General features: G+C 33.5%; 7 protein-coding genes, 1 long non-coding RNA gene and 3 pseudogenes across 15 annotated transcripts in view; 5 read left to right on the forward strand and 6 right to left on the reverse strand.

The window, feature by feature from the left end:
* Nucleotides 1-4,284, reverse strand: part of GCN2 (protein kinase family protein) — a 13,764-nt gene extending 9,480 nt beyond the window's left edge. For 3 of the 5 annotated variants that reach the window (XM_048124509.2, XM_048124510.2, XM_048124508.2), the window contains exons 1-10: nt 3,893-4,284; nt 3,315-3,383; nt 3,171-3,230; nt 2,990-3,095; nt 2,414-2,518; nt 1,504-1,902; nt 1,190-1,318; nt 1,032-1,118; nt 867-953; nt 659-770 (exon numbers count right to left, since the gene is read on the reverse strand). In XM_048124509.2, the coding sequence (XP_047980466.1) occupies nt 659-770; nt 867-953; nt 1,032-1,118; nt 1,190-1,318; nt 1,504-1,902; nt 2,414-2,518; nt 2,990-3,095; nt 3,171-3,230; nt 3,315-3,383; nt 3,893-4,014 (1,276 nt within the window). In that variant the 5' untranslated portion in view covers nt 4,015-4,284. Of the gene's footprint in view, nt 1-658; nt 771-866; nt 954-1,031; nt 1,119-1,189; nt 1,319-1,503; nt 1,903-2,413; nt 2,519-2,911; nt 3,096-3,170; nt 3,231-3,314; nt 3,384-3,892 lie in introns of those variants that run through there. The other 2 variants (XM_048124504.2, XM_048124505.2) reach the window with 2 other exon arrangements.
* Nucleotides 4,285-12,455: 8,171 nt separating this feature from the next.
* On the reverse strand, nt 12,456-14,778 carry LOC125223700 (large ribosomal subunit protein eL33y). The gene is made up of 5 exons (XM_048126963.2): nt 14,625-14,778; nt 14,480-14,515; nt 13,701-13,929; nt 13,566-13,608; nt 12,456-12,681 (listed from the first exon to the last, which is right to left on the reverse strand). Exons 1-4 carry the CDS (start codon nt 14,654-14,656, stop codon nt 13,567-13,569), a joined length of 339 nt encoding a protein of 112 aa, XP_047982920.1. The 5' UTR covers nt 14,657-14,778; the 3' UTR covers nt 12,456-12,681; nt 13,566.
* A 3,081-nt stretch (nt 14,779-17,859) lies between these two features.
* On the reverse strand, nt 17,860-20,412 carry LOC125218062 (uncharacterized). The gene is made up of 2 exons (XR_016135642.1): nt 19,245-20,412; nt 17,860-19,171 (listed from the first exon to the last, which is right to left on the reverse strand). It is a non-coding gene; the product is annotated as an uncharacterized LOC125218062 (long non-coding RNA).
* A 439-nt stretch (nt 20,413-20,851) lies between these two features.
* On the reverse strand, nt 20,852-21,172 carry LOC148933333 (F-box protein SKIP19 pseudogene; annotated as a pseudogene).
* A 1,326-nt stretch (nt 21,173-22,498) lies between these two features.
* Nucleotides 22,499-24,108, reverse strand: LOC125221148 (putative F-box/LRR-repeat protein 23). The gene is made up of 2 exons (XM_048123273.2): nt 23,900-24,108; nt 22,499-22,721 (listed from the first exon to the last, which is right to left on the reverse strand). The coding sequence occupies exons 1-2, from the start codon at nt 24,106-24,108 to the stop codon at nt 22,499-22,501; spliced, it is 432 nt and encodes a 143-aa protein (XP_047979230.2).
* Nucleotides 24,109-26,386: 2,278 nt separating this feature from the next.
* Nucleotides 26,387-28,774, forward strand: LOC125221147 (uncharacterized). Its single transcript, XM_048123272.2, has 5 exons — nt 26,387-26,516; nt 26,615-26,780; nt 27,624-27,958; nt 28,268-28,334; nt 28,496-28,774. The coding sequence occupies exons 1-5, from the start codon at nt 26,425-26,427 to the stop codon at nt 28,502-28,504; spliced, it is 669 nt and encodes a 222-aa protein (XP_047979229.1). The 5' UTR covers nt 26,387-26,424; the 3' UTR covers nt 28,505-28,774.
* A 553-nt stretch (nt 28,775-29,327) lies between these two features.
* On the forward strand, nt 29,328-35,652 carry LOC125221146 (replication protein A 70 kDa DNA-binding subunit B-like; annotated as a pseudogene). The gene is made up of 10 exons (XR_016131860.1): nt 29,328-29,664; nt 33,353-33,580; nt 33,662-33,746; nt 33,832-33,956; nt 34,036-34,120; nt 34,223-34,340; nt 34,427-34,614; nt 34,713-34,833; nt 34,902-35,141; nt 35,220-35,652. The product of XR_016131860.1 is annotated as a replication protein A 70 kDa DNA-binding subunit B-like (transcript).
* Nucleotides 35,653-37,780: 2,128 nt separating this feature from the next.
* Nucleotides 37,781-42,963, forward strand: LOC125222724 (2-isopropylmalate synthase A-like). The gene is made up of 12 exons (XM_048125489.1): nt 37,781-38,465; nt 38,869-39,082; nt 39,167-39,247; nt 39,453-39,545; nt 39,651-39,737; nt 40,240-40,340; nt 41,095-41,128; nt 41,224-41,298; nt 41,552-41,635; nt 41,740-41,874; nt 42,340-42,485; nt 42,595-42,963. Exons 1-12 carry the CDS (start codon nt 37,843-37,845, stop codon nt 42,731-42,733), a joined length of 1,812 nt encoding a protein of 603 aa, XP_047981446.1. The 5' UTR covers nt 37,781-37,842; the 3' UTR covers nt 42,734-42,963.
* A 3,375-nt stretch (nt 42,964-46,338) lies between these two features.
* LOC125218453 (uncharacterized) lies at nt 46,339-49,537 on the forward strand. 2 transcript variants are annotated; one of them, XM_048120124.2, is made up of 4 exons: nt 46,339-47,227; nt 48,002-48,239; nt 48,509-48,533; nt 48,807-49,537. In XM_048120124.2, the coding sequence occupies exons 1-4, from the start codon at nt 46,495-46,497 to the stop codon at nt 49,296-49,298; spliced, it is 1,488 nt and encodes a 495-aa protein (XP_047976081.1). In that variant the 5' UTR covers nt 46,339-46,494; the 3' UTR covers nt 49,299-49,537. The 2 variants fall into 2 exon arrangements, with proteins under 2 accessions (XP_047976081.1, XP_047976080.1); XM_048120123.2 differs by having other exon boundaries at nt 46,343-47,227; nt 48,509-48,677.
* Nucleotides 49,538-52,529: 2,992 nt separating this feature from the next.
* On the forward strand, nt 52,530-54,130 carry LOC125221712 (major allergen Pru ar 1-like; annotated as a pseudogene).
* A 9-nt stretch (nt 54,131-54,139) lies between these two features.
* Nucleotides 54,140-56,790, reverse strand: LOC125221711 (chitinase-like protein 1). Of its 2 annotated transcripts, XM_048123920.2 has the most exons (4): nt 56,632-56,790; nt 56,155-56,560; nt 54,948-55,107; nt 54,140-54,773 (listed from the first exon to the last, which is right to left on the reverse strand). In XM_048123920.2, exons 2-4 carry the CDS (start codon nt 56,543-56,545, stop codon nt 54,362-54,364), a joined length of 963 nt encoding a protein of 320 aa, XP_047979877.1. In that variant the 5' UTR covers nt 56,546-56,560; nt 56,632-56,790; the 3' UTR covers nt 54,140-54,361. The 2 variants fall into 2 exon arrangements, with proteins under 2 accessions (XP_047979877.1, XP_088918769.1); XM_089062643.1 differs by having other exon boundaries at nt 56,155-56,734.
* Nucleotides 56,791-60,948: the final 4,158 nt, after the last annotated feature.

Consider the following 60,948-nt stretch of genomic DNA (forward strand, 5'->3'; position numbering starts at 1 on the left):
AAGGATTTCTTTTTTGTTCAGCGGGTGAGGTCAGAGGTGGAAAAGAAATCCATCTTAATAAAACTATTATCCACCTAATATGGGAAGCTGACTATGATCTGTTTCCGAATTATGTCAAGTGAGAAAGAAATCAAACTTTTTCAAAAGTTTGGGGGGGGGGGTTAGTGGAAATGTTACATGCTGACACTTTCCGGAAAACATTAAGTTGGGGTCACAAAACATGATTAACATTTTTTCCTTAGTGAAATGATGTCGCTAAGTGGGTGGGGTAGAAAATATTAACACCTCAATTAAACTAAATTACACCTAATAATTCGACAATTTAACTTATCATCCTGTCACATGATAAGGATTTTTGAAGTGAAAATGTTACTTGTGGACATTTTCCGTTAAATGCTAAAGGTTGGGGACACAAAACAAGATTAACACTTAAAAAGACAGAGATGCTTTAAGTCTTGTAATATTCCCCATGTTCTTCCCCAAAGAGATATTACAGAGTTTGATTATTTGCACTTAATTTTAAGCACAGGGCATTATCCTAGAAACTTTATACATATAAAAAAACAAACAGGATCATAATTCCAAATCCACAAGATACAAGCAAATGAAAATGTAAGCCTATATGCAAATCGTACACGCTGAAAATGTACTTGTTTACCAAGAGGTTGGAGCTCCTCAAAGTCATTTAAATAACGGGAATTTTGAACTGAAGAACTTTGGCCTCCTAAATCAGAAGCAGTTTTCCAAAAGCCGGATATTTTTGATGAACTCTGTCACATGGAATTCAAGATAAGGAATAAGATCACTGACTAAATGGATAGCAAACTAGCATGGTTCTGGTTCGAAATAAATGCTCAGTTACTAACAATATGCTTCCCAAACACACGATCAAAATTTTTGCCATAAGATGATGATGGTTTGATAGCCATATCTCGCACGTTTTCTGAAACAATCTGGAAAAGAACAAACGTATATGAAGTGAGTGCAAACAAACATTTTATTACATATGTAAGCCACAAGAAAATACACACCCCCAGATTGAGGAGCTCTGATGTAATTTCCGGTAAAGCATCAGCAAGTGCTCCTTTAGGAGCACAAGCAAGACGAAGTAAGTGGGCCTACGGGAAGAAAAAACATGGTAAATGGAGGTTTTCGAAAAGGATTGACTTGTCAAAGCAACAAAACTTACCAAGAGCAAGTCCCTCTGCATAGTCTGGAAAGATTGAAGTTGATTGGCGAACTCAGACTCAGACAACTCTGAATCACTATTTGAACTATCATTGTCAGTTTCTGATAGATTTCCTACTACAAACATATCCTGTAAAACAAATTGTTATTTCTTGAGAAAAGACAAGGGAGTGAGAAAAATAGAAAGGAGTTGATTGTAGATTATAAGCAAACTTATGCTAAAAAAGAAAGTCAAATGAAGAACTTTAAACGATACGATCACAGGTTTAGTTGTGATTTTTAGTAAAAGGAGGAAAGGAGAAAAAAGAACTAAACCTTTACGTGGTTAATGGTACCATTTCCAACTGATTCATCAGAACTCAAATCAGTACTTTTTGTCTCATCTTCACTCTCTTCTTCAAGAGTACCTAATCTTAATGACTGATTATTTACATACTCAGGCTTATAACTGTCAACCAACGGTAACTTCATAGACTTGTCTGATTGCTTGTCCAAAGTACCATTTCCCGCTTTTGGACTGCCAATTGTATGAGAAGACACTACCTCGTTGCTCTCTTCCATTTCTAGGTTCCATTGCCACAACTCTCCAGAACCACTGAAAAGATCTAAATGACTAAAGACAAAAGGTCCTCTAGATGAACAGGTCATGCCACTTCTGACAGTACCCTCCTTGGTCGGGAGCTGGCAACTCTTATCAGTACCATCGCAGACAACCTAAAGAAGAACCAATCAAGATAATGAGGATCCCTTGACTCTAGTCAGATAAAGTACTTCTTGATCAATCAAAGCATGATTTACAAAAATTTTAAAAATCTCAAATCATATACTAGAGCTATTTAATACTACAAAATTTCAAAATAGTTCGGTCATAATGTTGCAGGTATAATTAAACCTATCAGTAGTTCAAAAGTAATAATTAAATAGAAAGATATCCTTACGTAGAACTAATATCAATTTAATGAGGTTGGTTATTTTTACACAAATCATAGAATCTTATCCTGATTCCCGAGTCCCTCTTAGTTATTCTAAGCATTCTTCCATCAAGTCAGTGGAAAAGTTATCTACCCCATACATCTTGCCTTGACACAATGCATGAGTTTCAAGGTTCCTATCTCCCCAGTCTTATATTACTAATTATTTATCACTGGCGTGATTGGATAACAATATTGCAACTTGACCAGGAAATGAGCTTGCAACTGAAATCTCAGAAAGATATTGTTCATACAGATTCACGAGTCTGCTCTTGAGGAAGAACTTCAGACAAGAATTCTTGTGCAGCTTCCACTAAATTGTAAATCATCACGCGCCCTTCTCGAGCATTAGAATTAGCCTGCAGTATGTAGCCACAAGATGGTCATGATTAAAAAAAAAAAGAGAAAGGGGACATCAAGATTTTACAGGAAATGTGTAAAAATAAGTGCAAGGAGGGGAATCAGGTCAATAGATTAATAATATATATGCGATGCACATATCTGAACTTTATCAATCAGTCAACTTCGAAGCATAAGTTTACAAGCTGAATCTAACATTCAGATTCAGAGATACTTCAAAGATGCTTCAAGCTAAAAGAATACAACAATCTAATTTGAAATTTTAGATGAGCGCCTCCTGCACTCAACAACAGCCGACAAGATAGAGGATTTAGGCATGGAGTACAAAGAGAAAGATAAGCTTGTTGTGGCTACCATTTGTATCATTTCACAGGTTAAAATAAAGAACTCACAGAAGTTACCGATAGACAGTTAGAGCACTTGCAAGAAGTTGAGTCTTCTTGAATATATGGCTGTCACTAAGGCCCTACCTGATCATAAAGTAGAGATAAAAGATTATCAGCATCAGTTTTTGATAAGCCTTTCTCGGGTATTATCTGCAGCTTTGGGCATTTGTATGGATAACCTGGTAAACATCTGCACCAAGAACATACACTTTAGTAAAAAGTTAGAAACAAGCACCTTTAGAGGAAAATGAATATTGGTCCAAACCTCACAGAGAGCTGGACACAAACATCAGAATCCTCATATCCTGTATCCTTTGAGTATGGCCTACAGTGTCATTCAATAAAAACTCAACAAAAGAGAGAATGAAACCTGGGATTTAGAGTCAATAAATTATCACAAATCTGGTACCTGAGCTTGATGTTAATACGAGGAGGTGATTCAGAAGCAACTATGCAATCTTCCTGAAATATGGCACACCTGCAAGGGGAGGCATGAACTTACTCGTAAAGTAGAATATCATAGATCGAAGTCAGAAAGAGTCTTAAGTTTTGAACAAATAAAACTCCTGGAACAATAACCATGAATTCAAACAGGATAGAGCAACAGGAAACAAAGTCGTTATCTATATCTTGTGGTTCAATCATATCATTCTAGAAATAAAATTCAAAGACACACCAATATTAGGAGTAAATTTCACCAAACAAATCCAGTTTTCAACTCAAATTGAAGTCTACTTTTGAGAAATTTTCTATCATGGATGGTGAGTTATTAAGTATAAGATTGGTAGTATGATTAGATTAATGACATTGTTCTTTTCTCGAAAATCAAAGATAAGCAGCAAATGAAGCTATTTTTAGATAGCTTGAACAATTCAAACCAAAATAATCTCAACACGAGGCTGATTAATACAATCCTCAAACTATTGAACAAACATTCTAGATCATATCATAAAAAACATAAATAGAATAAGAAGAGGAAAAACTCACAAGGCAGTTACTTCCTCGGTTAAAATTTCAGAATTATCGGCTACAGTGGAATGATGGTCCTTTGACTGGGCGCGGCGGACCCCGCCTCCACTCCGCTTCTTCTTCTTCTTCGAGCCGCCCATCTGCGAATAATGTTTTGCCTCAAATCGAATTTGAGGTGTTCCAGAGCAATTAATTGAAAATCTGGCTGCGTAGAGAAGTCCGTTTCAAATTTGAAATGATGCTCGGAATTCGGAGAGAAGAGTTGAAGAGAATAGTTGAAGGGGGGAAAGAGAAGCCGGCGGCGTCAGAGTAAGATGATCATCACATCTGTTCTGTCATCTGTGTATATATACATTTGATTCAGTGAAGGTGGACAGTAGCGATGGCGGCTTTCTTCATTCTCTAAATCATTTTTAAATTTCTTTTTTTTTTCTTGTTAAACGATACATATATTATTCCCAAGTCAAACTCAAATCTCTATCTTGTATTTTGACGTCGCAAAACCCAAGCTTTTCTGGAACTGGGCTTCAGATAATGTTAACACTTGGGTTGGGCTTAGATTAACAAGTAGTGAGTTGGGCTTTATTTTTTATATTTTTCCCATGAGTTTTTTTTTTTTTTTTAATAGCAGTGTCATTTAGTTAAATCTAAGGCAAAAAGTTCTCACCTTCTATTTTTCTACCAATCAAAAAAAAGAGAAACAAAAAATATTAATAGCCTAGCAATATTCTAGAAATATAAGTCCTAGAGCTCAATCTGAATCTGAGGTTGGGCTTAATAAAAACTTCAAACCCATGTATAGGTTCGGCGCCTTATATTCATACTCTATCTGTTCCAAAAGAATGTCCATTTTAGGTTTATCACGGGTTTTTATATAAAATTAATAAAGTAAGAGAGAGATGGTGAGAAAAAGTAATTAAAGTATTGTTAGTGAATAATAGGTCACACCTTATTAGAAAGAAAATATTTTTTAAAATTAGAAAATGCATATTTTTATGAGACAGACTGAAAAGAAACGAACGTATATTCTTGTAGGACAAAGGAATATTCAATTATCGATATATATATAAAAGACAATTTTTTTACCTTAATTTGAATATTTATAAATTTTGGGTATGAATTTAAATATTTATAAGTTTTAAGCAGGATGTTAAATATTTATAAATTTTGAATGCAATTATTTATTTAATTTGTGTGTCAACTTTAATGCAATAACTGGAAGAAGAAGAAAAACCATAGTCATTTGTCATAATTTATTGTATGTAAAAGTTAATTGACTGTGCTAATGTAACGGTTGTTATTTGTTAGTACACCTAATAATTAGGTCATGTATTTGAATTAGGTCATGTATTGAAAAGAAAATGGAATAAATGGAATGTAACTCATGTTGTCCGATTTCTGTTTCAGTTACAAAAATAAAAGTCCATATAAACTTAGAATTAAAACAATAAAATTACTTCATGTTGTCGCGTTTCTTAATCTAATCATATGATATGATTATACTATTAATTTCTCTAAGACTCACAATTTATTATGTTGTCCATGTCGCGGTGTATGTTTTTAAATTGCCAAATTAATTACTCCATACAATAATGACTTAATATTTTTTGTCTATAAATACGTATAGTATGCTAGCTGCTTATATTTCACTTCCACAATACTTTCCTCTGTTGCATCACGAAATTTCTACAAAAGAAGACATTATTTTCAGTACGGTTCTTACTCTTTTCAGTATATTTATATTCATCTATTTTAAGCACTCTTTTTGTGCAATTATTATGTTCATTCTTCAAGAATCTAAAGCCTAGCAATACTTCATCAGTAATCAAAGTCCGGTATGTGCATGTTTTTGAAATGGCTAAACGTGGAGCCAAATAATGTAATTTCCTTGGAATGTGTTTTCCATGGCTATACGGTATAGGTATTGTTTCGTATCTTAATACATTTTTTAGTTATTTATCTAAACTACTAATTATTTAAAAAAAATCGTATAGGACAATAGGATTCAAGGTACATTCCCTGCATTTTACAAAATAAGTTTAGTGACAAATTAGGAACGATCACTCGTTTCTATTTGCTTTTTTTTTAGAAGAAATAGAGTCCAGGCTCCTATTACAAACCATTGTTAATATGCTTTTTTTTATTATTATTATTATTATTATTATTATTATTATTATTATTATTATTTACTATTAACATTTTGATAATCATCTAAAAATGCAAAAATTTAACCTATTTTCTTATATTATTGTAAGAATGTATGAAAGTATGTACTAAAATTTTTGTGTTATATTTTTGCATTTTATTGAAAATTGTTAAAAGACTTTGTTAATAATTGAATTTTATAATTTTTTTTTAATACATAATAATTTGATATTATACTTGTAAAATGAAATACAATGTATCATGCATCGCACGGGGTTGATACTAGTTCACATAAACGCTAAATTAGCCTGGGTCTAATAACAAAAAAAATAAATAGTACTAATAAATCACTCTTTTGAGAATGACTCATCTCTAACCAAATAGGATTTGTTAGAGTTTGTATACTAGAAATCACGTTTCAAGTGATTGAATACTGTAAAACTCTTATTTTATTTTCCAAGGAATAAAACAGATTATTTTTGTCATAATGTTGTTGTGTTTTACATTTAATGGATGTTAATTGCATGTTTAAATGTATCAGTTAACTTGACAAAGTCTAAGTCTTTGTTTTAGTAGACCGGTTGTGGGCGGCGTCCACTTTAATGTAACACGGTCAGTCCTAAACAAAGAAAAAGAAGAATTTCACAACCTAGATGAAATTAGACTATCCATCGTGAAAGGTTGCAATGTCAGTCCGCATATTTCTAAGCCTTACTGAAATAAGATGACATTGGTGTGGTATAGCACTGAACAGATCTAACAACAAGACTTGTCCTTGTGATATCTACTGAAAGGCGAGGTCTTGATAAATATTTGTTTCTTAATCAATATAGGTTAGCATTGAGCATACGGTATTGATTATGCATTACTTTGACTTATCAAATGGTGTGAGTTTTTCGTAACCCAATAAACCTGATATATTGGGTAGTGGTGATTAATATCTAGTGGTGCTAGGATTGCTATTATATGGAATCGTGCGCGAGGTGAGTCTCGTTTGATAATGTCCTCAAGAGGAGCGCGGAACAAGGTTTTATTATTCGGAACCTAGCTAGTTGGAGTTTGATTACTCTATTAATAATAAATAAGCGTTTCATGCTAAGTCCACTCTTGGAATTAATAAGATATTAACTAATTAAATCCATAGCAGACATTAATTAATTAATGGACATTTTAATCTTAAGCGCGGGAAATGAAAGATAAAACAGAAACCCGGATGACTTATAATTTCGGATTTGGATGGCGAGAGTTCAATATTACTTCTGTAGTGGTTGCTCGTAATATTCCAATTAAGCTTATATTAAATTGTGGGTTCAATTTAATTAGTAAAAAGTAAATTGGATGAGCTCATATCCAAAACCTTCTATAGATTCCTATCTGAGCCCAAAAGGAACTTAATATAAATAGGAGAATAAATGAGACAGAATCATCACAATTTTTATTCTTAAAATTTTCAGAAATTTCGCCCCTCTCATATTGAGCTGATCGAATTTCCTTCTCCTCCGTGGAGTAGTTTTTCTGTCTCTTTTATTTAAGTCCTAGTATTCTGGTGAGATCAGCCCACACTGATATTGGAGTACAGTTCGGGAAACAGAGAGAAGAACCGTGGTCTAGTATTCAAAGCATCACGTGGCGAAGTCGCTAGCCATCATCAATTCTTTGGAGAATTAATAAGGTATTATTTCTGCTCCGTAGAAAAGCATGCTTAGGTTTCAATTACACTTAGAGCATGATTAATTCAAGTTATGAGCATGATACAAGTGAGAATTACGCGAATAGAATTTGTCTAAATAATCTGCTAAATAGATCTGATTATTATATAATTTAATATTCATGCACACTTCCGCTGCCAGTTCCTTCAATATTGTACATTGTAAAAAAAAAATCATTCACAACTAATCTATATTATATTACTGTACATTGGAAAAAAAATCATTCACAACTTATCAATATTATATTACTGTACATTGGGAAAAAAATCACTCGCTAACTTATCTCTATTATATATCACTTTCCATTGTTCGCTAACCATAATTAATTTGCAGAGAAGACGAATGAGATAAGAGAAATTTCAAAAATCCTCCCATGCCACACATTTATTTTCTTATAATTCGATACGATAATGTTAACAAATGTTTTAATATCTATCCATTTTTGTATTTTATGATGTCACTGATTGAGTTATTTGTTTCAATTTTACTAGTTTTAATAGGTTGACTCGAACATGTTTATATATTGTGAAATTGATTCGGACTTCATGAGCTTAATTAGTTTACACACAAATGCACATACATAATTTGAGATATCTCAAACATAATAGAGAAAACATTTAACCAACTAATTAAATTGTGATACGTGATCAATTATTTTCGACTTATGAAAACACAAAACGATAAGAGAGTTGCGTGACATAATTGGAAAAGTCATACGGATTTGTACGATATTTGCCACACTTTATATCAACTAAAAAAATCCAGTGTGATTTTTCTTTATAAATTAAGAAGCAAAACTAACAGGCATATTACATAAAAGAAAACACACAACTTTGAGAGAGAAAATAAAATGGGTTCCAAGATAATGAATGCTTTTGTTGTGATTCTCCTAGCTATGCTTCTTCTGTCATCTCTGCAAGCCGTTACTGTGGAAACATGTATGGACTTCTTTTTATTTATTTATTTATTTTTGCCTTGTTTTGTTACACAATTGATAAATCATTTAGAATCGGATCTTCTTTGAGTTGCCTAATCGATCTTCTTTGAGTTGGCAACTGCAATTGCTATACTCCATCAGTCCCTTAAAAGTATGAATTTTATCTTTTTTAGTCCGTCCCTGAAAAGTGTGGGAATCATTCTCCATTAATAATACTTTAAAAAAAATTCTATCTTTATTACCTTTTCATTTATGTACTCCATTAAAATTCATGTCGAATCAAATATTTATACTCTTTGTGAAAAGAGTTTGTGAAAAGAGAGTATTAAAATTGAAAATGTCAATATGAGAACTTCAGTCTTAAGCACTAATACTATATAGCTAGATCAATTAATACACATGAATTTATATTTTTGGTGTTCATATGTGTCCTGCAAAACTTTTTGTTTACTTTTTTTATTTCACTATTTTCTTTGGTTTTAATTCAATAATAATAATTGTGATTTTAAGTTGGCAATTTTAGTTTTAACTATTTGACGATTAACTTTGTTTTTGTTGTTTGAACTCAGCAGCTACGAAGAGAAGTGGGGTGGATCCGAGATCAAAAAAGCCTCCAAGAATTGAGAAACCTTGTTTGCCACCTACCTGCCATCTCTGCGTGCCATGCCCACCCTACAGTCGTCGACACTGTTGCTAGGAAGAATGATATCTTGTTGTGGTGGATGATATCCACACCCTCTCTATAATACTACCTCTGTCCCTGAAAATTTGATACATATTACCATTTCGGTCCGTCCCTGAAAATTTGATACACTTCACTTTTTCCATTTTTGGTAATGGACCCCATATTCCACTAACTCATTCCTACTCACATTTTATTATAAAACTAATACTTTAAAAGTAGGACCCACATCCCACCAACTTTTTCAACTCACTTTCCATTACATTTCTTAAAACCCGTATCGGGTCAAAGTGTAGCAAATTTTGGGGGACGGAGGTAGTAATACTTACTCCGTCTCATTCAAAATATTCAACTTTATTTTTTAGTTTGTCTCACTCAAAATGTCTATTTTCTATATTTGGAAATAAATCTCTTTTTCTTCTCTCCTCGTTAAATTATTTAACTATTTTTTCTCTTACTCAAGAACGTGGACATCTTGAGCTAAATCGGAGGATACTATTAAGCTAAATTGAACTAAGAATAATCCAATTATTTTTAATCGGACTAAAATTTTTAATTAACCCTAAAGTTTTAGTTTTTAAATAATCCTAAATTTTTAATTTTTAATATTAAAAAAATAATCAAATCACAATCAAAATTAAATTTATCTACAAGTTATTTTAGTTAATAAATTTATAATTTTAGCTTTTATAATTAATAAATTTAAGAAATTTGCAGTAGTATTTTTATTTTAATTTTTTAACTTTATAAAAATTTTAGAGAGAGAGAGATGATCTGACATAAAGTGATTTAAAAAGTGAGTTAAAAAATGGAGTATCATTTTAAGTGCTCAAACTATAAGAAAATATCATATTCAATACTAAAGGGAGAGATAGAAAAAAATATCATATCCAGTACCTAGATATGAAAGTCCAAAATGCTCTTCATGCCATAGGGACATTTTTGGTGCAAAATTATGATGAATGGTTAAAAAGTATTATGGTTGTGATTACATCTTAGTCTAAAAACTACCCATGATATTCTTAAAGTTTAGGGACCATTTGCGTGCGAAACGCATAGTTTACAGACTATTTGTGTAGTTCGCTCGTTATTATTACTAATACTCTCTCCGTCCCACAAAGATGTCACACTTGTAGAATGACATGGAATTTTAGGAGGTTTTATTTTGTTTGTTAAGTTATGAGAGAAAATATAAATTTTATATTTATGTGAGAGAACTGTTTTTTCAAAAATGAAAATGTGACATTTTCAATATTACAATCTACAGAAGAAAGTGAGAACATCTTTTATGGGACGAAGGGAGTACTATATAAAAGTAGGAACAACACTCTACTAATTTTTTCAGCACTTTCCTTTGTACCGTATTTCTTAAAACTCGTGTCAAAGTGTGACGTTTAAGGGACGGAGGAAGTAGCTATGATCTTTTTGATCCATCTCGTGCATGATTTTAGCTATGATGCAATGACATTTAATAGTATATGGAGGGTGTAGCTATGATCTTTTTGATCCATCTCGTGCATGATTTAAGCTACGATGTAATGACATTTAATAGTAGATGGAGGGAGTAGCTATCACCTTTTTGATCCATCTCGTGCAGAATTTTAGCTACGATGCAGCTTATATATCTAGTGTCATTGTAAAAAGATTATTGAATATTTTAATTACATTATCTTTTCTTAAATAGAAAAGAGTATTAAGCATTTTAATTGCTAGGTGGAATAAAAAAATTAAGTCAATAGTATAATATAAAAGTAATACTCTCTACGTCAGTTATAACAAAGATAATACTTTTGGATACAAAATTCAAGAAAATATGTTAAGTAGAAATAGATTAAATTAGAATAAACAAGAGAGAAAAATTTCTGGAGGGGATCTCCTACACCACTTTTCCTACTCCATTTCTAATCCACCTTTCACAACTTAATAAAATAATCATATAACATGTTAGTGATGTTAAGTGATAGTGAGATTATTTTATTAAGTTGTGAGTGTAAATTAAAAATGAAGTAGAAAAATTGGTGTAGGAGATCCCCTGCAGAAAAATAGAGAATAAGTTAGAAGGATACGTGTTGTTTCTTGCAAAAGATAATAAAAAGATACTCACTAAAGTATGCAGATAAAAAAAAGAATAAAGGTCAAATGTAGTCCCTAACATATGACCGTTTTATCAATTTAGTCATTAACATTATCATTTTGATTATTTGGTCCCTCACAAATAAACTCGGAACCGACTCTGTCCTCACTTAACAGAACCGTAAAAAAATAGACGGTGATTGCAATTTGACTATATTAAATTACTAATGGTAATGAATTATACCTAATTATAATTCTTAATTCCTATTAAATTACAAATTATTCATTTCATTTTGCAACTGATACTATCTTTTTTTCAATTTTGCTAATAGGAAAAGAATTATAATTAAGTATAATTAATTACCATTAGTAATTTAATATAGTCAAATTGCGGTCATCGTCTATTTTATGACGGTTCTGTTAAGTGAGGATCGATTCGGGTGCGAGTTTATTTGTGAGGGACCAAATAATCAAAAAGATAGTGTTAAGGACCAAATTGATAAAACGACCATATGTTAGGGACCACATTTGGCCTTTACTCTAAAAAAAATATCAATCCCTCCATTTCACTTAAACATGTTTTTCTTTTTAGTTTGTTCCAAATAAGATAACACATTTCCCTTTTATAAAATATCTATCCAATTAATATCCCAATCAACTTTTTCTAACTCCTATTAAAATATGCATCTTTCTTTCTCTTTCTAGTTTAATACTTACATCCACATTTTCTCTCTTCAATTAAACATATTACCAATAATTCCTAAAATCTCATGCCGATCAAGAAATATTTTATTTTAGCCCGGACGAGAGAGTTATGCAACTTAACTATTATGAAACAAAGGAAGCACTCCATTAAGTACAAAAGAAAAATTAGTGCTCATTTTAAAATAAATCAAAATTACTATAGTTTAATAAACATTTAACAAGAAATCAAATTAATTAACTGAATAATGAACTGGGGAATAGTTAAGAATATGACCACAGTAAATTACTATCATTATGAATATCAAAAGGTTCATAACTTGACAGCAAAACTAAGCAACCATCAAAAGTAGTTTCATTGAAACTTGCATAATGACAAGGTTGGAAACATCAATAGAAAGGTCAATTTTAAAGATGTGCATTTGCAATGTCAAACTCATTGCACTATCGGAAAGAAAACTTGACTAATGATGGCACAAAACTTTTCTACTACCAAAAAATCCACAACCTAGGCTTCACTTTTGAGTTCGAGTCCTTCAAAATCTATAAGGATCCATCGCTGCAAAATAAGCAACAAACAAATTTGAGTAAATATAAATGAAAATAGTACTCCTATATCCACTAACAATAGTCTTAGTCCTATCCACTACAAATAGCCGTGTTAGTGAACATCACAAGTTTTAATGTAAAATTGATTAAGTAGAAAAGAGACAAAAAATAATTGGAGTATTCTTAGTTCGATTTAGGTCAATATAAATGAAAATAATATCCTCTAGTCTAAGCCTACATACAGCCAATAGTGCTGGTAGTAAATGGCACTATGTTATACAAGGTAAATTGGATAAATATGAGAGAAGAAAAAAAAGTCTTAAGTATCCTTAGTTAAGGGTGGAAACTGGACAAATAAGAGGGGGAAGTGGGAAAGAGAGGCCTAAGAGAAATGGAAAGGGACTAATTTTTTTTAGATGGAATAAAGAGACTATTGGTTACAGGTGGGGCAGAATAGAAGAATAGTTCACATGTATTGAATATTTTGTAATTCTTTTTTCTAATGTGTATGTTTCCGTTTGTGACAGAGGATTGAATCTAAGGCAATCTGTGGTTGAAAACCTAGGTTAAAGATTAATTTGATTTATAAGTCTCTAACCATTTACTGTAAATGATTGGTGACAGTTTGCACAATATCAAACCAATATACAACGTAATCATCAAAATTGGTAGAAGATAAGGGTTGACAGGTGAAGGTAACAGTGGTGCAGTAGCAAATTCTCATTGAGTTTCTTCACAAAAGACCAAATTATTGTGATACATTCAGTTGCTACACTAATTTAACCAAAAGGTGCTCTAACAACTGCAGTACTATAGTTTTATTTCATCAAAGCAAAATCCATAAATCCAGATTCTTAGCATCAAACTAAAAAACCTAAAAATAAAGTTTTGCACCTTAGATATTGCTGGGATACATCATCACCCTCACTCTTGCACCCTGTTTCACAAACAAAATTATGAATCATCACAATTCAGAAATCCAGTCATCAACATAAACAGCAAAAATACTCGATTGACAGGTAAACGCACCATTGATTTAGGGGGAAGATTGGACTTGAACTTGGCACGGACAACACCACTGTTACCATGCGGCCGGGTAACCTTTCCCCAAATGCATCGGTAGTGGGACCCATTTTTCTTAACCTTGGCCTTATAAATGTACGCCATGCGCTTCCCGCGGTACCACGCCACTTCCTCTTGAGTGTTGACGCCCTCGATCTGAATCAAGGACGTGTTTGGGTACTGATTCGACTTCGACCTACAATTCACACAATACACACACTGAATCAATTATATCTCTCTACTAACACATCAAACAAACACAAAATACACTCGCGGAATCAATTATTTCTCTCTTTTAACACATCAAACAAACACAAATGTAGCTTGTTTGGGTACTGATTCAACTTCGACCTATGATTCACACAATACACACACGGAATCAATTATTTATCTCTATTAACACATCAAACAAACAAAAAATACACACAGGAATCAATTATTTCTCTCTATTAACAGATAAAACAAACACAAATGTAGCATGTTTGGGTACTGATTCAACTTCAACCTAAAATTCACGCAATACACACATTGAATCAATTATTTATCTCTATTAACACATCAAACAAACACAAAATACACACACGGAATCGTTTATTTCTCTCTATTAACACATCAAACAAACACATATGTAGCTTGTTTGGGTACAGATTCGACTCCGACCTATAATTCACGCAATACACACACACTATCAATTATTTATCTCGATTAATACATCAAACAAACACAATTTTAGCTTTTTTTTTTACCTCTTGTATCCCAAAATAGTTCCGCGAACGTAGAGCCTGCATAGAAACGAAGAAAAGTTTAAGAACAAAAAGTAAAATTGAGTGATAAATCGGAGTTGGATTCACACGAAATCTGGCAAAAAAACGAGTAGGATTAAGGGAAAACCTGACGCGCTCCCCCTGACGACCTTTCACCATTGTGTCTTTGTGAAAGCAAGCTTCGGCCGACGGCTGCGGAGAGAGGAGAGTCGAAAATGCTGAGAGAGAGCGGTAGGAAACCTAGATTGCGGGTTTATATGTAGTTTTGTGAGGAATGCTTGCTGCTTCATTTTGCTCAACGGCTTATTTTGGGCTGATCGGGCAATGCAACGGCCCATTATTATTATTATTATTGTGATAGGCCCATTACTACTATTTACTATTTTGGAGTACTAATATTAAAGAGCGATAACTTTCTATAATACTATTGTGATAGCTCTGTATGGAATTGGAATTAAAATAAGTAATACGTATAATTTAAATTATTTATTTAATAAAATTAAAGTAGTAGTAATTGATATGAAATTAAATACGAAGGAATGCTTATAAATCGCACACACTACACACAGGCGTCAACACATATATAAACTACATGCACTCGTACACACAATATACATATACGCAATATACATATACACAGAACACATTACATGCACTTATACACGCAATGCGCTTGCTGCACAGACACAATACACACATTACACATCCAACACATATTTCACGCGCAAATAACAATACTAGGCTACACATATTGTATAGACACCAATATTTTTTTGTTTTCTCTCTTTTTTATGTGTTTTTACTATAGTTTCTACTTTTTGTTTTTTTTTGTTTTTTTTTTGTCTTTCTATTTTTATTAGTTTCTTTGTACTCTATCTATATATTCCAAGTTAGTTGAGTCATTTCATTTTCTATACTCGTTGATAATAAATAATTAAAGTAGAGAGAAAGTAAAATAAAAGACAGAATAATATACATAAAACTCTTCTCTATATTAAGTATCATTTATTTTACTTTACTCTCTCTATATAAATTTATTACTATTATCATTTTTCTAAAATAGCGCAGAAAATTAATTGACTCAACTGCCATAAAACAGAGAGGATATTTTTTTGTTTTTCATATGTTATGCTTTATGTCTTTCTACTATTATTATTTATTTGTTTTACATCTCACTAATGTTACGTCTTTCCTATTTATTATAAAAAATCATTTACATTTTATTCATTTCTTTATTATTTAACAATTTTCATAATGGAATTTTATGAAATGTTATGGGTAGGTGGAAAAAGAAACTCTGTATATTTAATAATCTATTCAGTTAATATATTAATACGTTACGAAAAACAATAACTATACTTTCATTATTAGTCATTCCAAATTTCCATCAGTAACCTATGTTACTAAGGATTACCAACGGAAAACTCTGTCGCTAATTACACGTAGGTAATTTGCTTTTAGCTATGGACTAAGGAAATTCCATCCGTAATTCATCGAATCCGACTAACAAAGTTTTACCTCGATGATGCCCTTCTCCAATTGTCGTATATACGTTCACTTCTTGATTGTGAACACCAAAATAACATAATAAATCATGTTTGAGGATACACGAGAACTTCAATTTAATATCCTAGATATAGTATGACACAATTTTCAGCCACAATTACAGTACATTACATTACATTTTCAGGCTACACTTGAAAATTGCATAAGTCCCCAGTCCGGTCATAGTTTCAGTCATAGTTCCATACTACATAATCTGGACTCTTATGATCTAGATAAGAAGCCAGACCACGACTCATAAACACAAAATGACATACTTCAAGTTCCAGTTTTGTGATCGGACTCACGATGATTATACATTCTTAAATGATATGAAAATATAAATAAAATAGTAGAGTATGATAAAGTAGGGTCACGTTCTAATGCTTATAGAACCTTAATCCAAAATCAAGACCAAATCTCCACCCTTAGATTTTAAAATGAGTGGATGAGATTAAATCTTACGAATCTCAATAAATAGTAGACAAAATATCAACAAAAGGGTAATATCGTCATTATGTTATCATATGATAATTTTCGTGAATGTTTTTTTATATCAACATAGTGTATCATAAATATCAACAATATGACATAAGAATATCAACAGTAGTACAAGAAAATATCAACACATATTTATTGAGATTTTTACATGGTTTTATTGATATTTTTTTATATATTTGTTGATAAAAATCTGGTTATCAACATTTACGAAAACTAAAATAAAAAATATCAAATTTCATCATCCGAACGTCGTCGGAACATATGCAATTGAGATTTCGTTGGAATCCTTATAAAATTATCTTTAATTTGATATATTTTTTGCAAAAAAATAATTTAAATCGAGAGAGTTACGTAAATTTAAAGTTTTAAGATGATTTTAATGAGAGAGAAATGGCATTAATACCCTCTAATTTTATTTATTAATTTTCTTAATTAAAAATATAATCCATATGACATTATTTCAACCATTAGATCTTCTAATTTAATGGCTAAAATTTAGTCTTAATTTGGGATTGCTAATTAGTTAGCAATTGATCACTCCCCTGATAAAGTATACTGAAAAAATGATTGAATAATTTAACGAGAAGGGAAAATGAGAAATTTAGAGTAGTTGGTTGGTGATATCGAACATAATTGTGAAGCCACGAAAATAGAGATTTCGGCATTTCACACACAATTGAAGAGTGTAAAGACAAAATCGCACACAGTCGGTGAGCCATCATCTCATTCGAGTGAGAATAATGATCTATAATGATTACATATTATGGTCGTCGTTGAGATTAATAATTTTGATGGATAATTATATTGTAAATATACGACGATTTTGAAGTTGATTTATAAAATCTAAGGGCTCGTTTGATTGCCCTGATAGGGCAATGTGTGATATGGGTGTTGTACACGATTTTGTGAGATATTGTGGATATAGGGTTATCTCATCTTGGTGTTTGGTTGCCCTGATAAGCTTCGCTTTATAGCTTATATGGTTTTTTATTGGACTTACAGAAACTAATGATAAGAACGCAGAATGACACTTGTATCCCTCAATATTTTTGCTACTGACCAATGTATCCCTGGAAATCTACCTTATACACGCCCAAAATCAAAATGGCGTCCAACCAAAATTCTCGCGCCTATAATCGTCTATATTCGCTGATGCTGCATTTGGAGAGCAAGTAACGCGGATATCAGCCATTCCCAAGCTGTAAACATTGTTTTTGGCCTTGAATTATAAATAAAAAAAAATCTTGTTTAACAAGTGCTATGGAAATATGAACATTGTTGGACACTAATAATTTGAATTCAAGAGATAAACTCAAATATAAAAAAGCTGCTCATGGAATTCAAAGAAAATAGTATCATCTCAAATTTATCCAAAACAAAATAGGCAAAACTCATGGTTTTGTAACATTTGGCAAAAGATTCAAAATTATCTAAAACTCAATCAGTTTTGAGAAGACATGAGCAGATTCAGAAGCATAAACGCAGAAGATGTCGATTATGCAGCAGCTGATGGTTTTGTTGCAGTAGAAAGTTTAGAACTCTTCTTGGCCAAACTCTCACTGCTCCTATCCCTCTGTTCCTTCATGCGAGTTGCAAGAAGCTTCTGGTACTCAGCAGCTTATGACTTGGCCTTGACAATCCTCTTCTTCTTGTCAGCGATTCTAGCTCTCTTTCTCTGAGTCGCAAGACTTAAAATCTATACAAACTTCAGCATTTGAATCAACAAGCTACATAATCAAGCCCATATCATCAATGGATTACTAGCACCAGCAACTATTAGAGCAATGGTGTAGAATGTGTATAAAAAAAACATATGAATAAAAAAAAACTACAATATGAGTTCAAATTCATTGTATAGCATATTTTTGGGTCATTAATTTTAGAAAAGAGAGATAAGACGCAAAAGCCCCAAAGCTTCAATCTAGCTAAACAAAGCATAAAAGCAACCAAACTGTAAAATCTATTTCAAAAACCTATCTGTAACACACACAGGTTGATCCAATTGACGTACATGGGCAGGTATTGAATCTAAAACTTCGGACTATCCTAGTCGGTCCCAACGTTTACGTTTCCGTGTTTGCGGGCAAAGAAGTGTGATCATAAAGGAGATGAGCAACAAGTTTATTTGATAGTTTCGTATAATCTCTTCTAACAAAATCAAAATGGTTGTCATTTCATTCTGTCGACCAGATCCCTGATAAATCCAAACATAAATTTGAGGCTCAGAAAGACAACAAACATTTGCTTTTAAGGCTAACATACAATGATCGAATATCAGTCATGAAGGCCAGGAAACACAAGGATTGCATACTGGATTCGAACTTAATTTCCTCAATAACGCAAATAAAAGCGACGCAGATACCTGGTTCACAAAGCTCCGGAAAAAATATGTAACTGGTGCTGAAAAAATGCTTTGAGAAAATTGAATCAGTGAAACAATACATTCACCAAAACACAACAGACAATAATTTGGGAGAAAATTGACAAAATTTTATAGGAGGTACTTAATTTTAACTGTAATTAGGCCATGGATTGCGTACCTTACGAATTTCATCTGGGTTAGCCATGTAGATCGGGCTCCGATTCAATAATCCCCAACAAGAATGGAGCTACTCGGGATTGGCGACACTGCTGATATTGGGTCTGAATTCATCAACCCACAGAAACCCAATAATGAAAAAAGGGAATTCACATATCGACAAACCTTCAGCCGACCTTCAGCCGACGGTGGTCGGTGCTTAAACAGAAAAAATTCGCGCCGAAAGAAAATTGTTGCTAAGCAAAACGACAAGCTAGGCTCGTAAAAAACTATGCGTGTCCCAGATTGAGGACAATGGCGAGGGGTGTTTTAGACAAAGGAGTGCGGTAGCAGCAATCTGGTTCTCCGAGGTAGCGCATATCGGAGGCTTCAGCCTGGGTAGAGTTATACGCATTTGGGAGGGATGTATCTTAATTGAAACCGGGTCAGAGCTTGTATACCGGGTTATCGTATAAGTATATCAGGGCAACCAAAAACTAGATAACACCTATATCCGACGCCTTATCTAGGCATATCAGGGCAATCAAATGCCCCCTAAGATATTAGTGCAGGCATGTTCAGCTATGTGACTAAAAAGTTTTACCAATTTAAAGGTTAAGAAACTTTTAACCCAACAAAGAAACAAACCTGAGTTAATGTCAACAAAACTACAAAAGGACTAAAAAAATAGATAGAGTAGCTCAAATATGAAGCCAAGTCCAACAACCATTTCAATAAAACAAAACAAAGTTATCGTTCACCAACCAAGCATTTTCAAGACTAGAAATAGTAATATCCATCCTAATAATAATCAGGATCATATTCAACATCACTGTAACAGAATTCAGCATTGTCGAAAACATACAAGTCCTCATCATCCCAATCATCAAGCTGAAAACTTGGTTCTGTTAAATCGAGCCACAGATCTTTTATTTGATTAGAACATCTTTCGCCAAGAACCCCTTTAAGATCAAGACCGTCACATCCTTGAAGATCAAGTGACACGAGGTGGGGGCAGCCATCGAGGATTGCTTTTAGTCCCTTATGTTCCATAAGATGTACGGAAAGTCTGAGATGGTGAAGATTAGGCATGGTTTTTCCAATTGCTATAGCATACTCTGTAAATTCTTGAGGCTCCCAAGAGTAGTTGTAGTAGGTAAATGATTTCAACATGGGGCAAGAGATGCCGATGCTTTCGAAATCTTTGAGAGTGGGCACTGGCATGACAATAAGGTGCAACTCTTCCAATTGTGGGGCATTTTTCATTGTGCGAGCCAAAGCAATTCCTGTGATACCATGTTCCGAAAGTGTTAGGCATCGAAGCTGAGTTGATCTGTCAAAGAGTTGAACATAGACCATATCAGTTATTCTGGAAACCCCACAAAAATTGAGGTTCTATTAGCAAGAATCACCACACCATAAATATATTTCGGTTGTACAAACACCAGTGACAACAACACTTAAGTTTCACTAAGTTTTAGAACACAAACCTTACAAGTTTGAAATCAACATATAAAGTTCTAAGTTGCCAAAAACTAGTTCAATTTCTTAGAACAATTGCTCAAATCTTTTTTTTTTAAAGACAAAACACAAGCTAATTATTAGCCATATTTAATATTAGTAATAATCATCCTTCAACAATCAACACAATTGGCTTAGTAAAACTAAAATGTGCATTAGGCAAGTGGATGAAAATGGAGGCCAAAAATGATAAAAATGAAATGGGATAATTGATTCGAGAAATTCTAAAGTGAAAGTAACAATAAAGGTTTGGTTAGAGCACAAAGGTAAATTTAAACAGCAGCATTGTAAACAGAGAGAGAATCATACCTCTCGACGACGTAGTTTAGCAACTTATCCCCTTCAAAACAGGCAAGCTTTAGCTCGACCAATTGTCCATGGCTACGATCCACTGCACAACGGAAAATGCTCTCAAATTCGTCAAGTGCGCAACGTCGATAGTGCAAATCAATGGCGCGCCACATGGTCGGATTCTTGCAGACTCTCCACCATGTTGTGCACACTCTCTGTGCACTCTTCAGTATCTCTTCAGTGTGCAGCCTTTGAAGGATATTTGCCGTCAAATCCTCGGGCAGTTCGGTCCATGACACCATCGTTCAAATTGGAAATTGGAATATGTTCGGGTGTGGGTTTGAATTGTGATGATATGAATTTATTGAAAATTGAAATAAGAGGCTCCTCGATTCAAATGCCCACCACCCTTCTTATTCATGTCATGTTTTTAATGCTTGGTACTACTACTATAATTTAAATTATCAAATTGAATAAATGAGTTTTAAATTAATTAAGTAATACTCAACTAGTAGAGAATGAATGATTTCACATCTTCTATTGTGGCCTGGCTCTTTTTTTTATGTGAAATGCTCTTTTGGTGTAGTAGATAAGATGAGTTTCAAGTTAAATAATAATGGCCTAGAATGAATTAGGGCTCGACATTGTTTTGAGACGTTAGTCGTGATTCATGGAGAGGGGTATCAATTAAATATTCCAAAGCAAATATTTCATTCCACCTATTAACCTTTTATACTTTTTAATCATACCTATATATTTTATCTAAATTACACAGTAACTCCATTTCGTCCAAATTACACAGTAATCCTATGACACTTTGTCAATATCTTAAATTAAAATAAATAAGTATAATATTTACTAATTAATATAACTAAATATAAAATCTATTAATTATTAAATACTCCTAATAAATTATAAAATTTAGAAAACTTAAATACAGTAAAAATATATAAAACATATTACAATGTGCACATAAAATAACTAATAAAATAATTGATTCCATAAATTTTATGCACTGTAAGTTACTCTAATAAAAATGATTCTATATTGACATTATAAAGTAATGGCTCTTAGTAAAATAATAGATTATTTTTTTCAATTATATTGAATAATATAATATTGGGTCAGCCCACTATTTAATAACTAATCAAATATTAATAAGATTAGATTAGGTTACTATTTCAACACCTCTTCTTCCTCACTAATCAAATATTAATAAGATTAGATTAGGTTACTATTTCAACACTTCTTCTTCCTCACGCCGCTACAATCACACTGTAAGATTTTCAATCTCTATATTTTAATTTCTCTTCTTTCTTTTCTTCTATTCTGATAAATATGAATTGATTTGGACTTAAAAGCAATAACTCAAACTATGAAAAATGTTTTTGGTATACTTTTAGTGCAAACCTAAAGATAGATATTTTTTCTTCAAAAACCTATAATGGGATTGGTTTTGCAGTACTGTTGAAGGTAATATTCTATTGCATTTTAGGTTTTATAGTACTGTTGGAGATGATCTTATTGTTCACCAACCTAGCATTTTCAAGACTAAGAAATAATAATAACCATAAAAATCTTCGTACAATGCTAATAATAATCACTCTAATAAATGTGATAGCTAGTCATCAGAGCCATCGTTGAAATGGTTCCCTACGCCAATTCGAAAAATCAAGCGTTAGATTTTTTATTTGAGCATAACGGCTTTTGGCCAGAGCCCCTTGTGGATCAAGACCGGAGTCTCCATTAAGATCAAGTAATTCGAGGCGGGGGCAGCCATCGAGAATCGCTTCCAGTCCCTTATCTTCCATCTCATGAGAAAAAAGTCGGACATGGCGCAGACTACGCAACCTTTGCAGGATATTCAATGTCAAATCACAGAGCAGTTCAGTCCATGGCGGCGATATTGGAGGCGGGGAAGTTTGGATCGTTCCTATGCTTAACGTTTTGGATTTGTTAGGGTTCGGTGCATATATAATGCTTGGGCGTGGGTTTGATTAATGTGATGAATTGATATGAATGTATTGTAAATTGAATCCTCGGTTCAACTGCACTTCTTATTCAAATCGAATAAATGAGTTTCAAATTAATTATATATGGCTCTAAATTGGAGAGTAGATGAATGGTGTTACTTGTTATATTGTGATAAGGCTCTTCTTTTTGTGAAATATTAGGACTATTTTGCTATTGTGATTAGGCTTTTTTTTCTTCTATGTGAACAGCTTCGGGCTCAACATTGTTTTTGGGTTGAGACATGTGGTACGTATAAACACACATAAATAGAGCTTTGGAATCTCAATTGATGCTTAACTTTTATCAATGTTGAACCTTCAAATTATATCGCCGAAATTATTCAAGGAGAAAAAGAAAAGAAAGAGAATAGTAAAAGGTCCAACTGAACAATTTCATAAAAGCTCTGGCAACCATCAAAATCTTCACAACAAAACTACTAATCACCGGTTAAACATTAATATTCTCATTATTTTCTAACACAGTCATACCATACTCTTTCTTCGGGAATGGATCACCTGATGTGCTTATGAAAACGCAGCTCATTTCTCTCTTTTCTCTTGATCCATTCGCTCTTTCTCCTCTATCAAATGCTAATATTTTTATAGGACGGATGGAGTAAATAAAAGTAAAACTCACATTTAACTAATCTTTATCACATCAAAGTGTGACATTTAATGTTGGACGGAGTGAGTATATTTTTATTTATAAATAAAAATAGTTATTATTAACACAAATGGTAATTCCAATATTCAACTTAATTCAATATTTTTTCTTAACAAAACTCACCATCAAAAAACTCGATAACAATAAAACACCATTTCCATACAATTGATGTACCGAAGTCATGCATATAATTAAAACTTCATAGAAAACATCTCTAGCATACACAATGTCAAAATAGATGTCAAAGCTAGTAGAATCAATATAATGTTAACAAAAATGATAAAATTCCCAGTCAAAGACATTACAAGTGGTATCAGAACAATTTGTCTCCCAACGTTCACTATCATGGTTACGCTGCCATTCCTTTCCTGAAACTGAAAGAGTCAGATTGGAGCCACAGATCCTTTATTTGATCGGAAAACCTTTCGCCCTGCAGATAATCAAAAGCAGAGCATCGCCGAAGATCAAGTGATTTGAGTTTGGGGCAGCCATCCAGAATCGGTTCCAGTAGCTTGTCTCCGGTCAAATCTTGACCAAGTCGGAGATGGCGCAGATTATGCATGGTTTATCCTATGGCTGTAGAGTATTGCTTGTAGAAACAGTTGTGATGTGTAAATGATTTCAAGTTTGGGCAAGCAATGCCAATGGTTTCAAAAATCTTTGGGACCAACCCATGGCTTTATGAAAAGGTGCAACTCTTCCAATTGTGGAAGTTTTACTACTAGTACAGTCAAAGGAGTACTTCGTGGATCAAAATTTGGTGAATCATGAGACATCGCAGCTGACTTGATCTGTCAAAAGAGTAGAATATTGGAAAAGAAACAGTGAGAACAAAAAACAGATTTTAACTTTAAGTAGCGAATGAAAGAATTATACCGCTGGGGGTGGACTACATAGCTTAGAAATTGATCCACGTTTAGACCAGCAAGCTTTAGCTCGACCAATTGTCCCTGGCTACGGTCCACTGCAAAGCGGCACATGTTGCTCAACTTGTCGAGTATGCAATCGCAAATGACAATGGCAATACATGTAGCAACTTCGCACAATCTTCATGGCAGTGGAAAAATGAATTGGGAGGCTCCTCTGTTCTTCTCAGTTGTCACTTTTCACTTGGTGTGGATTGAAAACAATTTGAAGATTTTGTTAGTGTTGGAGTAATATAGAAAATTAAGAAAACAAGTGATGCGAGAATGTGATCGTGATTATTATTACTTATTAGTGTTGTATGAAGGTTTTGATGCCCATTACTACTACAGTATTTATTATCTTTAGTTTTGAAAATGCTAGGTTAATTGGTGAAGAATTTCGTTTGTACTTTATTTTATGGAGTAATATGTTATTGCATGGAGTTTCTTCGATTTTAAAAATCATCTTCAGAAATCAAAATCGTTTTATATTTTGGATAAATTATAGACCAATATCATTATTTCAACGAAGATCATATACAATTATATGCTTCTCTTTCCCGTGAGACAGTGTCTTCGATCATCCCAAAGTTACAGTGATGCACTTAAAAGGTCATAGTTATTAATTATAAATTTTTGTTGCTTTCTATTAATTTGGTAGTCTTTGGTCAATTTATAACTTTTGAAATTTTAATACTCCCCTTGTCGCATTTCAGGAGTCTCGATTTACCATTTTAGTCCGTCTCAATTAGGGTTTCAGTTATAATACTATATTCTATAATTGGTACTGCATTCCACAACCATCATTCCACTCACACTTTATATACCTATATAAAAATAAGTCTCATATTCCACTATTATTTTTCGCCCATTTTCCTTTACATTTTTTTAAACTCCTATTGAATTTAATTGGGACTCTCCTAAAGTGGGACGAAGGAAATATAAAATTATAAATTTATTAACTTTTTATTATAGATCTACAATAATTAATTAAGATTAATGTGAGAATTAAATATGTTGAAAATAACAATGTTCTTTTGGATAAAACAATCTCGTTTTATTTTGTGTGTTACTTAAACAATATCAATTCACCCTAATCGACATGATTTTGTTGTCACATTTAATTACATCAATTTTAATTTCGGCCATTATTTTACGATGCGAAAAGTGAAAAAATTACTGCTCCATGTTTTATACTTATTCAATTCAAAAAACTTGCGAAAAGTCAATTATCAAATAACAAATACTATTCGCAAACATCTCCAAGGAGAAAAGATATATAGAAAATATATATTATGTATTTACCTTTTTAAAATGTGAAATATATCTTTCTAAAAGATAACACATTCAAAAAATAAAAGGTATATAGAAAGGTAAATTATTTTTTACAGGAAAAGAGTTTATACTTAATGCATTAAAAAATATAAAGTGTAATATCTTCTCAAATATTTTTCCCTTTGGAGAAGAGTTTTTCATGAAAAGAATACAAATATAGTAGTTATAAGATTTTATCTCCATGGATGAAGAGGTAAAGATACATCTTCAAAATGGAAAAAGGTATAGTACCTTCTCAAATATCATGAGAATGATTTTTCATGAAAAAAAGATAAATGATAGTTATATTAATTTACCTTTCCATTTACTTCTCTCCTTGGAGATGCTTTAATAGAATAAGGACTGTTATTCTGAATTTGATAAATAGATTTACAGAATTATTTACCAATCATAAGATAAGATGAAATACATTTAACAATCAGATATTAATTAATTTATTTTAATTCAATTGTCTGAATATAAAAGAAATGTACCCTTGAAATGCGCGTGTAATTTTGCTTACAGCAAATTTATATACTCCTACTATAAATATTTCAGAGAAATCTGAAAATAACCAAAAAAGCAAAAAGGAAAAAAGAAAGATCAGAATTCGAAATTGTCCCGCCATTTTCAAATACGAAAAAGATAAACACAAACAAATGGATTCGAAAACTGTGGAAGCTTCATTTCCTTCAAACATTGAGCGCAGCGTCGCCTCCGCGCTTCTCAGTCTCTCTTCCTGTCCTTCCGTGTAAGAAATTCATCGCCGTTTACCTCTATTTATCGTTTATTTTGATGATTTAATTTCCATCGCTGAATATGGATTTGACTGAGTTTTTTTCTTCACAGGGGAATGAGCTGCGGCGACGGAGACAGTCCGGAGAGCCTCGAGAGCACGGCGATTTCTGCTCTCAGAATCGGCGGATCGCCGGCAGAAGCGAGTGCGGATGATGAGTCGTCGAGCGCTCAGATGGCGGCGGCGTTTGTGTCCAGATCGCATGATCTGAAGCTCAAGGTGATCCTCTGCTTTGGTTTTTAGGAGATCTCAGTCGATTGTGGTGTTTCTGAGTCTGAATTTTCTCTTCGTTGCGTCAATTTGATTATACTACATTCGATTTTATGTATAATCCGTATTATTTTTAAATTTCGGTCGTTTAATGCAACTTTTTGCAAAACGCTGCTATTAGCTGATTGAGATCTGATTTGCCCTCTGATTTCCTCTGAGCTTGAAGCTCAAGTCAAGTTGACGAGATGATTGTTTATGACATCTGATGTGTTTACTTCCAAAATTGAACCGCCAGTTGATTTCTGTGTATATTGATCCATCACAAATTTACCGATTAACTGTGAATTAGCATTTGATTCCTCTCCTTTTGCAGTGCTATTTGTCCTCTCCGCTTTTGGTATGATTATATTGCTTGTGAAAATGCATTAATATCTACGAAACGTATGTAAAATACATGATGTATTTACAAACTGATCAAAAGCCCTGAAAAACTCCGTTTCTCAAATTCATGGATGCAATGTTTAGTTATTTAAGCCTTCTTTAGCAACGAGATCGCTGTCGGTTTAATTTACAGTAGCAATCAGTCAGTGAAGATTTCTCACTGTGTGTTATGCTCAGAACTTATCTCTAGTTGTGAATTTTCTAGGTCAAATTCTATGTCTAATGCTCGTCTTTAGTTACTTATTAAGTATGTTGAAACAACATTTGCTCTGTGCACAGACTCTGGTGTAATGCTAGTTAAAATGACCATTCAATTTGGATCTTCTCTAGCAATGCTTCTCTACATTTTTTGGCTCCTCCATAAAAACAGCTTAAAATTCAGTCCTGAATAAATTTTTCAACAATTCTCAGATAGTGCAGAAGAAACGCTCAAGAAGTATCTACATCTCCAATGGCAAGAAACTGAAAACCAGCAGCAAGCCAATAGCAACTCCTGCTCCTTCTGCGTCATCCGAGACTTTCTCTGAGATAACAACTGAGGTTTCATCTTGCTTTTCTAGCAACTCCAGGCAGAGTCTTACTAGTAAAACTAGTGCTGTTGCTAAGGAGAGGGAGCCATTTATGCCCGATCACATGGGCCACAAAGCTGCAGCCATTATGAGGTTTCTTGCTGATGGAAGTGCTTCTGAAGTGATGATTCGTCAGTTGCTCGGAGACAGCCCATCCACAAGCAAAGCCTTGCGAATGTGAGTATCATCAATTGACCCTTTCTTATGTTAGTCACACAGTTACATATTTTCTGTACATTATATCAAATAAATGTGATTATGCTTATGAAAACGTTGGTGTTTTGATCATTTGCATGGATTAGTGTCTATATGACATAGGAAAAGCAACAATTGCTTAGATGATCAATGATAGTCATATATAGTGATGCTATTCGAACCCATCACTCTCGTTCTTGATTTTTTGATTTGTAACATCAGTACATCACACAGTCTGTTGAAGCCAGATTTTCATTTGGTCTAGCATAAACAATTGTTTGTTATGAACAGGTTGCTGAAGTTGAAAGCAGTGAAGAGATTTGGAGCAGGAGGCCGCTCTGATCCTTATATTTACATGGTAACTAACTCTTTCAGCTTCGATATAAGTACTCATCTACAATATAATTAAATGAATAAAAGGAAAAAAAAATCATGTGAACACGTAGTCTATTTGATAAATTAAGTCCTGGTTTCTTAATTTTCGTTTGTAAATATTTGTCTTGTGTTTCTCTTTTGCAGATTGCCTAGTTAGTTACAGAAATGGATCGAGTTAGCTGCCCAGTCAATAAAATAAAAATCAATTTGACAATTTATAAATTCCACCAAGTAATTTGTCCAATATTTTAGGTATATTTGTTTATATTAAAACTGTAGTAGTATATCTTTACTTGTAATTTGTGATTGAGATTTCGTTACACGAACCTGAATAGCAGGAATTTTGTGCATCGCCCAATTCTTGTCAACGGTGCCAATTTTGCTTTAATGTTTTTATGGATTAAATAATTAGAAATGTTTAAATATCGTGTATGTCTCTCTATTTCTTAGTAGTAGAACTAGTTTTTTTAAAGTTGAGTTAATTGGCCACCCACACAAACAAAATAAATTACTACTAATAAATTGATTTTGCAAATTACTAGGAGGGGATGTGATCATATCATAACCCATATTTATGGTGATAACCTAATAATCCTCATTTTATGGACGAAAAATATCATTTTATGGAACAGAATATTATTTTATGGAATAAAAGTATCATTTTATTGTGTATAAATATCATTTTTAGTAAAAATGATACTTTTGACTCATAAAATGATAGGGTTATTAGGTTATCACATAAATATGAGTTATGATATGATCGCACCCCTTACTAGTAGTATATAACTGAGAATCTGAGATTATGCAGATCGCCAATTTCCATTAATTAATTACTATATCCCTAAAAATCCAACGGCATTACTCATTTACTCCAATTATCCAAATACGAAAAGCAAAATTAATGTGGATGCATCAGTATAAATGAATGAGAATAGAGAAGAAAGAAAATGAAGCAATAATAATGAATACAAATACAATGGCCTCACTCTCAACAACCATTTGTGCCCTTGTGTTGGTATCCGCAGTTTCAGTCTCAGTCTCAGCCATCTCTTTACAAGAGATATGCACTCAAACCCGAACCCCGCGCTTCTGCTACGCTCTCTTAAACGGTCACGCACTCGACAATCTCCGACAACTCAATGAAGCCGTGATCGTCGCAACCACAGACAGCGCTTCAAAAACAAGCGCCAAAATCCAATCCCTTCTCTCCCAAACCACCGATCCTAATCTCAAGGTGGTTTACAGCCTTTGCTCGAACTACTACAGCGCCGCCCTGGCTGCGCTCTCCGCGGCCAAGGAGAAGATCAGATCGGGTGATTTCGGGAGCGTCAGGTCCGCGGCTGATACCGCGGCCGACGAGCCCTATCGCCATTCTAGGGGAGAACGAGGAGTTTATGAATTACTGCTGTGTTTTTGTCGTTCTTTCTCAGATGCTCTAGTCTTGGATTATGTTTTTTTGTTTAATACTACTAAAATGGCTATATTTCAGAATAAGGTGTTTGTCAAATTAAAAATGTGATGTTTGGGAAATCCACTTTATTGTGAGGCCGTTTTAGGATTGTGTACGTTTTTGACATATAGTGAATAGATAAAGAGGGGATTTAACTAATTACTAATCTCAAATTGAGACCAATTTTCAACCATTAAATTAGAAGATCTTGTGGTTAATATGATGCCAAGTGTAATATATTTTAAATTTAAATAATTATTAATTAAATTAAAAGGATATTAATGTCAAATCCTATATGTAGTAATTATAACTAACTACTTTCTCTATCCTCAAAATCATCTCAAATCTTTAAATTTACGTAACTTTCTCAATTTAAATTATTTTTTCACAAAAAATATATCAAATTAAAGATAATTTAATAAGGATTCCAACGAGATCTCAATTGCATATGTTCCGACGATGTTCGGGTGATGAAATTTGATAAATTATATTTCAATTTTCGTACATGTTGATAAGCAGCTATTTTCAACAAATGCAACAAAAAATCTCAATATATTGTAGGCAAAATCTCAATATTATGCATGTCTAATCTCAATAAAAATGTGTTGATATTCCAATGTCATATTGTTGATATTTGTAATATACAATGTTGATATAAAAAAACACTCACGAAAATTATCATATGATAACATAATGACGATATTACCCTTTTGTTGATATTTTGTCTACTATTTATTGAGATTTTGTGAGCTTTAATCTCATCCATTCATTTTAAAATCCAAGGGTGGAGATTTAGTCTTGATTTTGGATTAGGGTGCTAAAGCATTAAGATATTTGAGTATGACATTTTTTCAATTAATTTAAGACAAAAGATATGTGAAGGTACTTATACACTAATGTATTTCATTTCACTAGGCTTTTGTATAATTTTTTTGTATTATTATTTTTTTTTATAATTTTTGTTTTATTAGGTCATTGTATTAATGCATTTTTATTTAAGAGGTTTGGATATTTATTTATCGGACTTCATAATTTAATTATTTTTTCTTGTGTATTTAATCTATTTTCTTTAATATATTTTAAAATTAATTCAATTGCAAAATTGACTCGAAAATGATTGGCAAAATCATAAGTTTGTAAATTGATAACAAAAATATCGATAAATTTTTCATTTTCCCAATAATTCTTGAGTATATTGCAAATGAATGGATTATAAAAATATCTTAGAAAAAAAAAAGAAAATAAATATATTTAATTAACACAAGAAAATTTAATTAAACTTTGAAATACATTAACTTAAGATTCAATCAAATTGAAAAATAAAGTATAAAAACTTCTTATAATAATCTGAGTAAGTATAAAGAGCTAATGACAAAAAAAAAAATTGTAAAAAATCTAATGAAACAAAATGCATTGGTACAAGGACCAATTTGAATTTTGCAAACACTGCCCATATGAAATAACCATGCACATGCGATTATAGTTTGGGATGTTGGTTTATGATTTTTGTGTACATTTTGATGCTTTTGCTAACCCCTATTTCTCGGTGCCGGCATCTCCGGAAGAAACTGCGGCCTTGGTGGTAGAGGTCGTGCGAAAGGCAAGGTTATTAAGAGATGAGCGATAAAAATCAAAGATGCATACAAATACTATCAATAGAAGAAACAGTGATATCGAAAGAACCGACATCTATCACTATCTAAAGTGGCAGTTGTTGAGATATTCACCAAAATGCCACTCAGGTACATTTAGGCGGGAAAATGGTTGTTCATAAATGTGATTGTTTATTGTTTGTGCACATGTGATTGTTTATTGTTCTCCCACACGTGATGACTTATAAATAATAAACTATAAACAATAAGACTTCCATGTTTCTAATGAGGCATTTATTGTGCTTCCTCATTTTCAATCAAGTAAGCTTCATCGAAAAATCAATAACATATTAATACTATCAATATGCTTCCTCATTTTCAATCAATTTTGCACCTGAAAAAATTAAATATTAAATCTTCAATGTTTCCCTTGATGGCATTTTTCTGTTGCATACCTAAAAAAAGGTATATTATGTTGTAAATTTTGATAGTATTATGTTAATACTATCAATATTCTTCTTCCTTTTGAATCCATTTGTACCTGCAAACAAATACAATATTATATATCAGTAACTTTATAGATATCAATCATTTCATTCAACCTGAAAAAAATAAATATTAAATCTTTCATGTTTCCCTTGATGGCATTTTTCTGTTGCATACCTAAAAAAAGGTATATTATGTTGTAAATTTTGATAGTATTATGTTAATACTATCAATATTCTTCCTCCTTTTGAATCCATTTGTACCTGCAAACAAATACAATATTATATATCAGTAACTTTATAGATATCAATCACTTCATTAAACCTTAAAAAAATAAATATTAAAGTTTTCATGTTTCCCTTTATGGCATTTTTAAAAAAGGTATATTATGTTGTAAATTTTGATAGTATTATGTTAATACTATCAATATTCTTCCTCCTTTTGAATCCATTTGTACCTGCAAACAAATACAATATTATATATCAGTAACTTTATATTATTAAATATGACAAAACAGGAATTTTGGACCATTTAGTAGAGGCGGCTGCACTTTATTAGGGCTTTATTGATTAACTCATACATTAACTGCTGTTGTTAAATTGGACAAAATCCAAAAAATAATGATTGCAAATGTGGTTCTGATTGGGCCCATTAAATTCAAATCCTATCATCCTTAAAACGGTTCTTAGCCAATCATTAAATAGTTTCTGATATTTCTGCCAAATAGATCTCTATAAATACCCTTTCCTGTTCATTCTTCAATTACACATTTTTCTTCAGTAACATTCACTTCCTGAGCATTTTTTCTTCGGTTAATAGGTAGCTCTAAAAGATTTCAAGCACTGCATTTCTTAAGTTCTGTCCATTCATAGTGTAATTTTTTACACAAACTCTTTTTATGTGAAGGGTTTTCCTAATCATTACAAGCAGCTTTTGGAATTTGTGTTTTGTTTTTCACTGCTGTGCTGCTTAATAGATTATCTCATTAAGTTCTGTACATTCATTGTTAATTCTTTAATTCGTTTTTATATAGCTCCATGTTCTGTCCATTCATCAAGAACTGCATTTCTTAAGTTCTGTACATTCATAGTTAAAAGGCAGTCGATTGTTTACATGATATTGTTAAATATCTTACTAATTTGTGCTTGGTTTTCTTCTTATATTAATTTTTCCACAGCTATGGCCCCTTATGTAACCTTGCTGAATAATCTTCAGCTGCTATCACTAAGTCTGTGATTAAAGTTCGTTGTGTACGCGTTTGGAAGTATGCTCCGGAGGATGAAACAGACAATAGTTTAGAGAGTATATTCCATGATAAGGAGGTGTGGTTTTTAAGTTAACAAATCTATAGCTAACTTTTAAAACTTCAGTTGTAGTTTTTATGATATCTAACATATCGACATCTTATATATCTCATCACTTTTTTTTCAGGGTACAAAAATTCAGGATTCATTTCCCAAATATGTAATTGAGAAACTGACTCTCAACCTAAGGAAGGAGGGATTTATTTTGTGAAAAATTTCTATGTCAAGGATAATACTCTAAGAAACAAAGCTACAAATCACCAAAAGAGACTTATGATGAATTGTAAAACAGAGGCGTATGAAGTTAATGATGAAACCTTCCCAACCATTATGTTTTCATTTTTGCCATTTTCTGAAATAGCAAAACTTGAAAATCCAGATCATAATCCTTTTTTTGGTAAACTTTGTCTATGATAAACTGTAATAACTACTTTAGTATACACATAATGTCTGTCATTTTTAATATTTTATTTTACAGATGTAATTGGAGTCATTATTGGACCAGGAAGCATGGTGAACAAGTCTAAATATAGACTTATTGAAGTAGAAATTTCTGATGAGCAGTAAGTTTGTATTTAAAATGTGGATATGTCATCTTTAAGTTATATCAAGCAGTTCAGAAAGTAACTCAAGAATGTGTTTGAGCAGGCATAATAAAATTGTGTGTACCATATGGGAGTCAAATGTTGATTCATATTTGTCTCAACTTAAAAAAAGCGAATGAACCATCCCTATTGTTATAGTTCAGTTTTGCAAGCCTAACTTATTCCGAGGTATTATTTCTGCAACCTTTCTTTCTGTTTCTCAATTCTATGTTTTTGTTGTTTATATGGTTTAACTTTTATGTTTAAGGTGAGGTAGGTGTTTCTACTCATTATCAAGCATCCAAGGTACTTATTAATGCAGATATAATTGAAGTTAAGGATTTCAGGAAGAGGTATAATTACTTATTTGTTGTCTATTCAGTTTTTACATATTTTTTTTGCATTTATACTTATGGCTTAGAATGAATAAACTAAGTCTTATTTGTATTGTTTAGGATTCAAGGTGATCATACTTTTACTCAGCATGTTTCATTGGAACAATCTGCACAAAGGTTGAGTAGTGAGTTTGATAATTTGGATGTAAAGTCTCTTGAAGATGTAGTTTGTCTAGAGGTATTGAAATCTGATTTTCAATATATTATTGTAGAGTTCCAGTAATTACAATATTAATTATACTTTCTGTTTTAATATTGGAATAGTTTCTTTCTGTTAATATTGAACAGGATGGGTCTTATTGGGTGTTTGGTAAGGTTGAATCAATTGAATGTCATTATGGAGAATGGTTCTACTTAGCTTGCAAGACTTGTGTAAAGAAGGTTAGATGCTTGGATGACACTAAGTTTCATTGTGACTTTTGTTTGAAGACTTTCTCTTATGCACTGAAAATGTAATAGACTTTATCTTTAAGAGTATGTATAAGTTCATTTAAAGCATGTTCTCATATTAATTGATGATTAAAGTTCTTTATCTTTATCTCTTACGCAGGTTTAGATTTGTAGTCAACGTTGTTGATGACACAGGCAATGCTTCTCTTCTCTTGTGGGATAGAGAAGTTGTTCAGCTTTTGGGTAAAAAGGTTACTGATCTGATTGGAAGTAAATTTGAGGTATATCTATTATTATTTATTTTCAGTTTTATAGTTTGTTTGTTTTTAATTAATTGTTGTTTTTGTAGAGATCTACCATGGATTGTATTCCTAAGGAAGTTGAAGATAAAATTGTTGGGCAAAAGTTGTTATTCAAAGTTCAAGTCAGGAATAGGAAGGAATTTTATCGTAATTATCCTTATACTGTGAACAAACTTTGTAGTATTCCTGAAATAGTTGAGAAGCATGTTCCTGTCAACATTGGCTCACAAATATTTAATTATGATGTGAAGTTGTCCGATATACTGTTTGGATCAGACATTGCGGAGGTAATTTTACTTTTTCACCAAATTATAGCATCCGTTTTTCTTACTTTTTGTCTAACAGAAATTTAACTTTTATTTTAGGTTACTCAAAAAGGATATCTTACACCCGATCTATCTGTTGTGACTAAGGATCATGGTAGTGAGTGGATTGTTGAAAGCAGTGTCAAGCGTTGTTTGGATGCTGATTTTAATACTTGCGATGATATTTCTGTTGATCAAGGCAAGAATAAGAATAAGAAGAAAGTGAAAGTGGTGGATAATGTTGATGTGGCTCCAATCAGTAATTGAAAGAAGTTTTCTGGTGGTGAATCTGGTGATCAGATTGGGAATAATCTTTGGAGTTTCTATGTTTTGCCTTATGTTTTACCTTTTGGTTGTTTAGTTGACATATCATTTTAGACTGCTCATCTTAGTTTTTGCTGTTTTGGTTGATGGTTTTGTTCCTTCAGTACTTTCTTTCTGATGATAATGTTAAGGCTTTGCATCTTTGGTTCTGTTCAAGACTTTTTTATGAGATTGTATTGCAAACTTTTGTAATGCCTTTATCACTCAAATGGTTAAATTATAAGGGTTCAAATTGAGAATTTTCACTAACTTAGTAAAGTGAAATAATTATCAGTCTTAACTTACTCATTGAGAACATCACTCAAAATTATTTTGTTAATTATCTAATGTATGTTGGTCTTCACTTAATGTTATAGTTCTACCACAAAATGAAAGGCTGGAAGCTGTGATTGAGGTTCTGATTATCACCAAAATCAGTTTTTATTATGATCTATAATCCATATAATTTAGACAAACTTATTTGCATTCTAGACAAACTATTATTAAATATACCTAGATAAAACTGCATTTTAAAATAAATGCAGTTCATCTAACATATATGTAACAGAGTGTTGTTATCAATAGTATTTATTTTGAAATTACAATCTTATTTCAACCTTTTTTCAAGAGTAGCAGCATCTATAAACCATTATCTAAGTCATACTCATCTATGTAGGTTGGTATTAAAGATTCTATCATGCATTTACATAGACTTATCTAAAAGTTTTATAACATTCAGAAGTATACCTTAAATCAATTATTTCTTCTTATTTTCCTGCCATCTAATAGCCTATTTGGAGTCTCTCTTTGTTTCCAATGCCAAGGTACCTACCTATACACAGTGTAGAATGGTCAGACAAAGAAGTACAATGCATAAGAGATAAAGATATATATAACATGTTTAAAGCTGAAAAAAAAATCATACACCAAATTCAGATGTTATATCTCTACATCAATTTTTGCTATTTTTGGAAAGAATAACTTATGCAATTTAATGAAACTATCTAAACTACTATTTAAAACAAATGTCTAACAACTATATTTTCAGTTATATCTGTCAAATTTTCGGACTAAATTATGCTCTTTTGAGACTTTCATATATCGTTGTCCTAAACTATTCAAGTTAGTTACTGTATCTCATTCAAATTCTTATTTTTGGAATAAATGTCACTTTAATTTCTCACTTTTTTCAGGAAACTTTATTTAATTAGCAGTTTTGACAAGGAATTATAATAAATTTACTGCATACTAATCAGCCCAGTTTTATATTGTGAGTTAATGATAAGCCCAGTTTCTTAAGGAATCTGAAAGGCCATGTTGGTATATGTGTAGCTTTAATTGTTTAAATTCTCTATAAGAGCAACATATTCACCCAAGATTTATTATTCTGCTTGAGCTACTTATTTTCTGTTCTGTTGGAGAACTATTAAATTTTTTTTCCTCAAGTTATGAAGAAGGTGAAAAAATCAGCAACACTTAAAGGTCGTTCCAATGAAGATAAATATTTTAAATTGTATCCCAATATTTCTTACAATAGTTAGAGTACCGCGTGTATATATTGTGATTTACATTTTTTAGTAGAGAGATATGAACGATTGTTTTAAACATATTTTTCAAAAGTATCAACACTTGATATTCTCTCCTTCGTGTCCAAATAATTGTGTTGGTCTTGGTTCCATTTTAAATACTGGAGTATATTTATTGAATTGTTATTTATAGTATAATTTTCTATTTTTAATCTTATATAGTTATATTATTTTTTATTTTAATTAATTAATAAGTATTTTAAAATCGTATGATGAAAATATATTCCGTCGTGCATCGCACGTGGGTTAACCCTAGTTTATATTTTAATGCGCAATAAAGCATATTAATGTAAAATATAAAGACATAGATTGTGACTAGAAGATATGCACAATAAAAGATTAGTGGGCAAAATCTAAGTTTTCTATATTGAAATCATACTTTTTACTTCCTCCGTTCATAAAATGTTGTCCAATTTTTCATTTCGATGTCCGTAAAATATTGTCAATTTTGCTTTTATATTTTTTTTAAATGGACCTCACTTTTCACTAATTTATTACACTCACATTCTATAGAAGTACATAAATGTAAGATCTACATTTCATTAACTTTTTGCACTCATTTTTCATCATATTTTTTAAAATTCATGTTGAGTCAAACATGAACAATATTTTGAGGGACTAAAATTCTGTGTTATGAATTTGGACATATTAGATGAAGTGAGTAATTAGTTTTGACTTTTGAGTATGAGTAATTAGTGAAAAACACACATTTCATTTGTTAAACCCTGCAAAATATTTTAGGGTTCTAAAGTATAGACATACAATCCTTCACCTCTCAGGCAAGTTGATTAGCAATGGCATCTTCGATTTGCAAGCACGCAGCCTTGGCACCATCTCCGGCCACCTTCCGCTCCACCAAATTCCCCGCCCTCCCAGTCTACCTCATCCAAAATGGGCGCCGTCCATCCTCCGCCGCCGTCTTCTGCTCCCTCCGCCCTCACTACATCCCCAACCACATCCCCGACCCTAACTACGTCCGCATCTTCGATACCACCCTCCGCGACGGCGAGCAGTCCCCCGGCGCCACCATGACCACCAAGGAGAAGCTCGACATCGCGCGCCAGCTCGCCCGCCTCGGCGTCGACATCATCGAGGCCGGATTCCCCGCCTCCTCCGACGCCGACTTCGAAGCCGTCCAATTGATCGCCCGCGAGTTCTCCACCGCCGATTCCGGCCATGTTCCCGTGATTTGCGGCCTCGCGAGGTGCAATAAGAGGGATATCGAGCGGTCCTGGGAGGCCGTGAAGCATGCCAGCAAGCCTCGGATCCACACATTCATCGCCACCAGTCAGATTCATATGGATTTCAAGCTGAAGATGACGCCCGATCAAGTGGTTCACAAGGCCACCACTATGGTTGCTTATGCTCGGAGTTTGGGCTGTCAAGATGTCGAGTTTAGCCCCGAAGATGCGGGAAGGTCACGCCTTCTCATTTCATTTATCTCCTTCTATAATTAATCAATTATTTGATAATGAATCAAATGAAATTGAAAAAAATTAGGGAGAAGCTTCAAATTAATACTGCAATTCAAGCTCAAATTAAACTTTTCTGAAGATCTAAAACAACAACAGCAGCAGCAATCAAAGGATTCAAACTGCTACCACAACCAATAGCAGGCATTTGATGATCTCGTTTAGTGTATTTGATGTTTTCCCCCCTAATTTGAATGCGAGGTTCATAAATTGGTAGTTGGGGTGCAGTATGAATTCTGAAAATTTTCTGATTGGAAGAGGACACTGAGTGTCTGGTATAGATTTTGAGGCCTAATGCAACCTTGCTAATTTGTGAATTCATCTTTCTTTTTCTTTGGTTTCTTACAGATCAGACAGAGAATTCCTTTACCGAATTCTGGGAGAGGTTATTAAGGCCGGGGCAACAACTCTTAACATCCCTGATACAGTAGGCTACACTTTGCCCACTGAATTTGGACAGCTAATTGCAGACATAAAAGCAAACACACCTGGAATTGAAAATGTCATTATCTCAACACACTGTCAGAATGACCTTGGACTTTCTACTGCTAATACTATAGCGGTATGTATTTCTCACGCTTGGAGTGCTTAACAACTAAATTCAGGTTAGATATTGACACTGGTGCTTATCTGAATCCTACTTCAGGGGGCATATTCAGGTGCAAGGCAAGTAGAGGTTACCATCAATGGAATTGGTGAAAGAGCTGGTAATGCATCACTAGAGGAGGTGTGTTCCCCTTTTCTTTTAATGGGATTCGGGCCCTTAATGGTTTCTTCTGATTTGGCACATCATAATTTATATTTTATTCCTATATCTCTTGACATCAAATAACAGGTATCTTTCTGTCGAGCACCCAGTTGACTTAGGGACTATCTAGGTCCCCTTATGATCCTCTAATTGAGAATATGTTTCTCTTTCTGATCCACTGCAGGTTGTAATGGCCATAAAATGCCGTGGGGAGCAAGCTCTGGATGGTCTTTACACAGGGATCAATACTCAACATATTATCATGGCGAGCAAGATGGTACACTATCCTCTGTATCATTATGATTGTTGACATTTTCTTGAGATATAAAGTTATAAATTCACATTCTTACAGATATACATGTTCTCAAACACTGTGTTTCAGGTAGAAGAATACAGTGGGCTACGTATCCAGCCACACAAAGCAATTGTTGGAGCTAATGCTTTTGCTCATGAAAGTGGAATTCATCAGGTTGATGTTTGATGGTTATCTTTTATGCAAGAGTCTTCTGCATTTCCATTGAATTATACCTTTGGTTGATTGATTGATTTTGATCTATACCTTCTTTTCATTTATTGCAAACATCGAATTTGTAAATCTATGTCTTACCATGATAAAAAAACACTGTCTTACTCCTTGTTTTGCAGGTGGTGACTTTCCAATGAGTTCCTAATAGAGAATAGTATGAAAAATAATTTAAAGAAACTTGGAAGTAATTAACATTTTCTATCTTGAAAATTTATTCTCTAGTTTATGGACCTTCATCAGTTCATCTTATAATTAGTGAACTTGCCTGTTGAAGTTTTTAAGGGATATCTGAACCATTGAATTTGAATCTGTAAAATCAAAGAATTGATTATAAATGTTTGATGCTCTTTGGATCTCAAAATTTTCTCTGTTTAACTTGAGTTGGACCTTTTAACTTGTAACAAAAATTTCTTGTTTATACATTTTATCTGAGCTTTTTCTGCAGGACGGAATGCTGAAACATAAAAACACATATGAAATTATATCTCCTGAAGATATAGGACTTCTTCGTTCTAATGAATCTGGTATCGTGCTTGGAAAACTCAGGTATGCTGGACGTAACTGCTGTTGCATGCCTTACTACTCTCTTGCTCCTATTTCTGCATCTTCATTGTTGTCCTATAATTGCAGTTTTCAAGTCGTATGATACTTATTTTCCTTTTGAATTGTTAATAAGATACATTAACTAAAATGCCATTGTCCTTACCCCTTGTCAGTTTGTATTAGTGCTGTAACTAACACTAGATTGTGACTCAGGTTAAATATTCATATGCAAACCCATGTGCGGCAATACTGAGAATTTGGCATCTTTTTTACATATTATAGTGAAAGTAGGAAATGAACAAAATGCAGAGTTGCTATCTTCATTGTGTTGTCTTTGCAGTTTTTTGCTACTGAATAGTCACAAGAAACTAACAAAAGTAAATTTCATATGCTAACCTGTATGTAAATCACACTTTCTTCGTCTGGTCTCAAGACAACAGGAAAAGGCACAACAATTATACCGTGCAAGGCATTGTCATCTATTTGACCTGAATCCACTAGGTCAAGTGGTCACAGTTTCAATAGGCTGACTTATGGACTATGGTCAACCAATGACATCAAAGCTAATAGGCATGTGTGTCTCATAATCTCTAGAAACATGATGAGCTCTCAATCCTCGTTGTCAAGTCAATCTTTGTTAGTTAATTAGTTACTTTCTAGACCATTGTTGTTTTCATGATGGTCATCAGCACATGTTGTGGAATATCAGTATTTATTGTAATGTTCTATTCATTATTTTTTCCGTTTTGTTCTTCAGTGGACGCCATGCTTTGAAAGCCAAAATGCTGGAGGTAAATTGCAATGTTAAGCTTATTTTTCAACTATTAAAGTAGGTTCTGCAATTGTTCCACCTATACATCAATGTTTACTGCAAATGGATCTGCAGCTTGGGTATGATATTGATGGAAAGGAACTTGATGATCTATTTTCACGCTTCAAAGCTGTAGCTGGAAATAAAAAGGTACTGGTTGAAATCTACCAAGACAGATGTAGAAGAATAGAAGAATGTGTTGCATATTATGACTCAAACTTGTGAACACAATAATTGCACCTCCTGTTTAAACTGCATATAATATTATAATCCAATCATCTCTCTCCCTCTCCTGCCTGGTTGTAACTGATGTACTGCCCAGCCAGCTATACATGCACACATGTTAAACCTTATAATATTGCACCACTATGTCCTGCATGTTTATATTCTGTTGATGTTCCAGAATATAAGCGATGATGACCTAGTAGCCCTAGTTTCGGATGAAGTTTTCCAGCCACAAACTGTTTGGAAACTTGAAGATGTACAGGCATGTCTATAACTTTCTACATAGTGGTTGATCAATAAATATATATAGTTGTGGTACATTAAGATATTCCATTAAATTATTATACTTTTACCTTGTCTCGACAGGTTACATGTGGATCTCTTGGCCTTTCAACCGCAACAGTCAAACTCATTCATGCAAACGGTGATGAGCGTATTTCTTGTTCGGTTGGGACTGGGCCTGTTGATGCAGCATACAAGGCGGTAGACCTTGTTGTTAAGGTTAGACACCTCAAAATATTTAAGTTGTTCTACACTGTTTTGCCTTTTTAATTTGATCCAGCGACATCTGCGAAATCAGTGTCTTCTGCTGCTATAAAAAGGAAACTATACACACATGTACAATGCATCAAAATTAGTTGATTTGAGTTTCTGCTACTAAGCATTTTGTGCAAGCAATTAAGTTTCATAGTTTGTTACTTTTTAGCTGTGAATTAGGGGATCTCAAACCTGTATTATATATATTGTTACTCTTGATTTATGAGCAAGATCTTGTGGGGATTTATAGGCAGGTTGAAATTACTTGTCATCATTGGCTATTGGGGTTTAGGGGTCTAATGGCTTTAAATCTCATAAGACAACACCTGCGCCTTGATGTTCGGACATCAAGATTCTCTTATTAGTTCTCTATTCATGTAAATTTTAATCGTACGAAACTAGCTTATATACAGTTTTGCTTGCTTGCAGGTTCCTGTAACACTTCTCGAGTATTCCATGAGTGGTGTTACTGAAGGCATCGATGCTATAGCCACAACACGTGTTCTAATTCGTGGCGAAGATAGTGTAACAGCTACTCATGCTTATACAGGAGAATCTGTCAACCGTGCATTTAGGTACTGATATACTTTGCATCTTTCAAATTTTTTCTGAAGGATGATAAAACAGAAAAAGATTGATTCTTTGAATTGTCATTTTTAATACTTTCTTTTTCTATATAACTAGTGGGACTGGAGCATCCATGGACATCGTCATCTCAAGTGTTCGAGCCTATGTTAATGCCCTCAACAAGCTCCTGGGCTTCAAGAACCGCCTAAAAACTGAAGATCCCAACAAAAGCAAGGTAATGCAAACATTAACATAAAGTTGGGAGCATTGTCTTCGTCTCGAGTTATTTGTCGATATTCAGTTGATGTTGTTTGGATTTTCTATATGGTAGTGGGAAGAAGAGAGGGGTGAAACGTCTTTGTTATATCAAGTATCTATTTAGAACTTAGAAACCTAGTTGAAGTCGGATGATGTGTAACATTTGCAACTTGTATTGATTTGTGCTTAGCAAATAATGAAATGATTGCAACTGTTTGGTGACTGCCACTTAGCCCTTGTTGCTTAAAGCAAACTGGAGAGTGTATGTTTGGGATTTCGAAATTAGGAAAATTGGTTTTCAGAGAATTTTGCTGTGGGAAATTAATGAAGAGAATTTTCGACTGTGGTCTGTAGATGTGAGTGAAATCATTGATTGTTCAGCAATTTTCGAGACATTTAAACCTATCAATTTCAATAATTACAATACATTACCCATTTCAGTGATTAGGGCATCCACAATGGATGCCCTAGTGGAAGCCCCAATGAGAGCCCTAGTGGTTGCCACGTCAGCATGCCCTATCTTTCTGCAATGGTGAAGCCCTAGTGGATGATGCCCTATCTCTTATCCACTTTTCATTTCAATTTTAATGTTATTTTTTTATATTTTCACATATTATAAATAGAAAAAGTAAATACTAAATTAAATGAAAATCATGCATTACTTAATTTAAAAAAAATTTATAAATTATATATTTAATTTTAATTAAATAAAAAATAGCAAAATATAAATACAATATTATAGAACACAATAAATTTAAATAAAACATTTGCATTAATCGAATAAAATGAGTAAAGTATAATAAAGGTCAAAATAAAAAAAGTATGTTGAGTTTGGGACTTGAACACACATTCTCTATAATTTTCCCATATATATTTACCATTTGGCTAAATATAGATTATACATTGAAATCAAACAAATTTTTACATAAAGCAACAAAAAACTCTCTTTTAAGTGTAAAACTAATTGTCCCACATCGAAATCACAAAGAAATTTGGAGTTGAAAACCTATCTATAAAATTGTCATTTGTCCCACATCGAAGTCACAATGAAAGTTGGAGTTGAAAACCTATCTATAAAAGGTCAAGTAATGCAAAACTTGCTCATTTAGTGTGAAGCAACAAAAATCTCTCTTTTAAGTGTAAAACTAATTGTCCCACATCGAAATCACAAAGAAATTTGGAGTTGAAAACCTATCTATAAAATTGTCATTTGTCCCACATCGAAGTCACAATGAAAGTTGGAGTTGAAAACCTATCTATAAAAGGTTTACTCAAGTAATGCAAAACTTGCTCATTTAGTGTGAAGGATTTGGAGTTGAAAACCTATCTATAAAATTGTCATTTGTCCCACATCGAAGTCACAATGAAAGTTGGAGTTGAAAACCTATCTATAAAAGGTTTACTCAAGTAATGCAAAACTTGCTCATTTAGTGTGAAGGATTATATTCTATAAATATATTCTTTCACTAATTCACGGATCCTTCTTTTAGTATGGATCGTTGTGAAATTATAGTTTTTATTTCAAGTTAAAAAATGATTTTTTAATTTAAAAATCGATTTTTTTGAATTAAAAATCGGTTTTTATAATTAAAAATCAATTTTAAATTTTTTTTTTTAAGATCGGGCTCGGGCGTTTGGTCGCAATGGGCGCCCGATCTCGCGCCCGATCGATCGGGTTCGGGATCGGGCATCCATTGTGGATGCTCACGATATATATAGATCCAACATGCAATGATGCAACAGCGAATTACAGCAGAAGGACGACCAGTTTCGAATCCATATCTCACTATTTACCATTATTTTATTTATCCTCCACTTGTCTTTTTGGTTTCCTTTACTTTTATTTTTGTATCATATTTATATAAAAAATTAATTTAAAATACAAATAGTTATCTTTGGAATCTAAGAATAAATGTGTAAATATATCGTATTGAAAAATATAGCAAAATTCAATTTTAAAGCTCTCCTTGTTTTTATAAAATCTATTTCTTTAGTTCATTTATTTTTTATTTACATTGCGTTTTATCTTGAGTTATTTGAATGCGAATAAAAATTAAATCTCCAGCTAATTGGATATGTAAATATATCATACAATATTGTTATATTTTATTTAAAAGCTCTGATTTTTATGTTATTAAAAATATATCATCCATTTATCATAGAAAATAGGTAATTATGTATAATTGCTTGTTAAGGAAGTAATCAATTCGTCCACCATTTAAAGTAACAGATGAAGTATTAAAACTTGTTATGACGAAATGACGATCGATTTCCCCGACATTTTACGTTGACTATGTTTTTTAACGATTATATATAAACTAGCTCCTTTAAAAATTTAAAATAAGAAATTCAATGAAATTTTTTTAAAAAATATATTATTTATAAAACTAATTTGAAGTTAAATTTAATTTTAATTGTGATTCAATTATTTTTTAATATAAAAAATTAAAATATCTTAATAATAAAAAATAATTGAATCATAACCAAAATCAAAATAAAAAATTTAATATTATAATTTTAACTGTGATTTAATAATTTAATAATTTTTAATTTTTAATATTAAAAATAATTGAATCACAATTAAAATTAAATTTATAAGTTATTTTTACAATTAATATATTTAAGAATTTTTAGTACTTTTTATTTTTATTGTTTACTTTTTAAAAGTTTAAGAGAAAGAGAGAAAAAAGATTTGTCATAAAATGATTGAAAAAGTGAAATAAAAAATATCATTTCTGACACAAGCTATAAGAAAATATTATACCAAATATTAGAGAGATATAGAGAAAATATCATATCCAGTTAGGGGTGGCAAATCGTGCGTGTTGGGTAGTTATCGGGTCAACCTGTTAATGACACGACCCAATAAGGACAAACACGAACACGATCTGTTAAGAACACCCCAAACCCGAACACGAACCCGACCTGCTACCCCTAAACCCGAACACGACACGAACCTGAAACGAATACATTAAAAACACAAATCGTTTGGGTCAACACGACATGATAACAACATGTACACGACACGAAACTATAACAACACGACCTGATAACACGTTTATAACCTAATAACAACTTCTCTTGATTAACAAAACTTGCAAAACCTTGAATTTGATAATTAAAAGTCCAATTAAAAACCAAAAATCTGATTACACAATATTATATGGTGAGCAATAACATCAATATATTCATAGCAACAAAATCCAACAAATAAAAATTAATAATATTATAATAGTATTTCTTAACGGGTAACACGAATCCGACACGAAATTTTCGTGTTCTTAACAGGTCGACCCGATAAAGACACGAACCCAATAAGCTTTGACCCAAACCCTTTAATTTGGTGGGGATTCATGTTGGGTTATCGTGTCGCGCCAAAAATTATCAGCCCTATATCCAGTATCTAGATATTTCATTTTTATGAAAATTCAAAAAATGCTCGCTATGTTTTGGAGGCATTTTTTGGTATAAAATTATGATGAATAGTGAAAAAAATACCATGATTGTGATTACACTTTAGTTCAAGAATTATCCATGATAATTTATAAATTCAGAAATCATTGACGGGCAAAACGTAAAGTTCAGGCCCCAGGGACTATTACCCGGGTAGTTCACCCGGGTAGTAGTATTAAGTAGTGATTTTACTTTTAATTTTTTATCTGTGAAAGGCAATAGTTATAAATTTGAAATTCCACTAAAATTTGTTCTGATTCATTATATATACGGATTTTGCATAGCGCAAAGTATAACTATTTTCCGATGTCAGCACAATCTACACTCGTGGCGAATTCGTTGAATCTAGACGGCCGCGCCGCCGCCGCAGTTCACCGTAGTTTCTTCGATACTCCGGTGGAATCGACGCCTCACAGCCTCAGCACTCTTCAATCTTCCAACTGTTCAGGCAATTTCACCGAGGAAGCCAATAATTCTACAATCATCAGCGCTTCAATTCCCGTTGAAGAAAGTATCCACAGCGACGCCGTCCAGGCGTCCGGTGCACATGAAGCCGTCTTATCAACCATCGCAGAGATTGGTGCGGCGAGAATCGAGGAAAAAGAGCGAGAAGAAGTGCAGGTTAACTGTTCGACGAAATGCGCGAGTGAAGAAGTTCCGACGATCGACCACACTGAACTTATTAACAACGATGAGAATGGCGGTAAGAGGAATTGGAAGCAGCAACAGGTCAAGGAGAAGAAGCCTAGACGAAGGGGGGGAAAGTGTAGGAGAAACAATTCGGGGTTGATGAACTGTTATCCTGTTGAAAGGAGGGAAAAGAAGGGGTTGGTGTATTCGAGAGGGGAGTTGGAGGCTCTGAGGTTTGATATGATTGATGAACAAAAGAAGAAGTGGTTTGAGATTTATTGCAGGCTTGGTCCGGCGGTGGTGGATGAGTACGATGGACTGCTCAAATCGGATACTGCTCGTGAGAAAGATAGCATCCCAGGGTTCGACTTTGATCCTCGCCCTCAGTTTCAGAAATATGCTAATTTGGGTATTTACTTCTTAATTCTTCTTCGTTTGTGTATAAGTTTTGTAAATGTTAGGGCTTGTGGCGGGAAATCTGATTTTGTATTTCCTTTTATCTTGTGAATGTCTTTCTGTGGTTGTGTCAATTTGATGGGTTAGTTTTTTCCATGTGCACGGGTGTGACGGCTGCATTTGGGAAAGGAAAACATATGATTATATTTGTGCATTGAAGAATGTTGTGTAGGATTCGTTAAAACCTTGTTTAAGAATGGTGTGTAGGATTTGTTAATGCCTTGTTTTATTAATATAGATATATTTTTCTTAAACATTTACGCCCTTCGTCCTGAAAAGTATGAACATTGGTTCAAACCGAGTTTTAATGTATAATTGGTAAAGTAAAAGAGATAAAAGAGAGTGTAAGTAGTGTTAGTTGAGAGTGGCCTCCACATCATTAGTAGTGTCGTGTAATGGTATAAGTTGTAAATAAAATGATGTGTAGGGGTAATGTGTTGTTTAACTATTCCAAAATTAGAAAGTTCATACTTTTCAAGAACGAAGGGAATATAATTTATTGGTTCATATATCATTTGGATTTCATTTCACCTCCTGCACATACAAATTATACAATAGTTTAGCTCCTTATAAGGAATAGGAAGTTAGTTTTAGGAAGTTGAGTTGTTCTTGCCTACATGTGCAAACTTTTCTTCTTGAATTTCAGGCCATTAATTTGTGTTTTGGGTTGCATTGTCTTTATTAGTTATTTGAAGGATTAACTAATGGGTTAACATACATTGTTCAGGTGAAGTGTGCCCAAAAGTTGAAGGTGATCACCTTGATAACTTGAACGAGTTAGATCCTTCCTCTTTTCCTCCTGTTAGCGATGAAAGAGGGTCATCGGCAGTGGAAGAAGACTATTGCGAAGATGATGATAGTGATGAAGAGTACAGTATTCAGAGACCTGCCTTTTCTGTCACAGGAGAACCTGACTTTGACTCTGGCCCTCCGCTGGATGGACTTGAATATCTTAGGCGTGTAAGGTACCAGTTTTGTCTTTGTTATTCATGTTTATTTCTTTTGTTCGTTTGTGATTAATACATGTAAGAACCTTGAACTTTCCTATCCGATGCTGGTGTTGCTTTTGCTTATCTACCGTTTTGAAAACCTTTAAAAAATATCAGCCAACCTATCAATTTGTGTGCATGTTATGATTATGAGGATGTTCATATGATCTGTTAAATTTTCTGCATTGGCCAATTTATTTAGTTGCTGCAGTTCTGAACTCAGAAGTGCATGACTTGTTTTGTAGGTGGGAGGCTGCTAGAATTCCCAAGGTAAAAGTTGTAAAGGTCAATAAAGTCAAAGAACAGAGTGTGTATATGCCTCAAATTCCCGATGTTATCAAGTGCCCCGAGAAATTGTTGCCTCTCAAACAGTGGGAAGACAGTTTTCTTTCTGATTTTTCACAGCTGAGAGAGGTTAATATTGCAACCCTCGCTTTCATCTAGCATATCTTAGAACTATGTTTTCGTGTATCTTGTAGCAGCTAAGTTTTACTTGTTATCGATGTTTTCATGGACATAAATGGAATAAACTATTTGTCTCAGGCTTTTGCGCGGCTAGACCTTGAAGACCCCAGTGCAGAAACATCAGCGAAAGAGGAATTTTTGAATCAGATGGTTGAGAGTGATAACACCTCTGAGAAATATGTCAGCTTAGAATTTATAGATGGTTCTTGCATCTCGGAGACTAGTGATGCCAATTCCAGCCCATCTTCTCCTCAAAGCTCCATTGATCTCCCCACCCTCTCTGCAATTCTGAAGATGGATTCTGCCGCTCGAACTTCTCTACTGAAGAAACGAGTGAACTCTGTGTTGAATGTAGACATGTTAGCATACAAGGATAGTTTATGGTTGTTTGCTCTTTGTGTAGCACTAGATTGCCCCCTCCACGCCGACACAAGTGCAGCCCTTCGTTCATTACTGCGAAAGTGTGCAAGCTTGCGAGCTGCGAAAACAGAGGTAGACGATGAAGTTATTGCTCTCAACATCCTTGTCACGATAACAGGCAAGTATTTTGGACAGCTAGAGCGAGAATGAATGAGTTTTTGCCTCTCACAATGTTTGCTTCTTAGATGGATGGATGCATATATTGCTTTTGTTATCACTATCTAGACGTGGATTATGAAGATGCAAGCTCACTGCCCATTCACTTTATTATTCGTGTTGAACTTAGGCATATTACTATACAAAGAAATCTCGACTTAGAGAAGTATGATGAAGAAAAGCTCATATGAATCTTGATATCCTTAGCCTTTTATAGCAATTTTGTCTCTAGATATCTACAACTCATCTCTTACATTCATTTCTTAACTACTGCATTCATAGCCTTGCACAAGATTTTTTTATCACATTTTTTTTTAATAAATAACACCCACAGGCCACAACCCTTCTTACTTCCCTTAATATATTTAATTCTTTTATATTTCTTTTATTCATAACTAATTATTCTTATTTAAATAAAGACTAAAGTCCAATTTTTGTCCCTTATATTTTTCCTAAAAAAGATTTTGGTCCCATATATTAAATTTGTGACTGGTCCCTAACATATTGTTTTCGTACCTTTTGGTCCCAAAAATATTGTTTTGGTCCAGAATAACCATTTTATGTTTAAATTGACGATCAAAATGTTTGACCAATTTAATAATTTAATTATAACCTAGGACTAAAGTATAACTTTGGTCTGGTGCATTTTCCATAAAATTCTTTTCGGGTCTCATACATTAAGTTTGCGACCCAATTTTTGTCCCTTACATTTGCCCTAAAATTCTTTTTGGTCTCATATATAAAGTTTGTGACATTTTGGTCTCTAACATATTGTTTTGGTATCTTTTGGTTCCAAACCTATTGTTTTGGTCCAGAATAACCATTTTCTGTTAAAATTAACGATCAAAATGTTTGATCAATTTAATAACTTAATTATAATCTAGGACTAAAGAATAATTTTGGTCCGATGCATTTTTCATAAAATTCTTTTCGGGTCTCATACATTAAGTTTGCGACCTTGTTTAGTTGTTTGGAACCAAAATGCAACAAAACAATATGTTAGGGACTAAAAGATCACAAACTTAATGTATGAGACCAAAATTTTTTTTAGGGCAAATGTAAGAGATCAAAATTGTACTTTAATCTTAAATAAAATACAAAATTCATTAAATTTGAAAATTATATTTTATTTAAAATAAAAAAATTACATTATTGAAATCCTAAACATTTTATTGGTAGCGGTAAAATGCATAATATAATTTGAAGCTTTATTTGGTGTGCCCAATTGTATTGGTTTCATAAGAGGAGCTTGAAGCGTTGATGGTTATTCGTCTTCATCTTCAATGACAATGTTATGCATAATAAAACACGCAAACATGACGTCGGTGAGTATCTCCCAAAACCAAGCACAACTCAGGGTTTTGATGCTTGCATAACTCTAAATGCTTTTTGACATCATGCACAAAAAGAGCACGTTTACGTCTGCCCCCAACCCGCCCTCGAACATGACTTGAGATCCACGTTTTGAATGCCCTAAGGGCATCCACAGCGATGGCTCGTTGCTAGCTCGGTCTAGTCTCGGCGAGACGAGACAACATCGAGCCAGCGATGCGGCCACTCCATCTCGTCTCGTATCCCTCCGCTGAGAGCATGTTGGCAAGTTGGCTCGCCACGCGCGTTGGCTACGTGGCGAGCTCCCGTGCGGCCGTGAAGCCCACTCGCCGGCCTGAGAGTGGGCGTCGTTTATATCCGTTGAAAATATATTTTTTTAAATTTTTTTTTTAAATTCCGAAAAAAGGAAAAAAAATGCCCCAAAAAATACTAGCCGTTTATAGCCGTTTTTTTTCCAATATTTTACTTTTTTTTTTCTTATTCTTTTTAAGCCCCCAATCACTTCTATAAATATCAACTCATTCCCACAAATTATCCACTATAAAAAAACTATCTATTCTCACTCAAACACCCTACACTTTTCATCTCAAAATATTATTAGGATTTCAATTATATATTTTTCGTATTTTCGGATGTTGTAATTTTCGTGGTTTTAATAATTTTTAAATTATTAGTATTAATTTAATATTTCAATGAAATATTAATTGAATTTGTTGGAAATAAAAATAAAAAATGAAATTGAATGAATAGTTAAGGGATGAGATGGTTAAGAAATGGAGGGTTGCATGTGCTGTCTCTTTGTTAAGATATGAGGTAAAAAGTGCAGTGAGACCCATGAATAGTTAAAAGATGAGACTATATTGAGACAGAAATGTGGATGTTCTAACTACTCTTTTACAAACTGATGATGACGATGACGATGACGACGACGACGACGATGGGACATCGGAGTCGCAAAATTGTTTTAAAGAAGTCAACTTTTTAGTTTCAAATTGTGTTCCTACTCGTCACCGACAATATAATTTGTATTTCGTTGTTCATTCAGTCTGTTTCGCATATGAAAAAAAAAATTAAAAAAATCTGGATGCATTTTAATTGTTACATAAATTATTGTTTGCTACATATTCCTTAGATTAAATTAACGGAACTTGGCTATATATGGTATTGATAATGGTAGGTAATATATTCGTTTTTGCATGGATTTCTGTCAAAGTCGTGTGATTTGTCTACTTCTAACTTATTTATATTTCTATTGCAAATGTGAAATGCATGACTTAACAAAGTGTGAGCCCATTCTTTTGGGGTTAGAGGTTGGCCTTCCTAAATTGACCAGTCTAAATTTTAGTAGTATATGATAATTGCGTTACATTTTATTCTGATTTACTCAGCTCATTTTAGCCTATCTACTTTGTATTTATTTTTCACAAAAATGTAAAATTAATCGGCTAGTTAAGAAATCAAGCTTTGTTATACTCCCTCCTTTCCCGAAAGTATGCACTATTTCTTTTTTCGTCCGTCCAAAAAGGATATGAACATTCTAATTTTGGAAACTTTCTTCTCTCTAATGAGGTGGGACTCATTATCCACTAATAATACTTAATAAACTTTCTCTATCTATCTACCTCTTACTTTGTCAATAATGCAGTAAAACTCATGCCGAACTCATAGTTCATACTCCTTGGGGAAGGAAGAATAAAAGATAGAGGGATGCAAAGATTAATCCTCCAGTTTAAAACAAGAGTCCGCAGAGAGGTGCTAACTATTCACCAATATCCTTAATTATTCTCAATCACATGATAGTTGCACCTAAATAATACAATTTCATCACCACTTTTACACTATAAATAGCACCTCTGCTTCCCACATTCATCACATTTCAAAGCAAATACTTCATTGATTTTCCATCTATTTCTCTTACTTTCAAGCTAAAAAATAATCAATATGGTTGCCATCACATATGATATCGAGATTCCTTCGTCAGTGGCAGCTGCAAAGATGTTCAAAGCCATGGTGCTCGACGCCGACATTCTCATTCCAAAGATCATGCCTCAGGCCATCAAGAACGTGGAGATCGTGGAAGGAGATGGTGGTGCTGGCACCGTGAAGATCATTCATTTCGGTGAAGGGAGTCAGTTTAAGAGCGCTAAGCACCGCGTGGAGGCCATTGACAAGGAGAACTTGACACACACCTACAGCATCGTCGATGGCGACGCTCTTGCAGGTGTCCTTGAATCCATCACTTATCATATCTGTGAAGTATAATGGACTCTAATTGTGATTGGGCTTGATTTAATTCGGCTGGGCTGATTTAATTCATAGGCCCAAGTGTTTATTGGTGACCCATATTGGTTTTGGCCCGATAACTTAAGAAGGATACTCCGATGGCTGCCATGTGGCTATCTCACAAGGATCGTGAGTGCTGGCTGTTGGATTTAGGTTGTGTTTGTTATGAGTCTTGCGACTCATCTCATTCTGTCTCACTCGTTCCAGATCTCTCTCTCTCTCTCTTGTAGACTGCTCCTGCTTCTCTCTTCTCTCTCTAGATTTCGGCGCCGTTCGCCGGTTATCTACTCCGATCTTCTGTTTCCACCGTGGTTTCTCGGTTTTAGAGAGACTCCTCGGTTAGACTCTGTGTGAAGTGAGTGCTTAAGCGTTCCTTCTCAGATCTAGGGTTTGTCCAACTTCTCTGTTGGATTCGTGTGAGATTGGAGGTTCTTTGAGAGTTCTTGTGGTGCGTAGCAGTGTGTGGAGGTTGCGGTGAGATCCTTGCAACTGAGATAGTCTCTGTGTTGTAGCAGTTGGAGTATCCCTAGGGTTAGGGTTTGGTTACTTCGCGGTGTTCCCTTGAGACTTGTTGGTGAAGATTAAGAAGGTCCTTGGACCTGTGAAGTCGTGTGTGCGACCTGATCCATATCCTAAATCTTCTGAACTTTTGTTGCTATTTCAGTTTAGATCCGCAAGGTTCACTTTCTTGTGTTGCTGACTTGTGTATTTCAAGTGTGTAGGGTTCCCTAATCAGTAATAGCTTGGATTCCAGATCCGGTCAAGGATCTGATGTTAGCTAGGGTCTCTGATTTGGGTTCTGACTTGTAATAGCAACTTAGTCAGTCTCCTTGTAATCTTGTAATAGATTGTCTTGTACTTGGCTTGTAACTTCTGAGATTAGCCATCTCAGAATCCAATCAATAAAGAGATCTGATCCCTACAATATCAAGATCGTCCCAACGGAAGACGGAGGATGCATCTGCAAGAACAGAAGCATTTACAACACCAAAGGCGAGGTCGGGATTAATGAGGAGAAGATAAAGGAAGGGTAAGAAAAAGCCATGGCTATGTTCAAGGCCATTGAGGCATATGTTCAAGCCAATCCTGACTACTAGAACCATTCTCAATAATCATCCAATAACAAGTCTCAGTGCTGGTTTTCTGAGTGAATGTATTGAATTTGATTAAAAGTTTGCATTTGATGTATTGTAATGTTTTTTCTATCGTCATACTCTATATTCCAAAGTTGCAAGCCCTCTTCCATTTCACACTTACTACTATTAATTGAGGAAAGTATATTAGTGTATAAAATATTACACCTTAATAGCAATATACTAGCAACACAACAAATTTGAATTCACAAAACCTGCATACAAGCAAAAGCAATTGACATATTACAAATTCAGTATTCACACAAATCTCTTATATGAGAGGGACTGAGATAGGAAATGAAGGCTTCGTCAAGACGATGATTTGGTGGTAGAGGGATTGAACGGAAGCTGTTCAGCGCAGGAGAGCACTTCATGGGGTCCTGCTTCCTCTCGACCAACGCCCAACAAGTCGAGATAATAGAGGTAGTGAGAGATGATGTTGTTCATGGGATCAATGTCACCCTGCCCGCAAGTGAGCTCACCGTACAAAAGATTCATGGTGCTTCCAAATCCAGGAGCTCGTCTTGCCAACGTGTCGTTCTTGGTGGGTTTCCAGTTCCCAACAAAGACATCGTGAGCAGATGGCTGTTTCCTTTTCACGGGCGTCATCCACCTGTAGATTGCAGCCTGGAAGGCAATGGTCGCATTTTGTTCAACGTATTCCGGATGGTTCAACAAATCCTGATTTATACCTTTACCAATCGCTCCATAGTTGTAGTTCCTGGAACGATATCACAATTATTTTACACGATCCTAGCAGACTCATAGCATATGACATAAAAATCGATGAAGTCTACTATAAGGTTATTCATAGCAGAGCAAGGTTAACCAAAAGATCGGTAGGTTTTAATCGGGAGAAGTATGAAAATAGCTCGAAGAGAAAGACAAAAAGTACCAATAGATTGGAATAGCTCCACGGCCGTAGTATTCTGCTCCAGGAGCGCATGGATACTCGTATTTGTAGAATTCATCACAATATTTTTGGCTGGGACTCATTTCTTTGTTGTAGCATAGACCCCATGCTAGCGGTCCACCCGTAGCCACTCCATAACCACCTGCATCATTCTCACACTGATCAGTCTGCTACAAGGAAGCAAGACAAATGGTTCACCTTATATACGTTTAATTCAAAGTTGCATCCGATATAGCAAGAAAAGGGCTGTTCGGTTTGCAAGATTATATCTCAGGATTAAATATGACAGACTACATTAGTAAGTAATAATCGCAACATAAAGCAACATTCTTCCAAAATAAGGAGGTTAGGACTCTGCACGGTTTTAACAGATTAAACAGAATGCATGAGCCGGTAACGACTAATTTCAAGGGCTATAAAATGCACAACAATCATATTATAAATAACTTAATCTGTCAATCATCAATCATGCCAAACATATGGAAGTTAGCTACTACAGAAAGACTAATTTCCTGGCAGCTTATGGATATTACTATTTGACAGTAAACAACCAAATTCATACCAATTATAGACATAAACAGCATTACAATCACCAAAACATACAAAAAAAAAAAAAAGAATTAAGACATCCACAAACTAATCAAAAAATTATAGGGCACGATTTAGGTGGCATTTGGTTCGTGATAAGCTAACAGTGAGATACAGTATAGGACCAGTCACTATAAGATTTGTCTAGGATTAAATTAGTCATAGATACAATCTAATCTTGACATATAGGTGTTGTTCAGTCGGCATGACTCGATTATCTATCTAGGATTAAGTTGTGGGATTATTTTAGTTGGAGTGGGTGACTATGATTAATTACCAATAATTATCCATCTAAGATTAAGACGGCGTACGGTTTTCTAGATAAAACAATACCAAAATATAATCAAGGATTAAGTTGTGAGATTATTTTCGTTGGATGTAGTTGGCTATGATGAACTAATCATAATTTGATATAATCTTGTGAACCGATCGGTTCCTATGGAGATGGACTAAGATATAAACGCAAGAGATAATATTAATCATGATCTTAAATCACAAGTAATCATGTCAACGCCAACAAAACATAACAAGATTAGAAGTGAGAGCAATTAATTAAAAATAGTAAAAAAAAAGTCAAAGAGAAGTAGTAAGAGAAACTGACAAGAAGTTTTGCAGCCGACGTGGCCGAGGAAGGCGGCGATCTCCTTCATCTGCATGAGCTTGCCGCCGGTGGTGCCGAATCCGAGGTGCTCGAAGGTGGAGGCGGCGAGGATGAAGGAGCGGTAGTCCCAGAAGCCGACGGCGTTGGCGACGGGCGAATTCCTCTTGGAGAAGAGATTCTCGAACTGGTAGGTCTGGAATAAGTCGGAAATGGTGTGATTGCAGCAGTATTTGGACCAACCCTTGCACTCCCATCCTTGGTCGCAAACCTTCTCCCCCTTCACGGTCTTCACCTTGATTTCTTTGTCGGCCGCGCCCGCCAAACACGCCGCAATTGCCATCACGCACAATGCCAATCCAATCTTCGCGAATTCGCCGCTCCTAGCCTCCATTTTTCGGCTTAATTGCTGCAATAAATGTCAGAAATTGATTTTGTACAAGATTGCAGCGTGGATTTAGAGATTAAACTACTACTTACACACGGTTAATTTCAGAATGCAAGGAAAATTTAAGATTTATTTAGTGTGACAGAGAAGATGAGCGAGCGGAAAGGCAACCGACAACTAACTAAGCTTTTTTTTGTTTCAGCTTCACCTATTATATCAACGAGCAAAATCAACGGTTGTGATGAGATTTTGGGGAATTGAACTTGAAAGTCGACACAGCCTGTCTATTGAGTTGCGAGTGTGGGACCCATCCATCTCGCTATTTCTGCCCAGTGCCCACCGACACCGTCATTTACCACGCCAAATTTAAAAGATTTAATAAAGTAGCTAAAAAAAAAATTAATATTTCTATTTTTTAATTCTTTTATTTTATTCTCAATTTCATTAACTCATAACATAATTGTATTGCATAAAATATTATATCAAAAATCAAATATTTCATATCAATTGAAACAGAAAGAGTATTAAAAAAAAAATTTAAAAAGCTAAAAAGACGACTTGATTACTTTAGAACAAATAAAAAATACTGCAATTATTCAACTAACCAGGTAAAAGGAGAACTAATACAAACAATTTGATTGCAATTGTCAGAAAATATAAGGATTTTTTAAAAGATTTTCTCTTTTAAATTGTCGTAGTCACTATAAAGATTTAAGGCACAATTTAAGCTTTGAAAAAATATCCACAATTTTATTGTCCAGTTTGCGGCATTGAAGAGACGAAATGCCATGTAGTTATATATGTTGCCGACAAATTTATTACTCCCTTTATTTCATTTCAAGTTCACTATTTTTTCAGAATTCAATCCGTGCTATACAATTTTTTGGAATCATTAGTAGTGTTTTTAATTAGGGCGGATAATTTTTTGATATGACACGAATCTGCACAAAATTAATGGGTATGTGTGGCTTATTGGATTCATGTCCTTATCGTGTCATGTTCGTGTTACACGTTGCGAAATAATATTGTGGCTTATTGAATTCATGTCCTTATCGTGTCATGTTCGTGTTACACGTTAAGAAATAATATTAATATATTATAATATTTTTATTTATTTATTTATTTTAAAATTTAATACAAGAAATAATATTTATATATTATAATATTATTATAATGTCGTTATTGTATCATGTCATATATTTGTTGTTATCGTGTCGTGTTGACCCGAAGTGGTTTGTGTCGTTAATGGGTTCGTGTCGTATTCGTGTCGTGTTCGTGTTTAAGAGTAGCGGGTCGTGTTCGTGTTCGTGTTTTGAGTTTTCTTAATGGGTCGTGTTCGTGTGTGTTGTTATCGTGTCGTATCGTTATCGTGTCGACACGATAACGACACAACACGCACGATTTGTCACCCCTATTTTTAATCATGTTTAGTGGTGGGCACTGACGCACTGATAATATAGAATAGATTGTAAATAAGATTTCACTTCGTCGTTACAAAATACTGGAAATTTTAGAAATAGTATGGATTTTAATATACAATTAATAAAATAAAAAAAGTAAATTGCTTGAAATATTGTTAATAGAAAATAGTCTCATAATTAAAGAAAGAAGATATTATTAAGGGTCGGACTATAATAAAAAATAATATTTAGGTATAAATACACATAAAATAATTAATACTTTATCGTCCCAATTACCACTAAATAAATATAACTAAATTTTTGAAAATTCTGGATTATATATTGTTATACAGCATTTATTATTCTCTCTTCCCCAAAATTCAGTTGTTCTCTCTTGATCGAAGGTAATCTCCTATTGAAAAATACAAAGAATATCAATAAATATATGAAATTATTAAAATACCAATATTTTCTAAAATTGTTGGGCCGGGGCCGAGGCCGAGGGGCCAATTATAAGTAGAATACATATAACTATAACTGAGTTTGCTAACATTAATGATCTAGTATTTTAATTAATACACCATAATCCCTCCATTGCTCGAAGGTAATCTCCTCTCTAATCTGTCTTTACAATAATGAGTTCGCACATCTATACGCTTCAATTAATACTATCTGTTTTCGAAATTCTCATTTTGAATTAGAGAAACGAGGTTTTTGTTTTTGATATAAATATTTTTTGTTATCTGTGTTTTTTTTAGCTTATCTTAATCATGATATTTTTGGATACAAGGGTTTCCAATTTTGTTAGATATTCCGATTATTAGGAGACGGTGACCTGGTCATGATTGGAATTCCTAAATTAGCTCATAAATCCCTATATATAGGTCATTGATTGAAGAGAGAGGAATTCTGATATGCTTCTATCTCCATCAAAAAATGAAGCAAGATTTGTTTAGATACCTATCATCAGAAATCTTCACCGATATCCTGTTGAGACTCTCTCTTCGAACCATTGCAGCTTGCAAATGCGTCTGCAAACCATGGCTCAGTCAAATTGAGAGTACCAATTTTCTCAAGTCCCATCTTTCTAAATCCGCTCCTGCCGTAGTCGTCTCGATGCCGGTGTCTACAAATTCAAATCAGTTCACTGTTTTCAAATTGGAAGAAAATCCCAAACCCAAGCACAAGCTGGATACAATCACCAAGTTTGATTTTCCCCGAGCATCAACAATACAAGGTTGCGCCAACGGCTTGCTTCTTCTAAAAAATCCTTACCGTGCTCATCTTTATGTATGTAATCCGATCACCCGTGAATTTGTCGAGCTTCGTGGGCCTCACACTAGCCCTAGGGGAGATTCTTATGGATTTGGAATGAGCAAAATTAGCGGGCAACATAAGGTTATTTATCTTAACCCTAAATACGGATGTTACGTATACACTCTTGAAAAAGGAGCTTCTTGGAGAAGCGTTGAAGCCACTAGCCTTTCCTTTGATCCCTGCCTGCACGGCCCCGTTGGTGCATTTGTTAATGGAAATCTTCATTGGTTGGTTTCAAATAATGGGATGTCTTATATATGTTGTTTTGATGTTGAAACGGAATGTTTTAGCACTTTTTCTCCACCTTCGGAAATAAGATATGGGAAGTTGCATGCTTTGGGGGATTGCTTGTATTTTATTAAAGAGTGTAATGCTTGTGTCAATATCTGGTTGTTTGAGGAATATAAATGTTGGAGGAAGTTGCATACTCATATTCCTATCAAGGATTATAGTATATATGGTGAATATAGATCCGATTATCTTCAGCCTATTAAAGTTTACAAGAATGGTGACGTTTTGATCATGTTATGGAAGGAGAAGCTTTTCCTACACTACTCCAAGATGAAGAGAAGTGTTAGACAAATTGGTTTTGGTCAAATGGATGATGATTGTTCCTGTATCAATCCGACTCCAAGTTTACTCTCACGAAATAGAAATTTTGACATTAGTTCTATTCTTCTCACTCCAAATTTACTGTCACTCAATAGAAATTTGGGTATGGAGAATATAATTTTATTTTAATTAGTATGCATACATCATTTTTTCGTTATCATAGGGGTTGTAATTTACTTATGTTTGACTTATTTTGTTTACTTAGCTATCACTTTATATAAAAAGAAAAAAAAATTGTTCAAATAGTGTACGTTGTTAGAAGTGTTTAGTATTGTTTAGTTATGTGCAACAATGATAAAAGTTGTATATAAGATGATATGCAGTATATGATTAATGTGTTGTAAAAAGTAATATAAAATGAAACGAAAATAGATTAAGAATTCGAAGAATAATTCATAAATAGGGAGATAAACAACCCAATAGAAAAAAAAATCACAATGAATATAAAAGATATTAATAAATGGATGAATTTATTAAAAGTACCACGTGGTATCTTCACCGGTATTTTATTGAGACTCTCTATTTGAACCATTGCTACTTGCAATCAATGCGTTTGCAAACTATGACTCAATCTTATTGGGAGTTCAAATATAGAAAAAAATTATTTATTAAAGCATGTACATAAATGTTGATTAGTTATTGGATATCAAATAAAAACTATTACTGCTGCAAATTTAGAAAAAAAATATTATAAGCAAGAACAGAGAAAAAAAACAACAAAAAGAATGATGAAAATTTATTTAAAACTTTCCAAAAACGTGGTTCGGCATCTACATTAGCAATATGCTTAATTTCCTCAAGTGTCCGAAAACAAAATATCATTGCGGAAAATGAGAATCACTAACTTCAAATAAAAACATGATCATCCTAAATGTATGACTTGAAATAGGGTTATATATGAAGCCTATTTGGATACAAAAGAAAATTAGGTTTCTCCCTACCTTATTTATTTTACCGAACTTTTCGTGTAAAATTCGAGGAAAAGTTTCTTAAATTTTAAAGCCCTAAAGAAAAAACAAAGGCCATTATTAATGCTTTCAAAGAATTAGTTTGGAAACATAAAAAAAAGATAAACAAAAC

The sequence above is a fragment of the Salvia hispanica genome, chromosome 1 (genome assembly GCF_029641045.1).
Source record: "Salvia hispanica isolate PSC_SH4W2 chromosome 1, Shi_PSC_v1, whole genome shotgun sequence".
In the NCBI taxonomy this organism is placed as follows: Eukaryota; Viridiplantae; Streptophyta; class Magnoliopsida; order Lamiales; family Lamiaceae; genus Salvia; species Salvia hispanica.

Bases quoted from the DNA above. Each gene is read 5' to 3' on its own strand.
- LOC125223700 (XM_048126963.2), bottom strand. From the start codon at position 14,656: ATGGTGAAAGGTCGTCAGGGGGAGCGCGTCAG. The intron at 14,516-14,624 runs GTTTTCCCTTAA...GTTTCTATGCAG, and splicing joins CGTCAGGGGGAGCGCGTCAG to GCTCTACGTTCGCGGAACTA. The intron at 13,609-13,700 runs GTGCGTTTACCT...TTTGTGAAACAG, and splicing joins ATCTTCCCCCTAAATCAATG to GGTGCAAGAGTGAGGGTGAT.
- LOC125221148 (XM_048123273.2), bottom strand. From the start codon at position 24,108: ATGCATAATCTGCGCCATCTCCGACTTGGTCAAGATTTGACCGGAGAC. The intron at 22,722-23,899 runs GTAACCATGATA...TATCCTGCAAAG, and splicing joins TTCAGGAAAGGAATGGCAGC to GTTGCGTAGTCTGCGCCATG.
- LOC125221147 (XM_048123272.2), top strand. From the start codon at position 26,425: ATGGATTCGAAAACTGTGGAAGCTTCATTTCCTTCAAACATTGAGCGC. The intron at 26,517-26,614 runs GTAAGAAATTCA...TTTTCTTCACAG, and splicing joins CTCTCTTCCTGTCCTTCCGT to GGGAATGAGCTGCGGCGACG. The intron at 27,959-28,267 runs GTGAGTATCATC...TGTTATGAACAG, and splicing joins ACAAGCAAAGCCTTGCGAAT to GTTGCTGAAGTTGAAAGCAG.
- LOC125222724 (XM_048125489.1), top strand. From the start codon at position 37,843: ATGGCATCTTCGATTTGCAAGCACGCAGCCTTGGCACCATCTCCGGCC. The intron at 39,546-39,650 runs GTACACTATCCT...ACTGTGTTTCAG, and splicing joins TTATCATGGCGAGCAAGATG to GTAGAAGAATACAGTGGGCT. The intron at 42,486-42,594 runs GTACTGATATAC...CTATATAACTAG, and splicing joins TCTGTCAACCGTGCATTTAG to TGGGACTGGAGCATCCATGG.
- LOC125218453 (XM_048120123.2), top strand. From the start codon at position 46,495: ATGTCAGCACAATCTACACTCGTGGCGAATTCGTTGAATCTAGACGGC. The intron at 47,228-48,001 runs GTATTTACTTCT...TACATTGTTCAG, and splicing joins TCAGAAATATGCTAATTTGG to GTGAAGTGTGCCCAAAAGTT. The intron at 48,678-48,806 runs GTTAATATTGCA...TATTTGTCTCAG, and splicing joins ATTTTTCACAGCTGAGAGAG to GCTTTTGCGCGGCTAGACCT.
- LOC125221711 (XM_048123920.2), bottom strand. From the start codon at position 56,545: ATGGAGGCTAGGAGCGGCGAATTCGCGAAGATTGGATTGGCATTGTGC. The intron at 55,108-56,154 runs GTCAGTTTCTCT...AGAATGATGCAG, and splicing joins CGTCGGCTGCAAAACTTCTT to GTGGTTATGGAGTGGCTACG. The intron at 54,774-54,947 runs GTACTTTTTGTC...ATATCGTTCCAG, and splicing joins GGAGCTATTCCAATCTATTG to GAACTACAACTATGGAGCGA.